Source organism: Polistes fuscatus, unplaced genomic scaffold (genome assembly GCF_010416935.1).
Source record: "Polistes fuscatus isolate 324 unplaced genomic scaffold, CU_Pfus_HIC Scaffold26, whole genome shotgun sequence".
Lineage (NCBI taxonomy): Eukaryota > Metazoa > Arthropoda > Insecta > Hymenoptera > Vespidae > Polistes > Polistes fuscatus.
Window position 1 is genome coordinate 252,696 of NW_025113103.1, and position 72,089 is coordinate 324,784.

Consider the following 72,089-nt stretch of genomic DNA (forward strand, 5'->3'; position numbering starts at 1 on the left):
TGCAGTTGTCTGGTGAGACCTTCGCTGAACGAGATTTCTGACCCAGGGTGATGATGTTATGTGATGAAAGATGTGAATGATGTTTCCAATCTCTCGCGTGTGTTTCGGTCGAGCAGCCCACTGGCAAGCGTCACCAAGAGTCACTTATCAGTGCTGGAATGCTTGAGAGCCTGAGTCGTCTCGTTGATGATGTTGAGCAACTTGGTGAGTTAGCTGGCCTGCCGCTTCTGCATGGGTTTTAGGTTGAGTAGTCTTTCGAGTTGAGCTTCGATTATAAGCCGCTTGTTCTCGAACCGGTTATTGAGCAGTAACCACGCTGCGGCGTGCGATGAGTGGTCTGGCATGAGATTTAGAATGAGCTCTGATGCGTCACCCTGCATTGCGGCCATAAGATACTGGAATTTCTCGAGGTCGCTAAGATCTGAGCGACTCCTGATGACCGAGACGAACATGGCCTTGAAATCTGGCCATTTGGGGATATCTCCGCTTAAAGTAGGCACAGTCAGTTCAGGTAAACGTGAGCGTGTTCGAGTGCCACCTGCTGCCGCAGCAGCTGGCTGAGTAGTCTGCATGAGTTGATCTTAGAGCCGTCCTAGTATGCGCTTGACCTTGATCACCAGCGTGTTTTCCTTGAGATGGACCTTTGTGCTAAAGTAGGAGTGATTCAAATGAGCTGGGGGCCAGTGAGACACCAACCACGAATGCTCCGTCCGAAAAGCCTGGTGCATTTCGTTGAGCTGATCTAACATCATGGTCACTTCGTCAACGCAATGTCAGCTGCTTGCTCGGTGGCTTGGCTCAGCATATCTTCTATCGCCTCAACGAGCTCATTCTGAGCCTGCACGCGTAAAAAGAGCTCACTACTGAGCTTTGACGGCGACTGACTTCGAGTCACCGCCCCTTGAACTGCTGATGCACTGAGCAGATCTGTTATTTGAGTCTTCGACCCTGAGAGGGACGATATCGACTCAATTGACCCCTTGGGGGTTGCATTCTTGTCGCGCGTGACAGGCATGATCAAGATGGGATGAGACTTTCTATGTGAGCGGACAAGCCGAATAATACACGCACTACACGCGTGGGAGGGAGTGAGACGACACTATACCTCCCGGCGAACGAACGTGAGCGAGGAAGAGACGGCACTATATCTCGCGGTGCACGAACGCGAGAGAGTGAGTGAGAGGGCGATAATCTCGCTGAACACTATACGAGCGAACAACAGAGATGACACTAGCTTCGCTATGCACGAACGCGAGCGAGCAAGAGAGATGGCACTGGATTCGCAACGCACGAACGCGAGCGAGCAAGAGAGATGGTGATAATCTCGTTGAGCACTACACGAGCGAGCAACAGAGATGGCGATAGTCGCGCTGAGCACTACACGAGCGAGCAACAGAGATAGCGATAATCTCGCTGAGCACTACACGAGCGAGCAGCAGAGATGGCGATAATCTCGCTGAGCACGATCGTAACGGAGCGAGTGAGACGGCAATATCTTCGCTATGCACGAAAGCGAGAAAGCCTCCCGCGAAGAACGCGCAGGAGATAGAGAGAGACGGCAATATACCTCGCGGCGCACGAACGCGAGAGAGCGAGAGAGACGGCACTACACGCACATCACACTACTTCGTATAATTAGCAATTGTAAATGCTCGCTCCTGCTCGAAGGACCAAATGTTTAGGAAATAAAATAAAAAATGAGAAATGAGATGAACGCCGAGAACTTTACAATTGCTGTGGTCTAATTTTAAATATTTCAGTTACAAAACAGGTGGTTGTCACGTGTTACCGTAAATGAGACGGGTGAGAAGTCGGTTTTAGTAGAGTGAGAAGGCTTAAGAGACGTTCTAGATTATATTAATCTCGCGAGCAAGACTTTGAGAGATTGTATTAATCAATTCAGTTGTCAAAGAACTAGTAAGAGATCTAAATTGAGCAAAACTGAGATGTCTTTCTGGTGAGCACGTCGTAACCGTTTGAGAATTTCAACTGTACTCGCTGCCGGAAAAGCTGGCGTTACGATGAGTCTTCAATCGTCGCTGGGGAAAGAGGCGTGTTTTCATCGCGCGACAACTGTCGCGTGGCGCCGTTCGATGGGAATGCTTATTCCCAAACATTATTACATTATTAGTACTATTATTATTAATTTTATTTTTACATAGAATATAGTTGATAAAGAAACTTTTTCGTCTTTCCTGCTTTATGATCGATAATATTTTCTAATGTAAGAAGATTATTTATCTTTTCTATTATATTTTTATTCTCATTTATTTATTGAAGTTAATTAATTTTATATAAATATATATGTAGGAGACGGTAAGCGTCGCCGTCTTATCTTTTATCTGTGTCTAATATCGGTTAGATTTTGGGTAACCTGATACGGCGGACGAAATAAAAGACGGTGTGAATGCGACAAATGAATGCACGGGCGACAAAGAGTACGGCCTGCTGTCGTTAAGCAGATTTCTATCTTATCCTATGCGACGATTGGCGCTGCCATCCTCACCGCTGATTCTTTGGCAAAGCTTCTTTAGCGCTAGCACGCTATCACGGCTTACGACGTTTCTATGGGAACGTTAATGTTTCCATAGTTACGGAGACTTTCTTCTTCCGTTATTATAAATAATGAAATGAATTAAGTAGTGAGTATTGAGCGTTGTAAGAGAGAGGATCTGCGTTTTGTAATAAAACTGTTTTTCCATTTAAAAATCCTACATATATATATATGAATTTATAGCGTGACCAGGTAAAAAGGAGGAGGATTGAAAATATGAGAAAATAAACTACTAATTATTCTTTTCTATTAAGTTAACAAAATAACTTGAAAAAAGAAAAGAAAAATATTATCAATCATTCGATATATTATATGTTGGATGTTTAAATTATATATGGATATGGTAAAAATAGTGAGGAGTGTGTGAACAAAAAAAATAGAGATAACAAAATTATAATATGAGTTAATAAATAGTAATGGATAGACTACGCCACGTGTACCGGATATCACGCTACGTGTGCCGGAAGTACGTAGTACGAGAAGTCGTTAGAAATGTAATAATAAATTTAATATAAGAACTGATAGAAATAATGAAACGAGTAATACAAGAATGAGAGGTAAGAAAGTATAAAGAGAGGATCAGAATTAGAGATAAAAGTTTAAGAGATTACCTGATATGTCGTTAATGAAATATAGTATAAAGAGATGATCAGTGAGAAAGACACAACACAAGGATGGTCTAGATGAGAAAAGAAAAAGAGTAAGATGAGATGGAACGGTGAGAGATGGAACGGTGAGAGATAAGAATAAAGCGAGATGAAGTCTATGAGATGATGCACAATTCTTTGAGATTTCTAAATGTACGTCCGCACAGATTAGCTTATTAAACGATTCTTTCTGGACCACGCCACTTTTCGGTTCGAGTTGAGGAACAGAGCGGAAGTGAAAAAAGGACGATACACCAATTAGCGCGTTCCACGCTAGGAAGAGAGAACAAAAAAACCAATAGGAGAATAACACGCAGAGGATGACGTCACAGGGGACCAATGATCTATTTACACGTTAAGTGGCGTGATCCCTTGATCAATAAAAACAATCGATATGTCTTCTTCTCGACGATAACAGACGGCGTCTTAATCATGCTATCCGAGAGGTGCTGTCATCTAGTTTGAGTGGCGCAATTTTCGAACAGTGTGATTGTAATTAGAAGTAACATTTTATTAAGTCGACAAAATATAACACTAACACTTGACTATACCGTAGCTGGACTTACACTGAACCCCGGTCCGAACTGAAACGCTTCTTTTATACTCTCTTATCGTTCTAGAAACTTCTCGGTCCCTCTCGAATATTCATCTATTTATTTACGAGAAACATCGAGTGGTTTCCATGCGACGAAACATGAAACGAAACATAGGGTGACGCATTCCTTACGTGGTATCGCCCAAACAAACAAATGCTGGATAATCTCGAAGAGAAAATTTCTTTTCTTTATTTCTCATCCTTCACTCGGCTATTCTGAAAATTTTGTTCGTCCTTGAACAATACATACATACAGGATTTTATTGATAACGAATGTTTCCTCTCCGAATAGAACATTACAGAACATATATGCATACTACATTGAACATTACAGAACATGCATACATACATGCATACATCTCACTCTCACTGTCAGACATGTCACCTTCTTCACTAATCCACGGTTTCATATAATCGGCTGCTGTGGATGTTTGCAACGGACCTTCATGCTCTCAACTCTTCGTACTATATAACGATTGTTACGCATTTTTTTTATTATCGTATACGGTCCTAAAAACTTATTCGCTAACTTCAGGCCTGGTCCTTGTTGCATACGCTTTATTGCAACCAAATCTCCGTCGCGATAAACCTCAGCTTCGACTCTTTTTTTATTAAACGTTTTGCGATTTTCCCTCTGTACTTTACTAATACTTTCTTTCGCACGCTCTCGTAGTTCATTACGCTCATCCTCAAACATACTAATTAATTCTGATTCTATCATTTCTTTTATCTGCAAATCTTCTTTAAAACGGGGTTTTGTTCCAAACAATAATTGGAATGGAGACATACCAATACTCCTATGTAAAGTTATATTCAAAAACTGTTGAGCTGTATCTAAATATTTACACCATTCTTCTTTCTATGTATCAGTTAATTTTTGTTAACAGTGGTATTAATGTTCGGTTAACACGTTCTACTTGTCCGTTTGCTCTCGGCATATCAGTCGTAATAAGAGAATGTACAATGCGTTCTTCGGTGCAATAGTTTTTAAATTCGGCAGAGGTAAACGCAGTTCCTCTGTCGGAAATAATACGTCGTGGGTTGCCAAAAACCGCAGCTTGTTTTCGCAGTCTCGTTACTACTTCAGACGAACTAGTACTTTTTGTTGAATAAAGCCAGGTAAACTTTGAGAAAGCATCTACAACTACAAAATATGTCGATAACTTTTCTTTGTAGAAGGCAGCGGTCCTAGATGGTCTATGTGATAGGTATCAAGGGTCACTTCCCCTTTATCTATGGGATTCAGATATCCTTCTTTTCTACCTTGTTTACTTTCGGCTAATATACACGCAACACAGTTTCGAATAACATTTTCTATTTTCATTTTAACATTTGGAATCCAATAATCTTTTCGAATTAATGTCTCTGTTTTACTTACAGAAAAATGACCAACCTCATGCGCTTGACGAATTATTTGTAAACACGTCTGTTTCGGAACTACTAATTTAAAAACATCATCAACTTCTTTGAAGAACAAATCTCCTCGCATTTCGTATCCTTTAATTTTTCCGTCTTTAGTTAAATCTATTATTTTTTGTACATCATTATCGCTCCGTTGAGCCTGTCTTAAGCAATTCATTAATAGATTTTTACTTTCTTCAATAATCATACAAGATGGTAACGAATGACGACTTAAAGCATCTACATGCAGCATATTTTTTCCTGAACGATGCTTGATAACATAATAAAAATCTTGTAAAAAGAAAACCCACCTAGCAATTCGCACGCATAAATCTTTTTTTCCAATCGTAAGAGCAAAAGCGCGACAATCCGTAATAATTTTAAAAGAAATTCCCAATAGGTAAACTCTAAATTTCTTAAGCGCTTTAATTATTGCAAGTACTTCCAACTCGTAACTTGTGTATTTCTTTTCTGCCGGTGTAGTCTTACCACTAGCATAAAAAATAGGGTGCAACGCGTTATCTTTCTCGCTCTTTTGTAACAATATCGCTCCATACCCATGCATACTCGCGTCAGTGTTTAACTGTGTCTCTGCACCAACCCTATACAAACTCAACACCAGTTTCTCGACTAATATTTCTTTCAATTGAATGAATGCGTTCTCTTGATCCTCACCAAATGTAAACTTAGTATCCAATTTAACAAATCTGTCAACGGTCTAGCTATTAACGAATAATGTTGTATAAATTTCCTAAAGTAGCCACTTAGACCTAAAAAACTTTGAACCTGTCGAGTGTTCGTTGGCGTGGGAAAATTTTTAACAGCCTCTGTCTTACGTTCAGATGGTCGTATCCTTCCATTCTCTATTATATGGCCTAGAAATTTAACCCTACTTTGTAAAAAGGAAAACTTTTTCCAGTTTATCTGCAAACCTGCTTGAGTAGCAGTATATAAAACGATTTTCAATCTTTCTAATCCGTCATCACTATTAATTGATGGTATAATCAAATCGTCTAAATATGTTAATACTATTTTCTGGCGAGTCAAATCACAAAAAACTACATTTATATATTTTTGAAATACGGATTGCGAATTACTGTTAAAATAATGAGGAAAAATATCTTTTTATATGAGTGGTAAAAGTTTAATATAAATTTATACTTTATATCTATTACATATTCTTCAGTGCCACGTGCTATATCTTCTTCTTTTAACTATCTAGTTCTTCTCACAGAGGGAGCACTATACAGCTAGTCGCTGTCCCTTATATACTAATCTTACATGTACTAAAGTGGGGAGACTTACATGTGTGCGTCCCTCCCACGAAGAGTAGTACATCAACACATGCTCTTGCGCTACAGCACATACATTTAATTTTACAATGGAAATGTACACATCTCAACACGCCTCCTTACATTTATATTGCCATAGATTTTATAATTCTCAATTACTTAGTCCTATTCTAATTGTAATTCTTTTCTAAATTTTTCAAATTTAATTCGTCCTAATGCTTTAGTGAAAATATCAGCAGGATTTTTATCTGTATCAATTTTAATTACATCAATTATACCTTCTAAATAATTTTCATTTACGAAATGATAGTGTGTTTCAATATATTTTGAATTTTTTGTTAGATTTCCATATTTACTAATAATAATCGCACCTGCATTATCCTCATAAATTTTAATTGGATTCTTAATATCTATTTCAAATATCTTTAGCAAATCTTTACTTAATTTTAATTCACTCACACATGCTGATAACGCAACATACTCAGCTTCGGTAGACGACTTTGTTACAATATTCTGCTTTTTTGATTTCCAATAAATAGTGTTTCCATACATTTTAATTACATATCCCGTTGTTGATTTTCTGTCAACTATGTCTCCTGCCCAATCGGCATCAACACAACATTCTAAAGTATTAGCATTTAGATTTTTCTTATAAACCAATTTTAATTCTTTCGTATAGTATAGATACTTTAATATTCTTAGTGCATATTTATTATGACTCTGGTCGTAACAATTTTGAAATCTACTTAAGTAATTTACTGAATAGCATATATCTGGTCTAGTACTTGAGCTTATATATAGCAGTGCACCAATTAAGTTTCTATATTTTATATCATTTGATGCTGTTAAAGCAGGTTCACATTTTAAGTTTTGTTCCATTGGAGTAGCATACAGTTTCGCATTTTCTAGGTTATATTTTCTCGCTAAAGACTCAATATAGTCCTTTTGATCTAAAGTCATGTAATTTTTACTACAATCATAATTAATATTCATACCTAAGTACGTTTTAACTCGTCCCATATCTTTCATTCGAAATTTTTCAGTTAATTTTCTTTTGATATATTCAATTAACTTTCTATCCTTACTTGCTAATAATAAATCATCAACAAAAATAATTAAATAAACCTTTTCACTTTTGACTTTCATAAAATATAAACAATAATCAATTTTATTTTTCTCGAAACCTAATTCGCTTAAATAATTATTTAAACATTCATACCATGCGCGTGGACTTTCGCGTAGTCCGTACAAAGCCTTGTCTAATTTACATACTCTTCCTGAATCATCATCATAACCTTGAGGTTGTTTCACATACGTCTGATTTTACTTTTCCATTAAGGAACGCTGATTCTACGTCCATTTGATCAATTTGAAAATTATTTTGTACACAATAATTTAGTAAAATTTTTAATGTTTGTGTCCTCGCAACTGGTGAATAAAATCATCAATTATCTCTTTTTGCTGAAATCCTTTTACTACAATTCTCGCCTTATATTTATTGTCTCCTTTCTTTGTATAGACCCACTTTAAATCAAGTGCTTTTTTGTCTTTCGGTTTTTCGACTAACTTCCATGTTGCATTTTTATTTAAACAATCAATTTCTTTGTCCATGGCTTCTTGCCATTTTCGCTTTCATTATTATTTATTGCTTCATGATAGTTCTCGGGACTATCAGCACTTACAAAGTTTACATAGATACAATTAGTTATCGGATCTCCATATCTTTTTATTGGACTTTTCTTTCTTTCAGACCTCCTTATTATGTTCAAATTTTCATTTTTAGTGCTCGGTTCTAAGATTTCATTTCCGTTTCTTTCATTTTCAAGTTCCTCTTCTAATTCAGTTTCATGTTCATTTTTTGGTTCAGTTTTACATTCCCTACTCACCTCGAGAGATGGAGTAGAAGAAAGTTTAGAGTCATCCATACCATTTAACCCTACTAATTTTACATTTTGATCAATTATTTCTACATGCTTAGCTACAAAAACTCTATTGTTTACTAAAACTCTATAACCTACGACATCATAACCAACTATTACTCCAATATCTGCTTTCCTATCCCATTTATTTTTCTTTTAATTTCTGGAACTCGAACAAAAACTCTACTACCGTATAATGTGAGGTTTTTAATATTTGGCTTTTCTCCCATCATAATTTCATACGGAGTCTTCTTTTCTATGGTATTAGCTAACGTTCTATTTTTCAGATAAGCTGCTGCTTGAACTACTTCTGGCCAAAATCTAGTATGAATTTTCGCGTCTGCTAATAAACATCTCGCCGTTTCCATTATTGACCTATTATATCTCTCGGCTGTTCCGTTCAGTTCATGAACATACGAAGGACATGGTTCAATATAGAATCCTTTTTCTTTTGCAAAGTTATACATATCTTTATTTAAAAATTCTCTACCGTTATCACACCTTAATTTTTTTATTCTTTTTCCGGTTAAATTTTCAACTAGATTTACGTAGCTTACAATACAGTCATAAACTTCATTTTTTCCTTTCATAACATAAATTTTTGCTACTTTACTATAATCATCGATTAAAACTAGGAAATATTTTTCACCCCTAAACCCTATAGTTTTATGTGGTCCATTTACATCCGCGTGAATTATTTCACCTATGTCTTTTGATCTGTGCCTTTCATTTTTGAATTTAGTATTTGTCATTTTGTTTTGTATACAGGTACCACATTTCAAAAATTCCTTTTCTAAGTTATTTGGCAAACCTACGACTAAGTTATTTTTACTTAAAGTATTCAAATAATTAAAATTTACATGTCCGAGCATTCTATGGTATTTCTCTTTCAATGTCATACCATTAGCTATACTTTCAGTTACGTAATTTTGGCTTCTTGTGAACCTAGTATTTATTTTATATAAATTATTTTCTTTGATTGCAACTCCTATTAACTCATTTTCTCTACTATAAATTTTTGAAGTATTTCCTGACGATATAATTTTCGCATTTTCGGCGACTTTTCCGAAACTCATTAAATTCCTATCCATTTCTTTGACAAAGAATACATTTGTTAATTTGATTTCAGTTTCATTAAAATTTGTTACAAATTTAGCTCTAACATCGCCTACAATAGTTGCTTTAAGTGTACGACCATCTCCTACTTTTACATTAATCGGGTTTTCTAAAGTTTTTGATTTTACGAAGTATTTATCACTATTTATTATATGGTCGGAACATCCACTATCTAAAATCCATTCTAGCTTATTTTCGCAAATGTTTACCTTAATGCTGTTATTATCGCTAACCTCTGCTAATGATGTAAAGACCTTGGGTTCAAAGCGATCTTGTCGTTTTGATTACCTCGTCCTCGGTTGCCTCTGCCTTGTTTTGAAAATTGTCGTTTCGTTGTTGTTCATGTATTTGCCATCGTACATTTCCCCGCGTTTGCTGTCCTCTTCGTGTACCTCTCCACGAATTTCTATCACTGTACTGATACGTACACTGATATTGGAAATGACCTTGCTTTCCGCATCTATAGCACGTTCTTTTTTCCTTTTTCAGCTTTGAATACGTTTGAATTTTCGTAACTGCTTCTAGGATTTTGATTCTCACTTTGTCTTTTCCTAAATTCTAATTCTAATTTCGATTTAACAAATTCCACTGTTTTTTCTCTTTCTGGTAACGCATCCACAATATCAACTATATGCGACCAGCTTTCCGGTAGTGTTAACAAAAAATAATTCAACTTATCTTCGTTTGTTATCTTTTCTCCAGCATTTTTAAGTTCGTTTACTAGTTTCTCAAAATTGTTATAAAAATTTGTTGGATTCTCATTTCATCCATTTTCAAATCAAGTAGTTTTCTCTTACATAATAATTTAATTGCACTACTTTTTATTAAGAAGTTTTCATCTAATTTATCAATCATCTCTTTAGCACTTCTTTCACAAATAATTAATTCTAGTTGAGTATTTGTTACACTGTTCACAATATAATTCTTTGCTTTTATTTCTTTTTTCTTCCATACGGCTTCTGTGATCGTTGGTGGCCTTTCATTAAGTTCGATAACTTCATTGCATTCTTTCAGTTCCAAGAATAATTTTAATTTATACTTCCATTTTTCGTAATGAGTCCCATCAAATACTTGTAATAGAAATCCTTGGTTTTCGGATTCTCTTTCGTCCGCCATGTTGATTCGATTCTCTTTGCGTTTATATTCTTAAACGCTTTCACAATATTAGTCAGAATAACTAACTTCTTGAATATACTTACCTTTACCACCGCATATAACCACGCTCTGCTACCATGTTAAAATAATGAGGAAAAATATCTTTTTATATGAGTGGTAAAAGTTTAATATAAATTTATACTTTATATCTATTACATATTCTTCAGTGCCACGTGCTATATCTTCTTCTTTTAACTATCTAGTTCTTCTCACAGAGGGAGCACTATACAGCTAGTCGCTGTCCCTTATATACTAATCTTACATGTACTAAAGTGGGGAGAATTACATGTGTGCGTCCCTCCCACGAAGAGTAGTACATTAACACATGCTCTTTCGCTACAGCATATACATTTAATCTTACAATGGAAATGTACACATCTCAACAATTACAAAGTCCAAAAGGAACTTTTAAAAATTCATAATGTCCATCAATAACTATAAACGCGGTGTATTTTCGATTTTCTTCTTCTATCGACACGTGAAAGAATCCATTCTTTAAATCAAGAGTACTAAAGTAATTAGCGCCCTGCAACTGATCTAACTGATCTTCTAGAAGAGGCAAAGAATAACGATCTTTAACTATCTTTTGATTTAATTTTCTATAATCAACACACAATCTAAATGAACCGTCTCGTTTTTCCACTAAAACTATCCGACGCATATTACAACACCTTCGTCCATCCACTCTTGTATCTGTTGATTTACAATATCTTTTTGGGATTAGGAAAGCCGTCTCGCTCTTTGATATACCGGTTCGTTATCCTTAACTACGATAGACATTTTAACACCGATATCTTTTGTTTTCCTAGGATTATAATCAGCAACTAAATTCTTAATTTCTTGTTGACATTTAACATCGTTTACATGGTCTACTTCTATTTACAGAGACTTTCAATAAGATCTATTTTAAATATTTCTGAGCGATCTAAATCGTTACCTGCTTTCGGTGTAATAATAGCGTTTCCGTCTTTAATTGCTACATCGACCGTACTGAGAAAATCGATTCCTAATATCAACTTTTGACTCATAACTGTATTCGGTATTACACGCATTAGAACTACATATAAATTATTGTCAATTGTTAATCGTGCATAGTATTCACCTATTGTTGTATTTGTGCCTCCACCTACACAACTAAATTTCAATTTTCTATCCATTAACCGTGGAGATCCTAACTCTATGTATTGATCAAAACGCATAAGACTATATCGCTACCTGTATCAATCAATGCCTTTGTTTCTAGCAATTATATACGTGACCAGAAATGGTCGAATCCCTCCCAATGAGTTCTATTAAACAGTTTAACGCTAGAATGAGTGAGATAGGACAGGATAGATAAATGAGCAAACAGAATGAGCTAGAAGCCCACGTGGGGAGCCTGGAGACAGGTTGTAGCTATCCGTACAACTGCCCGACTAGAAGCCCACGTGGAGAGCCTGTTGGGAACAAAAACCCAAAAAAACTCCACACACTCCTCACTCACTCACACACGCTCTATTCACGTTGCCTAGCACAAAAGGCCAAGATAATGAAAAGCTCCAGATGAGAACAAACACTGTTGGTAGCTCAAACCAGAGTGAACAACAGAATGAGACTCGTCCGTGCACACGGCCCCACGCATCCTATTCCCCCCGCACACCTCAAGACGCTCACCCCTGCTTCTTGCATGGTAAGGCGTGTCCGCACGCATCTCGACAGCCCTTGCGCGCCCTCGCAACTTAATTAACGCATACGCCGCCTATCCTATTCCGCGCGCAATATAAATTATTCTAACAACGTAAATATCGCCGAACATCCCGCCCGCCTTCGTCGTACTGACGAACCAAACCGAGCTACGGTTGACTGGTTGTCTCAACCGTCCCTATCGTCGAACCTGAGGGGGCACAGACGCGCAATGTGTCGCTGACGCAAAGAGGTGCTGGTCTTGACGGTGACCACTCGCACCAACCCGTCCGGGCCAGGGTGCAACTCGGTGACCCTGCCCAACGGCCATTTTGAGGGAGGGTACCGATCATCCCTTATCAGTACCAGCTGCCCGACTCGGAAGTTCTCAGATGGATTCCTCCATTTCTCTCGACCCTGTAAATGTGACAAGTACTCGTTTGACCACCGCTTCCAAAAATTATTGCGGACGCGCTGAAGAAGTTGAAACCTATTTAACCGGTTCTCCGGCAAAGTAGATAACTCGGCGTCTTGAATCAAAGCCGACACTCCCTCATTGAGGAAGTGAGAGGGAGTAAGCACTTGCAGGTTGTCTGGGTCCGAACTCAGCGGGCCCAATGGACGAGAATTAAGGCAGGCCTCGATTTCCACGTGAACGGTGGAAAGCTCCTCAAAGGTGAGCGTATGTTCACCCACAACCCTTTTCAAATGGTGCTTGACCGACTTGACACCAGCCTCCCACAGCCCACCATAATGCGGGGCATTGGGGGGAATGAAAGTCCAGCTCGTTCCGTCGTTAGCGAGGAGAGATGCAACCCTATGATAAAAGTCCGAAGCCCGGCGGAACATAGCCTTAAGCTCCTTATCGGCCCTTGAAAATTGGTAGCGTTGTCACTATAAAGGTTTCGGCAAATACCACGTCTTCCTACGAACCGACGGTATGCACAGAGGAAAGATTCCGAGGATAGGTCGCTAACCAGCTCGAGGTGGATAGCACGAGTAGCGAAGCAGACAAGCAAAGCGATGTATCCTTTACCCGATCGGTTTCCACGACCCTTTGACATCCTCACTTGTACAGGACCCGCATAATCAAGGCCAGAATTGGCGAAAGCCCTACTCCCTACCACTCGATCCACGGGTAACTCACCCATAAGTTGGTGAGCTAGCTGAGGCTTAGCCCTTTGGCAAGGCATACAGACTCGAATAACTGATTTGATCAACCGAATCCTGCCTAAGACCCATACCTGCGACATCAGGTAACCCAATGTTAAAGCCGGACCCCCATGGAGGCATTGGTGGTGTGCGTGCCGCACAAATAGTCGACTAAGATGCGAGTGTTAAGGCAAGACTGGCGAGTGTTTCCGATCAAAAGCTAGATGAGAACGTGTCAACCGGCCTCCCACCCGTAAGAGACCATCCTAATGGATCGAATAAGCGAGCGATATTCGACAAAACGGATCTTTTGGTGTGAGCGGCAGCCAAGTCTGCTACGCTAGCCGCGTCGAACCCAAATTCGTCTTGTTCCGGGACCCATCGAACTCCTAACGTTTTGACAGTCTGATTACCTTCTATGTGTTTCTCCACACCCGGTCGTGCAGAATCTGGAAGAACCTCTATAGAATTAGCCGCCCACTTATCTAACTGGATGCCAGCAGAATCTAACAACTTAACAGTTCATCCCTCTTTCTAACTGCTGTCGGTATGTCATCCGCACCAGCAAAAGTGTCGTCGACGTACGTCTCCGACTCCAAACACCGAGATCCCAATGGATACCGCGAACCTTCATCCCGTACTAACTGCGACAGAGTACGAATCGCCAGGTAGGGAGCGCAAGCTGTGCCGTAAGTGACAGTATTCAAACGAAATTCCACCGGTTCAGATGCTGCGTCAGGCGACCAGATAATCCGCTGGTAGTCCTGATGTTCCGGCTCCACTCGAATCTGACGAAACATCTTTACAATGTCAGCCGTGAACGCCACTCGGTACCTACGCCAATTGAGCAAGATTAAAGAAAGATCGCTCTGTAATGGAGGACCCTTAGCTTCCACCTGGATTCATCCTGCTGCACCACGGCATGGTGAGGTAAGTACCATGCCTCTCGGCGCAGGACCTCCGACCTCGGGACTCGTGACATGTGGCCTAGCTCCTCGTACACCCTCATGAAGTCACGGTACGCCTGAGCCAATCGTGAATCCCGTGCAAACCGACCTCTCCAATCCTTCCGATGCGTTTCCTCCTCCAGCTCTCAAGACCGCTGCAAAATGTGATTCAATTCCTCCTGAGCAGAACAGTGCAAAACCAGCGAAGAAGAGGTAGTCGCTGTAGCCTCCGCCCGCCGTGCAGCTCCTCCATCCACCGGTCCGGAGATGATCCACCCAAGCGCCGTATCCTGCGCGACGAGCTGCGACGTCGAGAATCTTCTTATCCCCGGCCGGAGCAATTGGCCGTAAATATCGGCACCTAAAATTACATCTATCCGCTTCGAGACGACAAACTCTGGATCTGCTAACGGAATGTCCTTGAACAGGTCTCCGCCAACCCTGGAAGTATAATTGATAGACGGAAGCAGCGAAGTTAGTTTTGGTAACACCAGAGCATCCACCTCGACCTGGAAGGTGGTATCGACCGCCGACCGGATAGTAACTCGTACCCCCGACCGGGCCGTACCCGCATCAACTGCCCCCAGTCCTGAAAGAGGCACATAAGTACGCCGCTTAGACAATCCGAGTAACTGCGTGATCGTTTCGGAAACAAAGGAAACTTCCGATCCCTGATCCAGAAGCGCTCGTGCCCATGTTCCCTTCCCCTTAGTACCTGCTACCCAAACTCGTGCAGTAGCAAGCAGAATACTCCTAACGCTACTCGAGGACGTAGCCGCATGCAAACTCACCGGCGGCGCACCAGTCCCATTAATTCCCGAACCTCCCGCAACCGCTCTGGAAACGGGTGTCTGCATTCCTACTCTACTGGGCGTATGGATAAGCGTATGGTGCATGCCCTTGCACGCGAAACAGCGCCCCCTAGCGGAACAAGGCTTCCCCGAATGCTGCCCGAGACAATTAGCACACAAGGCCAAACGCCCAACCTCTCGTATCCGCTCCGGTAACGCCATTGACCTGAACCGAACACACCCAAACACCCGGTGTGGACCCTCACAAAGTGGACACTGAACACCACTTCCAAACCCCTCAGTCGTGATCGCCGGACCCCTCGAATGATGAACCTTGCGGGGGAGACTTGATCTAGGGGGGGAAGCTACCCTTTTTTCCCCTCGGTTTTCCCCCTGCACTGCACAAACCCGAGCCCTCTTCTCGAGAAATCCGACCAATTCCGCGAACGTGGGCATAAAGCAGGGCCCAGGGGCGCCTCTCCTTCCTGACTCCGATCCTGAAGCTGTGATCAACCCCTCCATCGAGATGAGTTCCGCATTCCACGACTTACGCGTGTCCACGTCCAATCGCGTAACTAGCAAGAAATAAAGTATGCTATCCCAATTTTCTACCGGCCAACCCGCATTCTTCAGAGACCTAACTATACACTGCATCCTATCAAGGAGTGAACGCAACTCTGCGATGGACTCCCTCTTAAGACGCGGAAGATCCAACAATGCCTGAAGTTTTTTAAACAGAAGGAGCATCGGATTATAATACCGTGCCTTTAACGCCTCCCAAGTGCTAGCATAATTCGCAGTGCTAGTCGACACATCCTTAATCCATCCTGCAGCCTCACCGACTAAGCACGATTTCAGATATCGCAACTTGGCGGTATCGTCCAGTCGCGGGGCCTCGTGCACCATGGACCTGAAACTGTCAAAAAAGTTCTCCCAATCCTCCTCATCGCCCGAAAACTTCGGCAGTGACATCTTTGGAAGCTCCGAAAAACTCGGATCTAATCCGGAACCCTGGGGGTGGGAAGATTCCCTTGTGGGGGTGGCGCCTCTGATTGGACAAGCTGTCGACGCAACGCTACGAACGCGCGAAAGGCTTCATCATATGCTTCACGGATTTCCTCAATTTCATCCTCTATCATATACGGGTCGTTCAGAGCGTCCGGCCTGACTGCGATCTCTTCGTGGGTCTGCCGCACCGCCGCAAACACCGTAGCCAACGCATCTATTCCCGGCTGAATCAGATCGACCTCCAGGGACGCAAGCGGTCTAGCCATTAACCGACGATGGATACTCTTAAGCTCGGCTAAACGCGTCCTCTGCAGGGCGACCAACTTATTCAAAGCAGCAGGAGGCATGATGAGCGAATCGAAAAACGAACAATGGAGTTAGTAAATGTAACGACAACTAGAACACGGAGGAAAGCTGTCTTGTCCCCACTCTTGCTCTCCGAAACGGTAGACGAAGAAGAGGGGAAAGAGAAGAACGCGCGTGCTAGAAGACGCGGATATTTAATCCGTAACCAAGGAAACGCGGCGCTATGCCGCCCCACCGTGGTCCCACTCTCAGATCTCCCACTACTCGCTGTTCGCGTCCCCACCAACGGGCCTAACGCTCAGCATAAGTCTCAAACCGGAAGAAGGAATCCGTGCGGCCGGAAGTAAAGCGCTAGCTAAGTAGGGGTAAGCCGTGCGGCCGGAAGTGAAGCGCTAGCTAAGTGGGGGTAAGCCGTGCGGCCGGAAGTGAAGACCCAACACGTGGCACGTCTCGAATCCACACGCACCACGCGATCCCCGCGGACAAAGAACGATGACGCAACACTCAGACAAAGCCACAAGAAGTCCACACAAAGAACCGAGGAACAAAGACGCAAGCGTTTTCCGATTTTACGAATTTATCAATCCAACCTATCACTCATTCCTCACCCGGGGCACCAATGTTTCTAGCAATTATATACGTGACCAGAAAATGGTCGAATCCCTCCCAATGAGTTCTATTAAACAGTTTAACGCTGGAATGAGTGAGATAGGACAGGATAGATAAATGAGCAAACACTTTTACACGGCACAAAGCTACTTGCCTCGGCATAAAAACTCTCACGGAATTGAGAGAAAAGCCGGGGCAAGAGAACACTTTATTCAATAAACTGATGAAGCATACAATTACAAACAAAACGCTGAAAGAAAATATATTAATAGAATAAACGACGCGAGGTACCTTTTGGTCGCACGCTAGAGAGCTCTCTTACCGTTCGCTTCCGACGCAAGACGACAATCGAACGCACGCGGTTTCTTACCGCACCTAACGATGGCCTGTCTGGCCAGAACCTTATCTCGCGTTGGTAGCCTGGTGACCGGTCGCAGATAATTCGCCACAAGCCCACGTGGGGAGCCTGGAGACAAGTTGCGGATAAACGGTACAACGCTCCGACTAGAAGCCCACGTGAGGAGCCGGACGGCAGGTTGCAGGCAATTCGCTACACCTGGCCAGCTAGAAGCCCACGTGGGGAGCCTGGAGACAGGTTGTAGCTATCCGTACAACTGCCCGACTAGAAGCCCACGTGGAGAGCCTGTTGGGAACAAAAACCCAAAAAAACTCCACACACTCCTCACTCACTCACACACGCTCTATTCACGTTGCCTAGCACAAAAGGCCAAGATAATGAAAAGCTCCAGATGAGAACAAACACTGTTGGTAGCTCAAACCAGAGTGAACAACAGAATGAGACTCGTGCGTGCACACGGCCCCACGCATCCTATTCCCCCCGCACACCTCAAGACGCTCACCCCTGCCTCTTGCATGGTAAGGCGTGTCCGCACGCATCTCGATAGCCCTTGCGCGCCCTCGCAACTTAATTAACGCATACGCCGCCTATTCCGCGCGCAATATAAATTATTCTAACAACGTAAATATCGCCGAACAGCCTTGATGCAACAATTATTCACTCGAATGTCAATAACGCACTTCTTTTCTTGAATTCTAAATGTGTTCAAACTTTCTTTTACTACGGGATATTTCTTCGAACAATTCGATGCAATGTATCCTCGCTCTTTACAATTGTAGCACGTTGGTCCTTCCTTCTTCTTTGGATAACTATCAGCCATATGGTCAAATGATCCACAAATAAAACAACTTCTTGTCTGCTTCGTAGATTTCCACCTTCATGTATTCCAATTCTTCATGTTGTAAGGTCTTATAACGAATCTCGTATCACCCGGAATTCGATTTTTTCCTGCAAGGTCACTCCTTCGAAAGCTTCTAGGATATCTGCCTTCGTTCGTAATCTATTTATCTTAGCTTGGTTTTTAAGATTTGCATCTGGAATACCTTCGATGATATAATCTAAAATTTCATTTTTATGAAACGGAACTTTGTTTCCGAGTATCACCTTGTTGTGAACGTACTCATGAAATGATTCATCTTTTCTCCAAACACGCTCTTCAAAAATTTTTCTTGCCGATGACAAAATGTGCTTCTTAAATCGGCTAGCAATTTCTCAATGGGTATTGTGACATAATATGATTTTGAATAGAACCATTCAAGTGCCTTCTCTTTTAATCTCATGCTGATTAACATACGCACTTGATTATCGTTGAGACTATATGTTGCTCGTAACATTCTCAGCTGTCTTTCCCAATTTTCGTATTCACCCATTTCTCCCTTAAAAACATTCAAAAGGTCAGCAACAAGCCTTATATCAACCCTTTCTCTAAAATTTGGATTACTGTAACTTTGTTCTTGCGTTTCAACCAATTGTCGTCGCTCTGTACTAATACTTGCACCGCGAAGACTTCTAACCAATTCTAACTCACGTCGTACGAGTTTCAATTCTTCCTCCAGTAAATGCTTATCATTTCTTCTAACTTCTTCTTCGCAATTATCATTCAAAAATCTCCCTACATCTTCAGCATCAGGGAATCTTACTTCTTTACACACAACGCGTGGAGCTGTATTTGTTACGTTCTTCTAAACCCACGCTTCCGACGGATCAACTTCTCTCAACCGTTGTATTAATTCGGTTTTCGTTCCTGAAGTGCTACATCCTAATTCTTTGCACTTCTCCTTGAGTTCAGCAATCGTAGTGTTATTCTGTGACTTCGACATCTTATAAATCTTTTCAACGAACCGACAAACCAAAAACTGTGTCCAACCTCGATCTTTAATACAGACTTAACCAACGCTGTATAACTTACAAGAGGATGCTACACACTACTTCGCGCAACACGAAATACAATACCAGCAATTACAAAAATTACACTCATTCACGGCTTACTTTTTACTCAATCCCGGCTGAGCCCCCAAATTTGTAGGATGTTTAAATTATATATGGATATGGTAAAAAATAGTGAGGAGTGTGATTGTAATCAGAAGTAACAATTTATTAAGTCGACAAAAATATAACACTAACACTTGACTATACCGTAGCTGGACTTACACTGAACCACGGTCCGAACTGAAACGCTTCTCTTTTATACTCTCTTATCGTTCTAGAAACTTCTCGGTCCCTCTCGAATATTCATCTATTTATTTACGAGAAACATCGAGTGGTTTCCATGCGACGAAACATGAAACGAAACATAAGGTGACTTATTCCTCACGTGGTATCGCCTAAACAAACAAATGCTGGATAATCTCGAAGAGAAAGTTTCTTTTCTTTATTTCTCATCCCTCATATATATATATAAGAAAGAATAAAAAAAGAATAAAAAAAAACTGGTGTGTGTACTTATGTACGCACGTAAGAAGTTATACTTTTTTGCCTTACGAAATGAATATAACCTCAATATCCTCAAAAATAACTTCAAAAAATAACTTAAAAAAAAAACTGGTGTGTGTAATTACGTACGCACGTAAGAAGTTATACTTCTTTGCCGTAACAAAACGAATATAATCTCAGTAACCTCAAAAATAACTTTAAAAAAAACTTCTAAGAAAAAAAATAACTTCAAAAAAAAATAATTTATTATATATATTATATAAGAAAAAATAAAAAAAAGAAAAAGAAATATCAAATATTGTAGATTTTATGTATAGTGATATATATTTAATGATAATAATAAGGTAGTATTTATTAATAAATACTTAACAAGGTAATGTTTTTAAGAGATAGAATGGTAAGTATCTATAATCTAAACTAATGCTACGATATACTAAGTGTAACTCTCTACGTCCGCAAACAACCACAAGGAACACCCGAATCCGACTCGTCGTCGCCTATCGTAATCCTTCGCCGTTCCCCGTTGTCTTCCGTACCTCACGTTACACTTTTCCCTCGTCGTCTCAATCAAAAAACTACCACAGAACGCACCACCAGTCCTTTCCGTCGCCTACTTATACCCTACATCCCCTCCATCGTCTCTCGTTGCTTCTTCTAGAAATTTCCCGATCATTCACCATCATGAATAACGGCCTTTCTTCACCTTAAATCGAGAACGCTCAAGAGGCCTTGATGTAGCTATACGAAGGCGACAAAGTCCAGATGATGTGACCCTGAACCTAAACAAATATCCTAAGCAAATATCCTAACGCAACGGTCCCTATCTTTATTCTCGCCCGATGCGTCTTTCATTCCTTTCTCACACTCATACCATTACATATTTATATCTATACTTTTAGATAATTCAAAACCCCACAATATGATATCAGTCCACACTAAATATAAGAGAGATATATCGAATTACTTCACGCGTCAACAGTCATGGCGTGGTTACAGCATTAGTTCTCGCTCAATCATTTAACTAAAGCAGCGCTGAGTACGATTAGTATTTGGATGGGTGACCTGCTTGAGAAAAAAAGGGGAAGAAGAAAAGAAGACAACTTCATGCTGTATACTTGAAATCGCTTTGCCGCGCGTCGTAAATACCGACAAACTTCATGGTGTCGTTTTTTCAGACGCTCAGAACAAAATCACTCCCCATTACATTTTCCCCAACGCGCCAAAAGAAGTATAACTTCAAAAATAATTTCCTTACAAAGAATTGAACGTTAATAACCTTGCCTACAAAGTTCGCTTTCAATAAGATCCATCGGTGTCTTACCGCGAGAAATTAAATCAGCCGAATTATAATTCGATGATACGTGTCGCCATTGTTCGGGAGCAACAACTTCTGTGATTTCTGTTACGCGATGAGCTATGAACGTTTTCAATGTGTGCGGTAGAGTATTAATCCAATTTAGAATGATTGTTGAGTCGGACCAGAATACCGAGCGCTGAAATTCGATTGTAAGTAGCGCGTTTTTCGTGGCCTTGTATAATTGCGATATTACAGCAACGCAAAGCTCTAAACGCGGTAGCGACTGCGTTTTGAGTGGAGTTTTGCGCATATCAAGTTTACCGTCGGTTTTCGGCCCTTTATCTTTATATAAATACATGCACCATAAGCTTTCTCGCTCGCGTCACAAAACCCATGCAGTTCCAACTCTATATTGGTATTTGCTATTTTACGCGAAATCTTATTTTCTTCAAAGTATGCAAGTTTCGCCGGAACTATTGCAATGTTTCACCTATATTTTCAGGCACGCTTTCGTTCCAGGATAATTTCAATTGCTCTAATTGTTGCATTATTATTTCAGCGTTGATTATAACTAGCCCTAACAAGCCATTTATAATCGATTTCTGATAGTATATTTCGTTTGCTTATTTTATGAACTACTTGATTGTTTTACCGTATAGCTAATGGTATCCTCCACGGCGTTCCAATTTACTCCCAGCGTTTTAATAGAGTTCGAGACATCTAAACTTAGGAGCTTGTTATTGGTTGTGTTATTAAGACCTCTAAAAATTTCCGCATTATTAGAGGCCCACTGTCTCAATTGCATTCCTACTTTATTTGTTAAGTTCATAAACTCGTCCCGAAATGGCTTCGCTTCGGATACCGTATGAGCTCCCGTCAAAAGGTCGTCTATCTAAAAATCTTCCTTTAGATGACGGAAACCCTTAGATATTGTTCGAACTCGTCGCTAGAAAGCTGATGCAGGGACTAGAAAAGATGCAGATGCCGTTTCGTATGTTGCCTTGTTTAGTCTGTACGTTTTTATCTGCTCATTTTCGTGTTGACGCTAAAGAATATTTGGTACTTGCAATCACGCAGATCCATTATTATTTGTCTGTACATCTTTGCTATGTCCGCCGTGAGCGCGAACGCGTGTGATTGAAATCTTACCAAAATTGTGAAGAGATCTTCTTGAATGGTTGGACCGACCATTAATATATCGTTTAAAGATAGATCGTTATCCGATTTTGTGCTGACGCGTCGAATACTACCCGAAGTTTCGTGGTTATTAGTTCGTGGTGAGGTAAATAATAGCCGTCATTACAGAGGGAGCGAGTCGATTCTTTCCGTGTAACCTAAATTTTCGTATTCAGATAAGAATTCCGCATATTCCTTTCGAATATCCGGTTTGCGTGCTAATGATCGCTCTAATGTACGAGTTTGTAGAATATAAGACTGGAAGCAATTTGAGATTAATGTCGTGAGTTCGGTTAATTCAACGTACGAATGAGTGAGATAGGAAAGGATAAATAAATCAATCAACACGATTTTACGCGGTATAGAACAATTGCCTAGGCATAAAAACTCTCACGAAGTTGAGAGAAAAGCCAGGGCAAGCGGAGACTTTATTCAAACAAATGATACAAGAGGTAGTACCCGGTGGAAAAGCTACACAAAGAACGCATGCACCTTTTATGGTCGCGAGGAACTTCTTTCCTTCTTACGCTAGTCAGCTCTCTTATCTACGTTTCCGCACAACTATTCAAGGTACCGCAACCTACTTAGTCACGTTATCAGTCCTACAAATGGGCGTTATTCTCGTCGCCAACAACCTCAACCTGGGGGTAGTCTGAGCCGCTGCAATTCTCTATTACGTTGGTAGATCGCCAAGCCCTGTAAGAAACACCGCTACTCTCTGTAAAAGGAATGGTCGTGTCTCGGCACGACCCTAAGATGGTTGTGTCTCTGCAACAACTCTTGAACGGTTGTGTCTCTGCAACAACCTTTGAATGGTTGTGTTTCTGCAACAACCCTTAAAACTCACACGTTAGTAGCTTGGAAGCGCACCACAAAGCACACCACAGCTCTCACTTAGACAAAGCCAATATAGCGTCACTCTCTATTCTCAGAAATAACACTCTTTTTCTCGCTATCCAGAACTGGACTGGACTACTGCGTGCGCTCTCGAGATCAAGACCCCACGCACGCATCTTCCTCCCACCTATCTTAAGACGCACTCGTATGTCCCTGGTGTGTTAAGGCGGTCCTAAATGTATTTCTAATGTCCTCGCGCGCTTTCACAACTCAATTAAAGCCATCGTGACCGATCCTATTTAGGGTGTGAATCTACTCAATCAATGTCTCCACGCCGTCGCTATCTAACCTATTCCGCGCACAATACAAAACGGTCAAGTACCCCAATTTCACCAAACAGGCTGGTCTCTTAAAAAAAAAGGTAGCCACGTTCTGGATTTTTCCCGAATATTTATCAAGGATCATATTTTTCACTCGCGATGTGATCTTTTCATGCGAGAAGGGTTCAAGGTTATAGGTGGGAACGGAATTAGGATCAACATAAGCCTGACACTCATCCAAATAAATACCGTCCTAACATACGTTATCCTCTTCATCCAGATATTGACTTTTTAGATCATCTACGAGAGAAATCCACAGAAGTTACACGTGCTCGATCAACAACGCATTTTTGTTATCCGTTCTTGTTTTGTAATAGTTTATGTAATAGTTTATGAATAAAAAATGTTACATAAAAATAGTAGTGGCGATCGGTGTTTGAACCAATAGAATTCAAGTTCCTGGTTCCTACCGCTACACAATTGGTGACCCCGACGTGATGCGAACGGGTACGAAAATCGCGTAGGGAGCGACGACCGACGAAGATCTGCAAGCCGGCAACCGACTTTGCTGACGAGCAAGAAGCACCTTGATGTCGCCTGTAAGGCGTTCGCCGCAGAGATCCATCCGTGTGCCGGACGAGAACCCGAGAGACGAGGCCGCGGACGACAATATGGACCAGGCCGATCAACAGCAACATCAACGAGTTCCCAATGACGATGACGAAGTAACGGTCAATGCGGCACGCGCCGTGAATCTTCCACCTTTTTGGAAGGAGAACCCGGTCCTCTGTTCGCTCAAGCAGAGGCAGCATTCCACATCGCCCGCGTCACCAGTGACACCACGAAGTTTCGGCATCTTGTGGTCCATCTAGATCAAGATATCTTACCATTCATATCAGATATCCTCGTAGCACCGCCTGAGGAGGGTAAGTTCAAGGCCCTCAAGGATCGTATCATCAGCACCTTCGACGAGTCGAGTGAGACCAAGCTGTGGAAATTGCTTCGAAGCAGCCAGCCTACCGATGCAAAACCTAGTAACATTCTACGCAACATAGCCAATGGCCAGTGCACAGATAATATCCTTTGGACTTTATTCATGGAGCAGCTCCCCGACTACATAAGGAGCATATTAGCAATAAGCGAGGTGACAGACTTACAAAGCTAGCTTTGCAGGAGGATAAAATTCTGGAAGTGTCCAAGGCCGACGTCGCCGCTGTTACGTCGACACCTGCCAGGGAGACGCACCATACTGTTGCGGACACCGAACTGGCGGAGCTACGTGACATGGTGAAAAATCTGTCGCTGGAGTTGAGCAAATTACGTCCCCGGCGCGACCGAAGCCGCAGCCGTAGCCGCAACCGCGGTAGCAGCGTCAAGGTGAACAACGGGCTATGCTATTACCATTCGCGATTCCAAGCGCAGGCCAGGATATGCCGGCAGCCGTACACCTGGGTTCAAAATTGAGATTCCGTAGACGTCCGTCGCCCCAACAGCAGTTTCAACGTCGACCGCAGCGACGGCAACGCGGGAAACTTAACCGCGCCGTTCCGGATACTGGCGGAAGCGGACGGCGGAAAAGTACCGCCTTATAATTAAAGATAAGACATTGCGCACACGGCAAGCGTATTCAGCCTGCGAGTTACAAGCTGTACGCGGCAAATGGCTCGACGATCAACACTTACGGGACAACCCTCATCAACGCCAACCTGGGACTTCGCAGATCGTTCCCATTGATCTTTGTCGTTGCCGACGTATCGCAACCGATCATCGGAGCAGATTTCCTGTTCCAGCATAATCTCTCCGTAGACCTTCCTGGACGACGCCTCATTGATAATTTAACGCAGATGTCATCTCAGGGGAAGCTCGTGATTCCCGCGCAAACAACCGTCTCGTCCATTTATCCTGACGGACCGCACGTCAAGCTCCTGAAGGAATTCGTCGACCTAACCTCGCCGTCGATCAAGAAAGCAGCTGCTCACACGGTACGTCATCATATCGTCACGAAAGGTCCACCCGTCTACGAGCCAGCACGTAGATTACCTCTCGACAAGTTAAAAGCCGCCAAGGCGGAGTTTCAACATATGCTAGACCAAGGTATTTGTCAACCGTCCAAGAGCCCATGGGCCAGCCCTCTTCATCTCGTCACCAAGAAGAACGGAGACTGGAGACCATGTGGCGACTACAGGAGACTGAACGCGATAACTGAACCAGACCGTTATCCAATTCCACATTTGCATGATTTCGCGCATAGTCTAAATGGTTGCACGATATTTACAGTTATCGACCTGGAACGCGCATATCATCAGATTCCAGTAGCTCCGGAGGATCGCCCAAAGACAGCCGTCATCACACCGTTTAGCCTTTTCGAATTCAACGTCATGCCCTTCGGACTTCGGAACGCAGCACAGACTTTCCAGCGTTTTATGGACAGCGCGTTGCGAGGATTGGATTTTTGCTACTGATATATCGACGACATCTTGGTAGCGTCGTCAACGCCGGAGGAGCACACAAGGCACCTTCGCACGTTATTCGAGCGGTTATGCGAATTCGGCCTCACTATCAACGTATCCAAATGCACCTTCGGTGCCCGCGAAGTCGAGTACCTCGGCTACAAGATTAACGCGCCAGGTACACGTCCAGTGGAGGAGCGCGTTGATGCCATCTAACAGTATCCAAAACCCAAGGACATCAGCGACTTACGAAGATTCTTGGGAATTATTAACTTTTATCGTCGTTTTATTCCGCACGCCGCATCGGTGCGAGCACCACTGCACACCTATCTGGTAGGCGTCAGGAAGAAGGACAGGCGACTTATCAAATGGACTCCGGACGCCGAGCGCGCGTTCGATGCGTGCAAACGACAACTCGCTGAAGCATCACTACTTGCACATCCTATTGCAGATGCACCGCTGATCCTGCAGACGGACGCCTCCGACAACGCTATAGGGGCAGTCTTGCAGCAACGGAGTGGGGATCAATTTCAACCTTTAGGTTTCTTCTCGAAAAAGCTATCGCAAACCCAGACAAGATATTCGACTTACGACAGAGAGTTACAAGCAATTTATAGCAGCCTCAAATTCTTCCGATTCTTGGTCGAAGGACGACACCTAATAATTAAGACTGATCATAAACCATTAACTTTCGCATTTCGACAGAAGGCGAGCAAGGCGTCACCAACAACTACGACAATTGGACTATATTGGGCAGTTCACCACCAATATCATCCATGTCGCAGGCGACGAGAACACAATCGCGGACGCGCTCTCCAGGGTAGAGAAAATTAGCATGCCTGTCGTTGTCAGCACACAGGACTTGGCAGAACATCAAGCGAGAGACGAGGAACTCACTGCACTGATCGATCCTGGAGCAACAACGTCGCCCGTACTACGAAAGTTACGCGTCGATAACACCGAGACAGTCATTTACTGCGACGTCTCTGGAACCGATGTCCGACCATACATTCCGCAGACGCTGCGAAAACGCATCTTCGATACTTCGCACAATCTGGCACATCCCAGGGCATGTTCTACTAAGAGGTTAATAGGGCAACGGTTCGTCTGGCCCGGCATGAACGGCGATATTACCCGTTGGGTACGCACCTGTCTGCCGTGCTAACGCAGCAAGATTCAACGACACACTAAGAACGCTCCAGAACGAATTCCAATACCAGACACACGTTTCCATCATGTCCATATTGATATCGTTGGACCACTGCCGTTATCGAGAGGTTACCGCTACTGCCTTACGATGATCGATCGTTTCACCAAGTGGCCGGAAGCCATCCCCATCGCCGATATGTCAGCCGATAGCGTCACGAAAGCATTCTTCAGCGGTTGGGTCGCTCGCTTCGGAGCACCCGCCATCGTGACCACAGACTGAGGTTCGCAGTTCGAATCTACTTTTTTTTAAGCTTTGACGAAACTTTTAGGTTGCTAACGTACTCGGACAGCCGCGTATCATCCTGCCTCCAATGGGATGATAGAGCGATGGCATCGTTCGCTTAAAGCTGCAATCATGTGCCACGGTACACAAGACTGGGTCGACGTTCTTCCCGTCATCGAAATTCATCATCGCACCCGAACAATGGCGACATGTATCAACGAATCATAATCTGGCTGATTTGATATCTCGCGGCGTGACACCAATTGATCTTATCGGAAGCGAATTTTGGAGGTCAGGACCGTCTTAGTTAATTCAGCCTGAATGATATTGGCCACCTAACATATTAGAAAGAATAGAAATACCGGTGACAAAGAAAGTCGTAGCACTCGCGACCTCTGATTCTTCGCCTGATTTATTTTTTCGCTACTCGTCAATTAACATACTAAAACGCATAGTAGCGTACTGCATCAGATTTTCTCTCAATTCAAAGAGGTCGAATAGCGATAGGGTTACTGGGGAATTATCGGTGGATGAGTTAAAAAACACGGAAATGACCATATTAAAGGTCATACAAGGCAAATCTTTCTATGAAACCATAAAGCAAATCAAAACTGGAAGAGATATTCGCATGTCAGTCATAGCTCTTAATCCATTCATAGATGATCGGGGTATTTTAAGGGTTGGCGGAAGACTAGCGAGAAGTAATCTACCCTATGATCAAAAACATCCGGCATTATTGCCAAAAGGACACTTTATTACACATGCAATAATACGCGAAAGTCACGAAAAAATATATCACGGTGGGAAACAAGCAACGCTTAACGCCATCCGCGAAAGTTTCTGGCCAATAAACGGGCGAGCCAGTGTAAAACGTGTAATAAACAAATGCATAATTTGTAAGAGATTAAAAGCGAATCATGCCTAACTACCAAATGAGCGATTTACCAGCAAATCGGATACAGCAAATGCGACCATTTCTACATACCGGTGTATGTATTTTTGTGGTCCTATATTTATAAAGGAAAAAAAAACATCGAAATCGCAGACGTATCAAAGTATATGTAGCCGTATTCGTCTGCTTCAGTACAAAAGCAGTACATGTATGATCGGAATCGATTATAACCAAAAATCCATAGTAACTAAAATCGATAGTTACTATGCGCCCACTAAATCGATAAAGAGTTACTAGTAACTAGCATCCATAACCCCCACCACTCGACCTTCGAGTGAGTGCACCCTGCAGGGCCCATTACCAAAGACATTCAGTCTATTTTACCGCTGGACGCCTACGAGGACACTTGGAAACAAAATAATCGGAGACAAAGAGCGAGAGGATCATAGAAAGACAAAGAGTTTATCTGTTAAGACGAATACGTCTTACAGATATAACACCAGTGGTAGATCGCAGGAGCGATATTAACACCACAATAATCGAAGTAAAGGCGATAATTAACCCATTTGCATCCAAGCGCGGAATAATCCACGAGTCGCGACAGTCAGCTATCACCAAGCGCGGAATAATCCGCGGGGCGCGATTGTCAGCTATCACCAAGAGCGGAATAATCCGCGAGCCTACGTTGATTTTTCTTACCAGTTGCAACATATTCTTCAATTGCATCAGACCACGTTTAACCATTTGTGAGAGCGTTCCAGTTCTTTGAGTTTAATATACATCAGTGTATTCTAAAAAAGTTTTACTTTTTCTGTGAAAATCTTCCAAATTGCCACTATTAGTAAGTGTTGCCAATCTATATTTGAATTCGAAAATCCAAGTTTGGAAAGCAATCTTATTTTGTAATATAATCTAAAATTTAGTATGCCCCAATGGATATTGAGTATCCTGATTCGGAATCAAGTAATGAGGTACGACTTTCTAGAAGACGTTGCCGGAGGATTTCGTCAAGTTCTGATAGCGAAAATGAACAGAGCGATAGTTTGATAAATGAAGAGTACGTGCGGAAAGCCGAAAAAATCATACTCCGATTATACATCGTTTTACAAATGTGGGTGGTGTAACTGTAAATACACGGGGTCTGTCGAGAGGGGAGGTTTTTGAATTATTTTTTAACAATGAATTAATTACAAAAGTAATTATGGAAACCAATAAGTATGTTGCAAGCGACGCAGACTTTATATCTTTAAAGGGGACGAATTAAAAGCATTTATTGCAGTAAATATTTTAATGAGTCTAATTTCCAAGCCCACGATTTAAAGCTATTGGTCAACAGATAAAAGTATAGAAACTCCGTATTTTAAGAATGTCATGAGCCGTAGCCGATTTATTTCTATCTCACAAAATTTACACTTTTCCAGTACAAATAATCCTAATAACCCATTGTCTAAAATTCGAGAAGTTATTGAAATTGTAAAGAAAACTTTCATTCGTATGTATGTCCCAAATAAAAACATTTCCATTGATGAATCACTAATAGCATGTAGAAGTCGTTTACATTACATACAATTTATTCGAACAAAACGTGCGAGATTCGGTGTCAAATTTTATAAAGTCTGTGATTCACAATCACTATACATACATAATTTCAATATATATATAGGAGGAGATAAAACTGCTACAGGATCTGCTGGCAGGAATGTTGTATTGAATTTGTTGAAAGAGAGTCAATTATTGCACAAGGGGTATTGCTTATTCATTGATAACTGGTACAGTTCACCAACATTATACCGAGAATTATATAATATGAAAACAAATGTATGCGGAACAGCGAGAATAAATAGGAAAGAAATGCCTCCAGAATTAAAATCATGCGTATTACAAAAAGGGGAATCTGTTATATTTAGTACAAAAGAGATGGCGGCGATAAAGTGGAAGGACAAGAAAGATGTCGTTATGCTAACTACTATGCACGATTTAAGTTTTGTTGAAGGAAAACGAAACCGATGTACTGGAGAAAATAGTTTAAAACCAACCGCAGTAGTAGATTACAATCAATATATGGGTGGAGTTGATGTTGGCGACCAGATGTTAAGCAAATTTCATACTATTCGACGATGTAAAAAAGCCTATAAAAAAATATTTTTTTATTTTATTGACATGATGATGCTAAACACTTATGTAATTTTTAAAAATCATAAGAAAGATCGATCGTTTCATGTGTTTAAACAGTTATTAGCTGAAGAAATTATTGATAAATATTTACCCAATATGAATGTAAATAAGGCACCTGTCAATGATTCCATTACGAGATTTACTGGCAGACATTTTCCTGTACGGATACCTGCAACTCCAGCAAAGGGAAATAGAATTTCAAAACGATGCGTTCTATGCCTAAGTATGTCAATTCGAAGGGAGACAGTATTTAAATGCCATGTTTGTGATAAAGCATTATGTATTGACCACTTTAAAGAATTTCACGAACGTTAATTTATTTATATGTTCATTTTAACTAAAATAAGTTTATTTTATTTATAAAAAAATATTTGTTTATCCTTTTGTGTAAAAAAATGTAAAATGCGATATAATACTTTGTATAAATCGTTTAAAAAGAACATTTTTAATGAGCTCGATGAATTTTTATCATGAATCATCATCGATAATTTCGATGCCCGTTACTGCACATACGATCGACCGCGCGTGGTGATACGCGTCATTCGTTTGTTGAACGTCGCTGATGTTTTGATGTGGAAGCTTAAGTAGAGCGATGATGAAAATGGGTTAATTCTTGGACTTACGATCGTTTTGTTGAAGCTAGGGAAAATTGTCAACAGGTAACAACCAGAAATTTACAACAATGGGTCTTAGCAGCAGCAGGACAATTTCCGGATCTTGAATTCAAGGCTATGGAAAGCTAGGTGACGAAGTTTAAAAAAAACTATGGCATTCGTCAAAGAAAAATAAAAAAATTTGTTTCAAAAATGAAAGCAGCAACAATAGAAGATACCTTGGCATCTGCAGCAATATTTCAGAAACAAACACTGAAATTAATAACAAATTTCAATGAAGACTGTATGTAGAATAATGGCGTCAGCCTGTGAGAGGAATATTGGAGAGCAGATCTTGCCCCTATTTAAGCAACAATCCATGACTCTTTCAGGAGCACAGCTACGACAGAAGATGGATATCTTGTCAACATTGCCAGAAACTACAGATCAAGTGTGATTCGTTTCCATATGGACTTAGAGCAATGGAATTACACTTTTAGATCTTACCAACAAGTCCACATTTTGGATGTCCTATGCAATCTATTCAATGTTCACATTTTCGTATATGCCTAACATATTTACAGATGGGTTGTTAATATCTGCTAACAAATTCTCACCGCCAGGGTTCCCTGGTTCCTTCAACCAGTGGACAATGCATGCAGGTGGCAATCAGGGTATATTACAGAAATTATGGACCCTGATCACCATCTTTGTAATAAGACGTGTTATGTTTAATATGGACTTTGATCACGATTGACTGGATCTGGGGATAACCAAGTTTTGTTTGTTCGACTTTTCAAAAATGATAAGACACCCGAAGTAATCAAACTGATTAAAGCGAATCTTCGATTAGCCTTTGATAAAGTTGAGTTAGCTCTTAAATTAGAAGAGACTTGGCACTCTAGCCACATCACTTGTTATCAACGAGCTTACCATATAGAGGGTGTAAAAGTTCCAGGGGAATCAAGACATTTAATAGAGCTTTTGCTGGTTCAGGTGATATTAACTCTGGTGTAAATGCTATTGTTACCACAGCAGTCAATGAGAACAAGTTTGGCAGAGCAAGAGAGTGACCCTCTCCTGGGACCAGGCTTTGCTCTATTGGAAATACTATTAACCTTTTAGGGGATGTGTTCTTCAGGGCCATAGTTCCCTTGAATAAAGAGCGACTAGTGCTTCTCACATTACTATCTTCTGATTTTGGTTATCTCCCAATGCAGTTGTTGACGAATTTCTTATATGCGGGTCACCAGGATACATTGAGTGAATCTTTAAGTTTACTGAGATTTGTGTGGGATCACTATGATAGATATAAGCAATTTATTGCAGGAGCAGTACGTTTCCACAGAGGGTCATTAGACAAGCAGAGTCTACTTCAATTGGTGTTAGAGCCATCTTCCCTAAGTATAAGCAGACCAAAGCTACCTGAAGCATTGATCAGATCAAGAGTGGAAGACTTCTTGTTAAAATCTGAGAATATTAGAAATCAACAATTGCGTAAAATGTTTACCAGCTGCCAATCAGAGGATCGATTGCAGTTAGCCGAGGAATTATTGCAGATTAGACCTATAAACAAGCCCTTATCCATTCTCTGTTTGAATACTCACATATAGGATCCTTATTAGGTTTTTCAAGGTTTAACAAGATTTCATCAATTGTCAAGCTATGGGATGAATAAAGTAGGGACTGAGGAGGTTTTTTTCTCGAAGCAGGTGCGCGATTTGGATATCAAAAACCTAAAATACTTTTAGTAGGATTGATACTGCACCAGTATCTAACAATCATTTTATAAAAGAACTGACTAGGTTATGTCCTCATGAGTACCAAGAATTCTGTATAAAACATCAAATGAGCTGGAACTGCATATTCACTCTAAGACTATTTTTGATTTCCTATACTTACAAGTTGCCTAATGAGCTAATCACGGGCCCTTATACCACCCCCTGGAGAGAAACTAATCTTTGAAGATGATCCGTCCTAACTAAGTTGTAATACCGACCAATCTAAGGTGACGACGCCGTCGCTACCTAACCGATTTCGCGCGCAATACAAACAGTCAAGTACCCTAATTTCACCGAACAAAGACTATGTAATTAATTCTGATCAAACAGGTATGTAAATGCAAAAAATCCTAAAATTATCGTCGATTTTAATTTTACATTTACCAGTTCTGAATAACTTATGTTCATTCCTTTTTTCAGGATGCCAGTATCAATCTGCCTATAACAGAACTCTTGCTAAAAAAGGAAGCAAGCTTGTTTCCGTTATAAGAATGATGTAAATAAAGTGACGCATTCTTATACAGCCCAATATGCAATTACTTTATCTGGGAAAATTATACCCAAAGTATTTGTGTGTCTGCAAGAAGCTACTGGACATTTTGGACCTAGAATCCAAAAAGCAGTAGATTATTACTCTTCAAAATATACAAATGTCGTTGTAACTTCGTCAAAGTCAAGAAAACACAACAATATTATATACTGATTTCCTTAAGATTGCTTAAAATCTTATGTAGGAAATGAAAAGTTTCTCCTTATCATAGATTCTTGGGGAGGGCAAACAAAGCCCGAGTTGTATGATGAAATATTTCAGGATGACGATCAGTCACCAACCTGTACTATCAAGGTTATTCCGCCAAAGTGTACTCCTCTTGCTCAACCCTGCGATGTTTATTTTTATAGGCAGGTTAAAAATTTGATAAAGCGTATGCAGAATTGTGCATGCTTAATTGAACAAAATCGAGAAATAAACTCTCGTGAAGATTGTATCACGATACAATCAATAGTTCATCATCAATTGTTATCCAAATTTTTTCATAAAATCATTCGATATGCATGGTACGCTTCGAAATTATTAAAACCAAATAAAAGAGAAATATTTTTAAACGGTAATCAGGTTTGTTTTTTAACAGATCTTTTAAAAAATCGTTGTTTATGTAACAAGTCATCTTTCATTAATTGCGCGAGATGTAACAAAATTTATTGTTTCGAATGCTTTTACGCTACTACCGACGCTATCGGGTCACTTGATACACGGTCGAAATTAAAAAAATATAAACATATATACAACAAAAGTCAAAACTTTAAAACCTTTTTTTAAAAAACGACTGCGCATTTTGAAAAAACCCTTTACCACGATAACACCCTAAAAGTATACTATTATACTAATATACCAAAGCTCGTTAAGATCTGTGGGGGTCACAGTGTAAGGTCCCAATGTAAGTGAATTAATGATAATCTGGTTAGTGTATGCGATGCGTCTATGCCGAGGGTTAGGAACGCCCGGGACAGGAGACATGCGGTGCCATGGTGGACACGGGAAATCGCGACCCTGCAACCTACGGCAACTGCGGCTAAAAGGCGCTACCTAAAGGCCAGACAGGGCGGTGACCCAGATAGGATCAGAACGTGTTTGGAGGCTAGAAGAGAGGCAAAGTGGAACTTGGTCTGGGCTATTAGAAAGGTTAAGGCTATAGCCTGGAAAAAATTTTTAGCTAGTATTGACGAGGATCCATGGGGGAAACCCTATAAGTTGGTAATGGGCAAGCTTAGAGCTCGCGTTATTCCAACTATGGAGGTGTTGGATCCTCCTCTATTTAGCCCAGATCATAATGACACTCGTTCCTGAGGGAAGACGATCCGTGACTCCGATTGCTCCCATTGAGGTTCAGGACAGGATTTTGGTGACGGCTGAGGAGGTCGGAAGAGCTGCCAAAAAGATCTGCTGCGGAAGAGCTCCGGGGCCAGACAGTGTCCCAGGCTGGGTCGTGAAGGAGAAAGCGGTACGCTGCAGCTAGGGGCTGGCCGAGTAATTCACGGCTTGCCTGGAAAGGGATATCTTTCTACAAGCCTGGAAGAGGACCAAGCTTGTGCTGGTCAAAAAAAGGATAGACGTGAAGATCGACCTGCCAAGCTCGTATAGACCAATATGTCTTTTGGATGTGGTGGAAAAGTTGTTTGAGAGGGTCATCGTCTCCAGGTTGAGCGAATTTACAGATACTGGAGACGTGCTGTCATCAGTGCAGCATGGTTTCTGTGCTGGTCACTCCACTGTTGGGACGTGCGTAACTATATACAAAAGTGCGCGGAAAATCAGCGTGTGGGCATACTAGTATCCCTTAAAATCAGTAATGCGTTCAATTCACTCCCCTGGGAGACAATTATAGGTGCAATGGAGGCTAAATATTTCCCCGCCTACCTTTTAAATACAGTAAAAGACTACTTGCGTGACCTGCTTCTTCTCTTCACCGGAAGGAAGAGTGTATAAAAGACAGGTGACGATTGAAGAGGTGGAAGGCAACAACTGATGCAGAAATAAAAAAAATTATAGGACTGATGATTAGGATGGGTCTCGTAAAAACACCGCTCGTGAGATGTTGGTCGAAGGACCGATCTACAACTTCGCTTTTCCACGCAGTCAGATGCCCTGTAATCGTTTTGAGTTATTGTTAGCAAACTTGCATTTTGCAAATAACGAAACGATAGAAGAGGGTAGCAGACTCGGAAAAGTTTGCAACTCCTAAACCTATTGGTAGATAATTACCAGAAAGTCTTTTCACCAGGTAAGATATTGTAATAGACGAAACAATGCTTCCTTGGAGGGGACGACTCATATTCAGGCAGTATATCTCAATGAAATCCCACAAATATGGTATAAAACTGTTCAAATTGTGCTCTACCGAAGGATATAATGGTCGGCGAAAGTATATTCTGGACGAGATACCAGCGGAAGATGGCAAGTTCGCCTAGCGGAAAATGTCTGCATTGAACTAGCTGATAAATTGATAAATGAGGGACGAACTTTGTTTGTCGATAATTTTTATAACAGTTATGAGTTAGCACTAAAATGTTTACAATTTAAGACGCATGTCGTTGGGACTGTGCGATATAACAAAAAATTTATGCCGAGATTTTAATGTCATACCCACTGAAGAGAGGTGATATAGTATCAAGAAAAGATGACAACGGTATTCTAGTGCTAAAGTGGAGGGACGTTCGCGATGTTAGGATCTTATCAACAAAACATCCACCTATCATGACATCCACCGCAGATTCTACTCATCGTGGAACGACCCCCTAAACAGAAAATTTTGGCGGTACTTGCCTATAATAATGGAAAAAATGGCATTGACAGGAGCGACCAGATGGTGTCATATGCCACAACGATACGGAAAAGTATCAAGTGGTATCGAAAATTAGCACTACATTTACTTTTTGGTACCAGTGTAGTTAATGCTTACATCGTATACCAGAGAGTCAAAAATAAAAAAATGGAAAAAGAAAATTTCGAAAGCTGCTTGTTGCCGAATGGTTGTCCCCGGAAAATTCTACTAGAACAAGGAACGTGTCCTATAAGCTGGAGATTCGTATGAATCAGAAGGGCAAGCCTGTAAGAAGGACGTGCGCCTTATGTTACCAGAAAAGGAGGCAAACTGCTGAACGACCAAAAGCAAACAAAAATGTAAAAAAAACTACGACCTATCGTTCCAAGTGTCCAAATTCACCACAAATGTGTTTACAAAGTTTCAACGCACACCATACCAGAGAGTATAATGCAATATGTTATCTTATATAAATTAGTAAAAACGCCTAAAACGTGTATTAAAATCTCCAAATGTAGGAAACGATTTGCGTAAGCGTATGGCTGGATAGACAAATTTCTGAGGTTCAAAAATACCATGTACAGAACAAAATTAACAGTTTTCCGAAATTTGAGTTGCATTGTAGCAGATCTCAGTATTTCAATAGAAAACACCTACATACCACGCGCGAGTTATATGATCCGGTCTCTAGGCATCTGGTTACCGAGCGGCCAACGTCCTTATCATCATAGTTGTCAGTTTTCGTCACCAGAAGCGTGACGGTAAGAGTGCCGGTGGCGCCAAGCTTTAGCGTGACGGCCACATATTGTAGCGGCCTGCTGTCAATAAGCAGATTTCAACCTTATCCCATGCGACGACTGGCGCTGACACTCTTTGTCGGGCATTCAATCTGTAACGACGTATTAATCAGTAAAAGTATTTTAACCAACTTCTTTTAGTTTGATTATTTACTCACTTACCTGAACAAAAATAAATCATTCGTTATTACTTACGTGTGTGAATTCATACCTCGTACACTGTAACATAACTGGCGCAGCCGGTAGGATACTGTGAGGCTGACAAATCCGGATTCTCCGCCAGACCTTTGACGGAAATCATCAAAGAGGAGGCAGTAGGTGTTTTAACCCCATTGTCACAGTCCACCACGTCGAGCTCTAAAGCCCACCTGCAAGCAGAGTGTCATCTGGAATCACCAAAGAAAGTAGTAAGTCTTTGGAATTCCTTTCACTCCATTTCATTATAACCCTACCTCAAATACGATTGTTACGTAAAAGCAATTACTATAAAAGTGATATATACGTACATATAGAGAAAGCGAAAATCAAAAGAATTAAATAAGCATTACGAATATACAGCGTGTCTTTTATTATTTAATACTTACGTTATATAATTAAAATATAAAATGGCTCAAAATCAAAATGCACAAATTAGTTAGAACAATTTAAACTAAGACTAGAAATATGGCGGGACGCGATTCCCATTTATGAGGGAGGAACAAGGTTTTATCGCACTTTTTACAAACATGCGATAAGTTTGTCGAGAATTTGATAATGAACGACGACGCTATAAATACATCATTATTTGCGCTTATCAAATCAAAAATACGGGGGGAAGCATTGGATTTAATAGTCTCAAATAACCCGGCAAATTGGGCCGCGTGTAAAACGCTTCTAATAAATAGATATAGCGACGCTAGTTCAGAGGAATTATTATTTAGCAAACTTAACACATGTTACCAATTACCGAATCAAAGCTACGAAAGTTATGCTGATGAGATCAAACGGCGATTGAACAAACTGAAGGAACATATTCAATTAAATATTCAAGACGCACAATTAATCATCATGAAATTTACGTTTTATGAAAATGTTGCAAAAAATGTATTCATTAGTGGTATTAGAGAACCCTATCATACACATCTTACGCACTTCGAATTAGGAGATATCGAAGCCTGTCTAGCGAAATGTAGGAGACTGGAAAGCTATGAGCAACAAGCGGCATTCCTCAATTTTATAAAACAACGAGAGATCAAATCAAAACCTAACGGTTTCGGTACAAGCAGTCAATCAATGAATTCTAATCTCTTCAACGTACCCGGAACATCAGAAAATGGAAATTTATTCCGACCATTTCAGCCACAGCCAGTAACTGCACGGGCACCACCCGGAGCCATGACAAATTTTGAAAATAATTTTAGAAAAGGTGCTAATGATCAACCTGGGCAACAGAACTATGGATTTACACCCATGTCGATGGGCGCTGGAAATACCAGTGGGCTGGGGGGAATCTGGTTGGTAGATCGAATAACTTACCGACATCAAATAACAACGTAGCTAAACCAAATAACTTCGTACCAAGAGGAAGTAATTTCTTTAGGAATACGGGACCTTCTCATTTTATTTCGGAGGAGCTATAATCAGGAAGAACAGGAAGAAACACCAGAATGTCAGGAGGAACTGCCTTTTATTAATGATAATGTAAACGATCAGGGGAATGGGGAATTAACTGACGCTGAAAAACTTTCAGGGGGACCGCAATTTCGCCGGAGGCACATAATCAATTTAAACAATATTGGAAATTCGCCCGAGTTACCACACCTCGTAACTACCAACTCATCATTAAAAATTCTCATAGATACTGGAGCATCGTCATCTATCATAAACCCAAAAATAGCATACAAATTGTTTTCAGAATGTATTTTCCCATATGGATTTGAAATAAAGTCTGTGCACAAGGTAACACAGGGTACGCATGCTCTCACGTTTCCAATTTTACAGGAATTTGGAGACGATACTCCTATTACATTTTTGATAACACCTTGGAATTCGACATATGACTGTTTAATTGGAAATAAAGATTTACAGAATTTACAAGCAAGTATAAATTTTAAAACCAAACATTCAGCACAGGAAAATTTGAGATAGATTATTTGGATAGTTTACCGGAGTTATGCAAGCCCGTCTTTGTGAATCACCATCAAGAGGTGGGAATGTTGATAAGAACGGATCATATGAATTGCGAGGAGAAAGAAAAGATCGTAAAACTATGCCGGAAATATCAGGATTGTTTTTATAACGATAACGAGAAGCTATCGGCGACCACAGCAGTGACACATAATATTAGAACGAAAGATGAATATCCGATCTATGTCAAAGGTTTTAGATATCCGTAATACTTAAAAGAGATTATACAAGAACAAATCAGAAAATTGTTTAACGACAAAATAATTCAGCCAAGTAACTCACTTTATTCGTCACCAGTTTGGGTAGTTCCGAAAAAAAAAAAATCGGACACCAGCGAAAAAAAAAAAAAAAAAAAAAAAAAAAAAGAATGGCTTGGTAGACGGATTGGGCACAGTGGTTAAATATTTTTTCGGAAACCCAGACGCGGAAGAACTAAGAAAAATCAATAATAATCTGGATTTACTTAATCATCAACAACAAGAGGATATTATAACATTAAATATATCAATAAGTATAATATACAAAATTGGCAAAGATATAAACGCTAACATAGAAATTATCAACGGAAGTCTGTCAAACATATCAAAGGCTTTGATTGATCAGAACATCAAATTTAATATTTTGAAGGAATAACCACTCTTATACACAGGGGCAGCACTTTCTCGATATTAGGCAAGATAAAAAGATCCTTTGTTTTTTCAGAACAATTATTCGATCTGGAAATACTCACATATGAACAAGTGTCAAATATTCGAGCACACCTTTTAGAAATTTATTCTTATAAAGAACTTATGTTACATTATCATAGCTTGTTAGATTTTCGCTTTACTAAAGGAACAATCGTATTTACCCAAGACCATATCATATAAACCCTTAAAATTCCTATCCTAAACCCTATCGAATTCACTCTGATCCAAAGACTTGCTACTATCAACAATAATAATCAAACGGAAATTATTACTACGCCTTGGACTTTAATGGGACCTACAATCAGGCTATCTGCAAGGGACTGTCCATTCATTGGTTAGACATGGTGGCAACGAAACTATGATCAAAGGAACACACTTGATACGAGAAAGTAACCTACAAATTCAAGGATACAAATCCGACGAGGATCTGGGGGAAATAGAGCAAGAGGAGACAACATACCCCAGATGTCAAAGACGAGGACGTCCTTGAACTTCGGCAGGGAGGAGTTATATGATCCGGTCTCTAGGCATCTGGTTACCGAGCGGCCAACGCGTCCTATCATCATAGTTGTCAGTTTTCGTCACCAGAAGCGTGACGGTAAGAGTGCCGGTGGCGCCAAGCTTTAGCGTGACGGCCACATATTGTAGCGGCCTGCTGTCGATAAGCAGATTTTAACCTTATCCCATGCGACGACTGGCGCTGACACTCTCTGTCGGGCATTCAATCTGTAACGACGTATTAATCAGTAAAAGTATTTAACCAACTTCTTTTAGTTTGATTATTTACTCACTTACCTGAACAAAAATAAATCATTCGTTATTACTTACGTGTGTGAATTCATACCTCGTACACTGTAACATAACTGGCGCGCGCGCGCTCGCTTGATCCGACTCTTAGCGAGATGTTTAATTTATACGAGCTTCATTGCGAAGACAATAAAATAAAAGCTGTTATGAGTGGACTTAGAGAAAAATATTTAAAAAGATTTTGATTTATATTTCCACCAACCGCACAAAGATACATGTCAAAAATGCGACTTATTAAACATTAAAATTAAAGCATCGAATGATGATGAAGATAAGAAAAATCTTTTATAGGAACACGATGTGCATTTAAGTCTAGCAGAATTAGCAAGGAATCCAATAAAACAAGATCAAGAGGTATAGCACAATTCAAGTTATTATTTTTCTTTCTCGTTTGATTTGCAAAAAGCATTGCCCTATCCAAAATTAACTACTTCAGGAGCATATTATAAACGTAATATGTATGTTTTAAATTTAGGTATCCACAATTTTCATGATGATAATTGTTGAACGACCGACGCCTTGTATCGGTACTCCGGTGGTTTTCTTGTCGTTGAAAATGCACTTATAAATGGATGTTAGGAATCGTTTATTTATGAGGAATGAGGGTAAGTGAAAATAAATTAAAATATATTTTTTGAGCCCAGTCTGTACTAATAAGTACGATTTATTTGGCTCGTTGTAGGGAAAAGCCTTTCGGCATAAAACCCTGGTTGAAATACAGTTGATGATGATGTGTCGCTAGCTTCCCTATCGGCAGCTATCGAGGTTGCTGTAATCCAAAGCAGACTATAATTCTGATCACGTGGCCTTCTTCCTTTTGTCCCTTTGTTCCACTGATGTAATAGTAGCGCAGGAGTGTAGTTCTCTTCGACGTGATCTCTCGAAGGTCTCGTGGTAGAATAACATTAAAGCGTGAAAGCACGCGGCTTTTATAGAAAAAGACGATGCAACGCGCGGACCAATTACCGAAAAGTTGGATAACGTAGCTGTCGATGCATGTGATTGGACTAATAGAAATGGTGGGAGAACGCGTGCTAGAAGAACGAAAGCGCCCTGCAGGAGTTCGCTGCGCTCCTTTGTTACACCGTAACTAAGATGTTTCTTTGTCGCTATATCTCGGCACGTGTCGATACGTCTCGAAACGTCCAGATGATTCTCACTCACTCGCTTGCGTAGGATTACGCAACAATAATTGTTCACACGTATATTTGAGATGAAACTATTATATCAAAGGTGCTCAAGAAATAGCTTCATGCATCAAAAAAGATTTCTAAAATTTAACAAGTAAAAGACACATTATGGCGTACAGTGACATGTGTACTGGGCAAAATAGAAACATTAAACTAGTTTTAATGTGGTTAAAAATTATCCAAACTATTGAAAATAATGTGGGAATCATAGACCACAAAATTTTATTATCAGGACATTCGATTTTACCAAATGATAGAAATTTTGGTGTGGTAGAAATGACATTAAAAAAAAATAATTTACTGTTTATCCCACGAGATTATTACAATATTATCAAAAAGTGTCGAAAAAGTAATAACATTATTGTACATGAAATGAGACAAGAAGATTTTGTATTAACAAAATTATCAGAAGACGAAATTTTTGAATGGGTAAATAATTCTAACCGAGACCTAATTAACTGGTTAAAAATATATTTGATGCGTTTGTTTGTTTGCGTTTGTTGCAATTGTTCTTTTCGTTACAAAAGCCTCGCGCTGATAAAATGTATTTTTGACTATAACCTGTTGTGATATTCGTGATTATAATTACTGTTACGTTTTGGGTTATTGCGTATGAACATATAAATTCTATGCGTTAATTTCTATATTTACTTGGAGTCGAGTTTATTTATTACAAAAGTTCCCAAGATCGTCCGTCTATTGGATAGAGCACACTGGTGGCCACGTAGTGATATTCATCGCCAATGCCACATCTGCATCAGCGACAGAACTGCTGACGTAGTTGATGTAGTGATCCTAGGGCTGAGTCGTAAGGAGTGCAAGCTTCGCAATTGGTCTGATGAGTGTTGAGTTGGCAATCTTCTGGGTGACTACCCTGATGACCTCGTCCTTTCCAGGATGTAGAGTAGTGACCCTTGCCAAGAGCCGCTTGCTTGGTGGGAAGCTTTCATCAGTAATAAGCACTTATAAGCCCACTTTGATATTGTAAGACAGATAATGCCATTTTGAAATTGATTGCATGCGCTGCAGATAGTGAGTAGTCCAGTGATTCCAAAAATGTTAGAACTTCTGTTGAATGAGTTGCCATCTAGAATGGTGGTCAACGTTGAAATCCACAATGATGTTTCTGGCAAAGATGAGAGTGCGCTTCTGATCAGGAATACCCAGCTTTGAGTGCAGACACATCGTAAAGATCACCACTAGCAAGGGTACCTTACACTGAGACCACCACAGATCTTAACGAGCTTTAGTATATTAGTAGTATACATTTAGGTTTGTTATCGTGGTAAAGGGTTTTTTCGAAATGCCTAGCCATTTTTGAGAAAACTGGTTTAAAATTTTGATTTTTGTTGTATATGTTTATATTATTTTAATTCCGACTGTGCATCAAGTGATTCGCTAGCGTCAGTAGTAGCGTTATCGCTTTTTGCGCTGTTAGTCAGTGTTCGATCCTTCGTGGAGCTAGTGTATTTTAATAATTTTTTTCTATCTGTTTTCTAATTTCTTTTCATATTTATTAATTTTTAAATATATAGGTAAAAGAAAATTATTTATTACAAAAAAATTAGAAATAATAAATTTTGAACATCTTGCTCAAATAAAAAGGAAATTGATTATTTGAATCACAGTTAAAATTTTATTTTTTAGCAGGTAAATAAAAAATATATATCTTCAATATACTAACAAATAACATTCGTATATATCCTAATCATTAACAATTCAGTGTATAATTTTTTTATATTTATGAGTTTTAACATTTATTTTACATCTATATTATTATTAGACGCAGGTTCCAGAGTGATAGTTATCGTAAAAGCATTCAAAACAATAAATTTTGTTACATCTCGCGCAATTAATGAAAGATGACTTGTTACATAAACAACGATTTTTTAAAAGATCTGTTTGAAAACAAACCTGATGAACGTTTAAAAATATTTCTCTTTTATTTGGTTTTAATAAGGCATGAATCTAATATTATATCTACATGAAATTGTTAATGATTAGAATATACGATTGTTATTTGTTAGTATATTGAAGATTTTTCTATTTTTATATACCTGTTAAAAAAAAAATATTACCTGTAATTCAAGGATAAACTTTTCCTTTATTATTTTCGCAAAATGTGAACAAATTTATTATTTCTAATTTTTTTATAAGAAATAATTTTTCTTTCCTGTATATATTTAAAAATTAAAAAATATGAAAAAATAATTTGAAAACAGACAGAAAAAAATTATTAAAAAAAACTACCCCATGAAGGATCGAACACTGCCTAACGGCGCGAGAAGCGAGAATGATACTACTGACGCTAGCCCGCCACTAAATGCACTATCGAATCAAGATAATATAAACATTTACACAACAAAAACCAAAACTTCAAAAGCTTTTTTCTCAAAAATGTTTGAGCGTTAGGACAAAATACTTTACCACGATAACAACCTCAAAGTATACTACTAATATACCAAAGCTCGTTAAAATCCTTGTCGGACTAAGTGTAAGGTCCCCTTGTTAGTCTGCTTTGAATTAATGGTAGTTTACTTTCCTGGATTTCCAGCTTTCTATCTTTGAGAACACAATTATTCAATTCAAGGATTCTCTCTCTAGAAAGATTAGAGTTACTTTTGGGGTTCTTTGTACCTCCAAGAATGTAAATAGTGAACAGGAGCCACTAACCTCTCTGTCCTGTATATTGCAGGACAATGCGGTTGCGGGTAGTAGTCTGTAGAAAGACAATGGCTTCGGTCATCCTACAGATTAACCCTTTGCTTTCGAGAGGTGACTCTCACTCACTATGGGGTGTGCTACCGCAACTCGAGAGGTGACTATCGCTCACCACTTGGTTTGCTGCAGTAACTCGATACGCGGGACTAATTGTTTTCGTTTACTTTCTTCGACGCGGGTTCTTACGCTCTTTCTATATAATCTTATAAAGTATAAAGGGAAATGGAGATAAGATTTTCTTATCTGGGATTAGTCCGCAACCACGAACCGGACTGCATTTTCGGCATTAGTTCGAACCTGACAGTCGTGACAGAGAGACTACAGAATTTAAAGTTTTTGATCCCTAAAAACATGAAACGTGATCCTGAATTAAGTCAAAGTGAAGATGAGTTCGATTTCACGATGCTTAACGAGGAAATTTCGGCTGTACACAAAGAGCTTCAAGATACAGAGAATAACAGCAGTAGTGACGATAGTGACGAAGTGAGAGGTGTCAGAAGGCGAAAGATCCGAGTAATAGACAGTGAATATGACAGTGATACATATACTACAGAAGACTCACAGTCGTACAGTTCTGAATGGATTACTTGCACTGAATCTGAAGAAACACCGTCAAGAATACCATTCATAGCCGGCGACACTACTGCAGGACCACACGCACCATTAGATAAGGAAGAACCATTCGATTTTTTTAAACTCTTTGTTACTGATGAAATGGTGAATGAAATTGTTATCGAAACTAATAATTATGCCGCAAAAAAATTATATGGAAAGACATTATCTCCCTACTCGATATGGCGAAATTGGCGGAATGTAACCATCGAAGAAATGTGGGCGTTTATTGGTGTGATAATAAATATGGGGACAATGCCGTTGGCAAATTTGCAAGAATATTGGTCACGAAATGATGTCAGCTACATTCCTTTTTATTCGAACAAGTTTACAAGAGACAGATTTAATCAGATTTTTTGGATGCTTCATCTACAGACAATCCAAAGACAAGATGCAGGACCACGAACACGCTTACAGCTAGTTAGCTGTTTCCTGGATTACATAAATTCAAAATTTGTTTACTATTTTACACCAGGAAGAGAAATTTGTGTGGATGAATCTACGATCAAGTTTCAATGTCGGGTCTCCTTCATTACTTACAACCCGAAGAAACCGACCAAACGGGGGATTCGAGTTTATGCGATGGCAAACTCAACTACCGGTTACATCTGTGGCATTCTTCCTTATTATGGAAGTTTGACAACAGACAGCTTGATAAGGCGCGACCTTCCGGTGACAACGAGAATACCATTGCATCTGTATTCAATGCTGCTGGAAAAACTACCTGGTGCTCAAGGACATCATATGTTAACCGATCGTTATTACACGAGCTATATCTTGGCCGAAGAATTATTTAAATTAAAATGCCACCTTACAGGAACTATCTAACAAACAGAAAGCATCTACCAGAACAAATAAAAAAATAAAATTCGGAAAAAAATCAACAGTAGCATACCGGAAAGGAAATACATTATGTTTAGCGTGGAAGGACAAGAGGGTTGTCACATGCTTGACCAACTGAAACAATGCAGGAATGACGCCTGTAAAACAAATTTTACGAGGTGGAGTAGAAGTGACCGTCAAGAAACCTAACGTAATAATAGATTACATCAAACATATGGGCGGTGTCGATCGTGCCGATCAGTATGCTTTAACGTATTGTTTCCTAAGAAAATCTCTGAAATGGTGGCGTAAACTCTTTTTGGGGGGTTTTAAAATTTGTTTAATCAATTCATATATTTTTTATAAAACCACTAAACAACAGAGAAGCGAACGGCCGCTTAATCACCTACGATATTTGAAGAAATTAGTCAAGCAATTGACTGGAGATTTCCACCAGCCGCGCGACCGAGCCTCGACTTCAACCGCCGAATCCGAAAACATCCGCCTAAATGGAAAGCTGCATAGCATTTTAACAGGAGTTAGAAAAGATTGCAAAGTCTGCTCCCGAAGAAATAAGCCCGGCATAAGACACCAAACAACGTATTATTGTGACACTTGTCCCGACAAGCCGGGCATGCATCTCGGCGGTTGTTATCTCAAATACAATACAATGCAAAATTACAAAGAGTAACGTTTCAGAAATTATCATCTTAAAAATGTAAAGATACATTTATTATTAAAATATAAAAGTATTATGTGTTACTTTATGTGTGTAATCATTTTAAGTTAGAGGTAAGAAATTCACCAAATACGCTACGAAACGCTTCGAGTTGCTGGTGCCCCGCGCGAAAAAGGTCCCGAGTGTAAAGGGTTAATTTTAATCACGCACGTCGCGCCCAGGACTTGCTAGCGCAATAAATGTTAGAGACAGGTGCAAGCGTCGCGATCATTGCGGAACCATGGTGAGTCCCTCACAGGAACGAGAGATGGTTTTCGTCCCTTGAGGGGACCTCCTCTTTCTGCAGTGCTAGTGGATAGAAGTGAAAGACCCTGTAGCCTAGTGCATCGGGGTTTTTTCTTTGTAGCAGTCAAGTGAGGGAAGGACTTGCTGGTAGTTTTTGTCTACTTTCAACTCAGCAAGAACATTGATATGTTTTGTAGACTCCTTGATGAGCTCGAAGAGCTATACCGAAGGTTTCCTGCCCTTCCATCGCTGGTAGCTGGCGACTTTAATGCCCGGTCCACTAGGTGGTATCCGGAAGGCAGAAGCAACCTTAGGGGTGAGTTGCTCTGCGTATGGGCCAATAGGTTAAACATTAGCATGTTTAACCAAGCTGGCCGCCTCACGTGCGTTCAGCCGCAAGGGTCGTGGGGTTCGCAAACTGCTGGTGTCCACTTATCGGATTGGAGGGTGGATGAGGCTGAGTCCCTTTCGGACCATTTGTATATTTAATTTAAGTATTGTCATGATGCTACAGGTTTCCGAAACTTGCGCTCGAGAAATAGTGGCTTCCCTAAATAGGATGCGAGGGCTGTGGACGATTACATTCTCGCTGCAGCTCTCATATCTTGTGAGTGGTCGCGCTCGGTAAACAGTGACAGTGTCGAGCGTGAACTGACTAACAAGGGAACCTTACACTGGGACCCCCACAGATCTTAACGAGCTTTGGTATATTAGCAGTATACTTTTAAGGTGTTATCATGGAAAATGGTTTTTTCAAAATACGCAGTCGTTTATGAGAAAAAAGGTTTTAAAGCTTTGACTTTTGTTGTATATATGTTGTTGATTAGCGAAGAAATTTTTAATAAAACATTGCAAATTCTTTCTGAAAATATTACTGCAAATGATGAAGAACTTATACATAAAAATGAAATCTGTGTAGAAAATATTTCTGAAGATGTTGAAAGTGATGTCTCATCTGATGACTATAGACCAGAAGAAAAACGTCAAAAAAATTAAACTTATGTAATTTTTAAAAATCATAAGAAAGATCGATCGTTTCATGTGTTTAAACAGTTATTAGCTGAAGAAATTATTGATAAATATTTACCCAATATGAATGTAAATAAGGCACCTGTCAATGATTCCATTACGAGATTTACTGGCAGACATTTTCCTGTACGGATACCTGCAACTCCAGCAAAGGGAAATAAAATTTCAAAACGATGCGTTCTATGCCTAAGTATGTCAATTCGAAGGGAGACAGTATTTAAATGCCATGTTTGTTATAAAGCATTATGTATTGACCACTTTAAAGAATTTCACGAACGTTAATTTATTTATATGTTCATTTTAACTAAAATAAGTTTATTTTATTTATAAAAAAATATTTGTTTATCCTTTTGTGTAAAAAAATGTAAAATGCGATATAATACTTTGTATAAATCGTTTAAAAAGTACATTTTTAATGAGCTCGATGAATTTTTATCATGAATCATCATCGATAATTTCGTTGCCCGTTACTGCACATACGATCGACCGCGCGTGGTGATACGCGTCATTCGTTTGTTGAACGTCGCTGATGTTTCGATGTGGAAGCTTAAGTAGAGCGATGATGCAAATGGGTGAAGGTGATATTTATATATCACCATAATCGGAAGTAGAGGCGATAATTAACGCTTAATCCAATCGCCGGAGGACTCCATGTTGGAGGAATTTTGGCAAATACAGTACATTTAGAATTAGTAAGCGATTTGACGACCGAGACATTTTTGGCGGCGCTATGGAGATTTATGGCTCGCCGAGGAAAATGTTCTGATATATATTCTGATAATGCAGCAAATTTCGTAGGCGCCGCGAACGAAATACAAGATCTCATTTCGCGTAAGCTATCGGATGAGGGGATCAGGTGGCACTTCATCCCCCCTCGATCACCACACTTCGGAGGGATCTGGGAGGCGGCGGTGAAGTCTTTTAATATTGGTTGACTGATGAGAAGCCTCAAAACGAAATGTGGTGCCCAGGTGGAGAAGGTTCATGGTGTAATTGGCAGCAAACGCTAGCAACAGACACATTATCTTCTTACACCCATGATTATCCAACTTTACCAGCTGATGTTGCTGAAGCTATATATCCAATTTATGAAGACCTTAGCAACGTAAAATAATTCGAAATGTGTGCTGGTGGATTTACATAAAACTATAATGAGAGTTATAATCAGTTAATATGGAAAATAACTCCAAAAATTGTTCCATGTGGCTCTTAAGTTGTTGAAATAGCAGCTTACATTGCAGAATCAAGCGAGAACCCAACCAAACACAACATTCGCGGTTAACATCGCGAGCGATACCAGCATAACTATCAATACCACCAATACAACCGAATGACCAGTTAAATTACGATGTATTGGAGTACCGAAATTCGACGGAGACCAGGAAAACGGCTCTCATCCAAAGATAGCTTCTCAACCTTCCTTTATAGACGCGCGAACCGATATGTACGATTTAGAGAAACACACGTATCTCCGAGAATCTCTGAGTAGCCGCGCGTTCGAAACGATCGAAATATATCCAGCAAACGAACTACTTGTAGATCGTAGAACGATCAGTTCACATTGACAGACATACAACGCTTAATAAATACAAGTACATCTGATCACTCATCCTGCTGCTTATGCTTGTAGATTCCAAAGACTCTGTTTGTCAAGGTAGATTTAAAGGGGAATTCGTTGTGATGTGCAGTTGGGTTTGCAAGTAGATAACTACTTGGTGTATTATTTTACCACCTATTGACCAGGAGGAATAACCCTAAAGTCTACAACCAGATTCGACGGGATCTTCATCTCTTGAGAACTAACCCAAGTGTGTCAGAGTAACAATAACTATATAATGGGTTGTCCGGAAAGTTCGTGCCGATTTTCGGTAGGTAGCGCGAGAGACCTGACTGAATATATCACAATTATTAAAATCAAATGACATGTGTACATATTCTAAAAGAGATAGCTTCAGTTATATTTGGAAAAAAGTTTGGTTAAGATTCGTTAATTTTTATCAGTTTTGTACGCCTTAGAATATGGTGGCAAATAAAGTGCATTATAGGCATTTAATGCTTTTCTTTTTCCGAAAGAACAAAACTGCCACACAAGCGGCAAATAAGATATGCGCTGTTTATGGCGAGGATGCTGTAGCCGAAAGAACTGTGCAAAAGTGGTTTGCTCGGTTTAAAGCTGGAAATTTCGACCTGGAAGATCAAGAACTCCCAGGTAGGCCGTCCACCACAAACTAAGATATGATTAGAACAGAAATCGAGAACAACCCACGCTCGACATTACGTCAATTAGCAGGAATGCTATGTCCATCAAAATCAACCATACACGATCATACCGTGAAGCTTGGTTATGTAAGCCGCCTTGATATATGGGTTCCGCACGATCTAACAGAGAAAAATCTGTTGGACCGCATCTCCATTTGCGACTTGCTTTACAAGCGCAACGAGAAGAAGAAGAAAAGGTCCTGGAGAAAGTGTGATGAACCACCTTTAGTCACCCCAAAAGCCGGTCTTCATCCGAAAAAGGTAATGCTTTGTATATGGTGGGATTGGAAAGAAGTCTTATATTATGAGCTTTTACCAAACGATAGATTCGGAAAAGTATTGTTCTCAACTTGATAAATTGAAGACAGCAATTGAACAAAAACGTTCAGAAATTGCGAATTGGAAGGGCGTCGTGTTTCATCACGACAATGCGCGACCGCATGTGTCTTTGAGGACTCAACAAAAATTGTTAGAGTTTGTTGGGATGTTTACCCCATCCACCGTATTTGCCAGACCTTGCGCCGTCGGATTTCCACCTTTTCCGGTCGTTACAAAATTCCTTTAATGGAAAAAATGTCGACTCTTCGGATGAGATCAAAACCCATTTGGATAAATTTTTTGCCGAGAAATCTGAGAGGTTCTGAAAGGACGGAATTCTCAAGCTACAGGAAAGATGGAGAAAGATTGTGAAGCAGAATAGTACCTATACAATTTAATTAATGTATATCAATATTTAAATGAGCTGCGTTTTATTTGTCCTAAAATATCATCACGAATTTTCTGGACAACCTAATATATTTCGAGAAGAATATTGTTTTTTCAGTATGGACCGCAAGGGTAAAAAGGACATTCCTCAAGCTGGGCCCTCCAAGGATTTAGCTGTGGCAGGAACCTCGAGAGATTATCCCAAACCAAAGAAGTCCACCTTTGATGCCCTTATCAAGGCTGGAATGATTAGAAAAGGCGACATCCCTCAGGATGTTTTTAGTAATATAGTTGGAGAACTAGGCGGAGAAGAAGATATTAAAACATAATTTCCTGTGCCACGACGATGAGGAAAGGAATCAAGTGGTATAGAAAGCTTGGTGTTAACATTCTGCTGGGGACGTCAATTGTAAACGCCTTGGTCGTTTACAAAATTGCGAAAAAAAAACTGTAAATATTAGACGATTCAGAGAACTGATTGCTGCAAGGTTACTAGGACTGAGTAAAGATTTAGCCGTCTCTTTGGTTCGACGAAATACGCATTTCATCGCAGTTCGCAGAAATAATTTCGGGAAAGGCCTTAAACGCGCATGCAAACGGTGTTAGGCACATAAAAGGCAAGAACAAGAACAATCAAAGACACGAGCAAATCTCAGAAAACTTACTACTTTTTGTCCAAACTGCCCTGGTCAACCGAAACTTTGCAGTAAATGCTTCAATATTTTGCACTGTAAATAATTTTGTTAATAATCGATTTTTAAAAAAATTCAACGGTATTATTATCTCCTGTCAAATATTTACCTAAATATGTTCGGAAATCCTTTGGAAGGAGTCACGGAAGTAGGGGGGAAACGGCTCGATGAGAACTCTTGCTGTCACCCGAATACGGGTGACGTGGCCTGATAAGAACTTTAGCTGTCTCCCGAATACGAGTGACACGGCAGTCAACGTGTTAATGTTTTACAGTTTGGAGAAGGACCAGAGTCTACGCAGGGTAGACCCTGAGCCCCTCCAAACACTACGTCCTCTTTTTATTGAAGAAACAACCAGGCACTCCCACGAACCTGCTTTATGACCCGTTTGCGGTCGACCTGCCTCGACGCAGATTGGGCACCTGGGCTTACAGGGCATTCCTTTGCCACGTGGCCTGGTTCCCCGCACACAAAGCAGACTCCTACCCTAGCAGCTTGAGCAGGACACGAAACCGCAACATGTCCCCTAGCTAGGCATCTGTGGAATCTAAGGGTCTTGGCCTCAGTGCCAGGACACGAATGGAGGTAAAGTTGAAGATTATCCTCCTTCTTTAAAGAGCCGCCAGACATATTGCCGTTGGGTCAGTAACGGTGACCTCCTTAGGCCGTCCTCTTCCAATTTTAATGTCTCCAACCTTGATGTTGTTTGAGACCCACAAGCCTGATAAGACTGGTCCGCTGTGGTCTTGAAATTCTTGCCTCCGGCACTGCACGCCTCAGCGCCTCAGCAACCCTTTCTGCTTTCGCCTCTGCTTCTCTGACCCGGACCTGCCAGATAAAGGATCCATTAAGTCCGCGTCTACATTGCAGTCCACCTAACCCGATTTCTCTGAGGTTTATGGAATCTTTGGCCTTTGTTAAGATCGAAAGATAGCCACCCTCCTCTTTGCAGGTAAGAGAGACAGCCGCAGCCTCCCGTGCCCTCCTGCGCTTATTCTTCCTCTTCTTGTTCTTCCTAGATGGGCCCACAGGAGCAGCACCGGCCGAGCAGATCCGTCGTTGCACTCCTGCGTCGCCAGCCAGAGTTATACTCACTGGCGGGGTCTTATCAGCCCTTCCCGAGCTAGACGCAGGAGGGGGTAGCGCTTCTTTCCTTTTCTCTATTTGGAGACGGGCCACCTCATCTCTTAGCTGCCTATTCTGCTCGGCCATCAGCTTGTTCTCTGCTCAAAGCTGAGCGACGGCCTCCATGCATCGGTGTTCCGTCAGTCCCCCTGATCCAAAGAGGTCGTCCAACGTCTTCACAATCTTCAATACTTGGAGGAGGCAACGTTTCATCCTGCCCGACACCTCTCCTTTGAGGTTCGCTGACCTCATCCTGTCCGCCTCTGCCATTGTCATGGCTTTCCTCATCTTCTCCAGTAGCCTGCCAGACTCCAGACTCTCCACCGAAGGAGTTCCAGCTGATAGACTCTCCTCCATTCCCGTAAGGTTCACAACCTCATCCTCAGACGAGGATGTATAGGTCAGGGGCCTCGGCCGCTTACACGTCCTGAATGAGGTGAAGGATTGCGTACCCGAAGGCAGTCCTTCCTCCGTCCCTCGCCGCGTCTCGCCACAACGGCCCTCCTTCCTTCCTGAGGCATTAGTCGGTTCACAGGTCAGGTCGCCTACCAGCGAACAACTTCCCGACGCATTAACCAGAGTCTTGGCCGGGTTGCCTAGCCTAGACTCCTGAAAGTTGCATGATGTCAATGGATAGTGGCCTCTCCTACCACAACCAAACACCGCCGTTGTGTGGGTATCCCTCCCACACTGATTAGATACTGAGGTTGTGCCTTCCATATTTTCAAAAAATTTGATATTGGGCACATGTCCCCAGCAGAAAGAAAAGGAATAGATAAAAGTAGGAGAAAAGAAAAAAGTAGAGTAAGAGGGGACAGAAAGTATTAAAGAGAGATATAGCCAAACGGGAAACATTCACACACCATTCATACCATCCCTTTTAGTCGCCTTTTACGAAAAGCAAGGATTACTGTGGAAGTATTCTACTACCCCCTCCCTACCCACGGGGGGAACCCTTTTTTTTTCTTTTTTTTTTTTTCGTCAGGGGGAAAAACATTCAAAAGGCCCCCTGGACCCGGTACCCAAAGAAGTGTCGAATTTTTACCGACTAAAAGACCCACCTGATACTAAAGCTAACATGAAAAGAGATAGGAAATGCGGATTCGTGATACGGACATATTTCACGCAAACTCTCCTATCCCTGGTTAGACTGGCCGGTTTTACCATGCTCTCACCCATTCATACATAACATTCACACTCATACCCTAAAAACTACTGCGCACTCAACGGTCTCCCCGAAGTGCTTCTTAACTTACTTATAACTATATATACAAACCCAGCCATCCGTCAAATGACCCACTGGCTAGGCGCACATACCCCATGCATCAGCATGTACAGACACACTTCAAGGGGAAGCGGCGCGCAAAACCAGGCCAGGCGCCGACAGAGCTGCCCGGTGACTCGCTCGAAGGGGGCCGCTTAGGAGCAGGCCTCTTATCCGGCCTCAATCGCATTCTTCTTGCACTCTTATACCATTCTCTCTCTCTCTCTCTCTCACTGTCCTCTTTGGATTTCATCACTAGTCCTGAAAAGGACTGGAATGCAGCCCACGCCCCCGAGGTATTCAGAGAAACCCTGACTATCTCGTAAAGGGTGAGCTGCACCACCCACCCCTAAATCCCTCACCAGAGTGTCTCTCGCATCCATCCACACCGGGCACTCGATCAGGGTCATCAACACCTGCCCCGCAGTGTTTTCACTGCGGGGAGTAAAACTTCCATATTCTATGAAAGTACGCGGGAAAGCAGCCATGTCCAGTCATTAGCTGAGTGGCATGAAAGGTCGTTCCAATGGAGAACGGCCTTCAAACCCACTCCTCCAACCTATCGGCAATAGCAGCCCTCACGCACACCCCAGTAGCCCCCGTTGCACCTAAGAGTCCTAACTCTTCCACTTTCCATGCAGCAATTGCCCTCTTCTTGGCAATAGCAAACAGCACGGCCTTCGTGTAAGGGGACACAGGTTCCTCTGCGTCCCTGACCGCTGCGTGAATATCTGCCAGCTGCGGTGCTAGATGATCGAGGGGAATTATCCCCGCGACCATCATTGCCGCATGGAAGGATACCGTCTTATAGGCGCAGCACACCCTGATCGCTACCTTTTTCTGCAGCGACCGAACAGCCTGCTTGACCCTCTGGTCTTCAACAACAGCGCGCCACAACACCAGAGCCCTATAAAGAAGCACTGAGTGGATCACGCTGCTGTAGAGGCGTCGCTTCTTTTCCCTCGGTCCATGAAGGTTCGGAAGGAGCCTCCCAATCGACCGAAGGATACCCTCCGCTTTCAGAATCAAAGCCTCGAAGTGGGGCCTAAATGTCATTCCAGAATCTAATACTATGCCCAGGTATTTGACACTGGGCTTCACCGCGATACAAGCCCCCCTGAGTCTAATCACAGGTGGGGAGCAATCCTGCGTCTGCGGATAGCAGAGGCAGGGAAGGCCATTGCCTCCGTTTTGTGTGGTGCTACTTTAAGGCCCAACCCCTCAATCACACCAACAAGGACCTCTAGGTCCTGTTCCGCGGCTATTATTGCCTGTGATAGGTCCCGCCCCGCTGAAAGGAGGGCCGTGTCATCTGCATAGCAGACAACCCGGGACCCTCCTGGCAGCGGGACTCGGAGGATACCATCATAAACAATATTTTATAGTGAGGGCATAGGACCGAGCTCTGTGAAATCCCACACGTCACCAGTCTCATGTACACTCGGCCCTGCCTTCCGGTGAAGAGCAGCAGCCGGTCACGCAAATAGTCCTTGGTAATGTTTATCAGATAGGCGGGGAACTCACAAGCAACCATTGCGTCTACGATGATCTCCCAGGGAAGCGAGTTGAAGGCATTGCTATGTCGAGGGACACCATAACGCCCACACGTCTCCTGTCCATGCACTCCTGAATATCATTTTGTACTTATAATAGCCCAAATCGTCGAGCGTCCCAGCCGGAATCCATGCTGCGCTGGAGAAATTAAGTTTCTGGCATCAAGGAACTCGCTCACCCTGGAAACGATGACCCTCTCAAAAAGCTTCCACACCTCATCCAACAGACAGATTGGCCTATAGAAACTAAAAAGGCCAATTTACCCGTCCGGCTTCTTCTTTACGAGGACAAGGCTAGCCCTCTTCCATATCCTCGGGAAGATTCCCCTCTGCAGGCAAGTCGTAAAGCATTCAGCCAGTCCCAGGCTGCAGTGTGCAGCCGCTTTCTTGACCACAAGGCCCAGCATTCTATCTGGACCTGGGGCTCTTCCACCAGCGATCTTAGCTGCTGCCTTGGACACCTCCTCAGCCCTAATAATGGGATCATCCCGCACAAGGGGGAAACTCGGGGTCACCGACCGCACACCCTCGGGAAAGAGAGAACCCACTATCCGGTTTAAAAGAGCAGGGTCCAAGGCCTCCGTGACTAGTACGTCGCGAGCCCTGAGCTTTCCCATGACCAGCTTGTACGGCCTTCCCCACGGATCCTCCTCTATTGTAGCCACAAAGTCCCTCCAGGCAATGCCCTTAGCTCTTTAATTGCCTGGACTAGCACTACCAACTAACTACTTTTTGTCTCTTGTCTGGCCACTAAACACTCCCCGATCATAATTGGATCTCCGCCACGCCTGGCCCTGAGGTAGCGCCTCTTAGCCGCGGTCGCTGTTGCCCGCAACGTCGCGATATCATGCGACTACCATGGAACCGACTTTCTTCTGTCCACCGTGTTCCTAACTTTTGGCATGGACATCTGGCATGCCCTTACCAGAGTGTCCCGCACTTAGTGGACTAGTCTACGCACACTACCGCGGACACCATCGGCCGAACGTTACCACTCTCCAGATAAGAGAGCTGCAGCGAGAATGTCATCGTCCACAGCCCTCGCATCCTATTTAGGGAAGCAACTGTTGCTCGAGCGCAAGCTTCGGAAGCCCGTAGCCTCATGACAATACTTATAAGAGACATACAAATGGTCCAAAAGGGACTCAGCCTCATACAACCTCCAATCCGATAAGCGGACACCGGCAGCTGGCGAGCCCCACGTAAGGTCGATAACGCTCGACCCTTGCGGCCGAACGCACGTGGGGAGGCTAGCTTGGTTACCCAGGCTTAGGTTTAACCTATTGGCCCACATACAGAGCAACTCGCCCCTTAGGTTGCTTCTGCCTTCCGGATCCAATTTAGGGAACCGGGCATTGAAGTCCCCAGCCACAAGTGATGGAAGGGCAGGGAATCTTCCTAAGAGCTCTTCGAGCTCATCAAGGAGTCTACAAAACATATCAATGTTCTCACTAGGAGGAAAGTAGAAAGAAACTACCAGCGAGTCCCCCTACTTAACGGCTACAAAGAAAGAAACCCGACGCACCAGGCTACAGGGTCTTTCACTTCTATTCACTAACACCGCAGAGAGGGATGTCCCCCTGAGGGACGAGAACAATCTCTCGTCCCTGGGAGGAACCCACCACGGTTCTGAGATGATAGCAACGCTAGCACATGTCTCTACCATAAGTTGCGCTTGCAAGTCCTGGGCGCGTCGCGCATGATTTAAGTCAATTATTTTAATTTTAATTTTTAATTAATAAAGTCTAATTCTCTATCACCCCACTTTCTAAACCTATCCTTTTCTTTTCTCTTTTTAAATACCAGAATTTTTGTTTTTGCTTCGTTTAATATCATTTTCTTCCTTTTCAGATAATTTTTAAACCTTCTTAGCATACCTTTCAATTCTTCTTCTCTATCTGCTATCAATATAATATCGTCAGCATATGATACACTCCATACCTTCTCGTTCCCAACTCTACATCGTCCTTCTTGCCCTTTTCTTATCTCCTCTTCTAAGACCGCCATATATATATTAAGCAGAGTTGGACTTAACGGGCATTCTTGCCTTACCCCCTTTTCCGTCAAAAATTCCTCCACTTCTTCTTCTCCTACTTTGATTACATTTATTGTTTCTCTATATGTCCATAATCCTCCTACTAAACTTAATCCCACCCACATCTCCCTCAACCTCTCTTTTATTACTTCTCTGTCCACCCTGTCAAACGCCTCTTTAAGGACAACAAAACATGCAAAAACTTTTCCTTTCGGTTTACTTAGCTTATCATCTACTATATGTTTAATTGTATATATTGCTTCTATTACTCCTCTTTTCTCTCTAAAACAAAACTGGCTCTCCGCTAACTTACCCTCTATCTTCTTTTTCAACATTTCATTCAACATACTAGCATATATTTTATATGGTGTGCACGTTAATGTTACTCCTCTGTAATTTTCTATAATATCTTTATCCCGTTTTTTATAAATCATGCACATTGTCCCTCTTCTCCGTTGCTCGGTATTTCCCCCTCTTTCCATATTTTCCTCAACACTCATTGTCTTCCACCGTCAATGTTTCGGGATCAACAACCCCCACAGCTCTTGATAGTACTTTGTCCGCAATGATGCTACAGTTCGTAGAAGGACCAGGACCTACGCTGGGCAGGTCCTGAGCCTCCCCGAACACTTTGTGAGGCCTTCTTAATGGAGGCAGAGTCGGGCACTTCCACGACCCCGTTCTATACCCTGTTTATTTCCGACCGGCCTCAATAGAGATCGGGCACCTTGGCTTATCAGGACATGTCTTCGCCACATGGCCTCGCTTCCTGCACAAAAATCAAACCCCAACCCTGGCAGCTGAAGCAGGACACGAAACAGCCACGTGTCCCCTTGCCAGGCATCTGTGGCATCTTAGGGGTTTTGGTTGAGTGCCAGAACCCGAGCTGAGGTAAAGTTGACTGTAATCCTCTTTCTGTCGAGGGCAGCAAGGCACATCGCCGTGGGGCAGTAACCGTGACCTCTCTAAGTCGTCTTCTGCCGAGCTGCATGTTCCCAACCCTTATATGGTTTGGGTCACTCCCTGCTTAATCTGAAGCAGAGCGCATCTGATAGAGGTACTAGTGGCCCCTCCTTCCAGACCCACGAGTCTGATGGAGCTTGTCCGCTGGGGTCGCGAGATCTTAGCCTCCGGTACAGCACGCTTCAGCGCCTTAACGAACTTCTCAGCTTGGAGTCCTCCACCTCTTTTCGGACCTGCTAAATAAAAGAGCCATTTAGCCCTCTCCTACAAGGCAATCCCTGCATCCCTAATTTTTCAAGGTCTATTGTATTGTTAGCCTTGTTTAAGGCCGCGAGGTAACCCCCTCTTCTTCACAGGTAAGGGAGAAAGCCGCCGCTTCTCGAGCCCTACTTCGCCTTTTTCTCCTGTTTCTACTCTTCTTTGAAGGTCTTGCAGGAGTATCGCCAGCAACTGAACGAGCTCCAATGGCATTACCTGTCTGCCCGAGGTTGCCCGTCTTCTATCCCGGCGGACGACCTCTACAAATTCTCCTTGACTAGCCTGTGAAGAAGCAAGGGGTGCAGAAGGAGCTCATGTTTGTGGCCCAGAGGCCACCTCCGAATAGGACATTGTCCTGAGCTGTTGCTGCATATCACAAACAGCTCTGACGAGGTATCTTAAAAGTTCTCCGTCCCCTTCACTACCTTCACTAGCCTGCGAATACTGCTGGTCAGCCCCTACTCATCTAGACAGTTCCTTTCTTGCTGGCAGGGTCCTACCTACTTGCGCCGTACTAAGCGGCGTTGGAAGGAATTGCGCTACATTATTCTTCTCCTTCCTCATGAGCGCCATTTCCTCCAATAGCTGCCTATTCTGCTCTACAATTATCTTGTTCTCTGCCCTTAACTGAGCAACAGCCTCTGCGCAGTTGTGCTCTACCTGACCCCTCGCATCGAAGCGATCATTAAGGGTTTTAATGATATCAAAAACCTTAAGGTGGCAGCGCTTCATGCGGCCAGATACCTTGCCCTTAAGGTTGGCCGATCTAATCGTGTCAGCCTCTGCCGTGACCAAAGCCTCCTTACCTAGAACAAGGAGCCTACCGATCTTCAGACTCTCGATAGAAGGATCCTAGACCAGAACACCCCTATGCCGGCTAGTCAGATCTATCACTTCTCCCTCGGATAAGGGGTATAAGTAAGCGGCCTCGCCCGGTTATACGTTCTTACTAAAGCGACGGCATCCGTCCCTAGAACCTTGACATGTTTCTTGCTGGTCTGAATAGGCCCCTCTTTGTACACTAACAAGGGGACCTTAAACTAGGACCTCCACAGATCTTAACGAGCTTTGGTATATTAGTAGTATACTTTTAGGGTGTTATCGTGGTAAAGGATTTTTTCAAAATGCGCAGTCGTTTTTGAGAAAAAAGGTTTTAAAGTTTTGACTTTTGTTGTATATACAGTGACTCTCAGAAATATTCGGACACCAGTGTATGGCAAGCTTTACGACTTAATATCTCAGTTATGTGAAAAGGAATCGTGTCCGTTACTTTTTCTAATAATAAGCGTTTTATTCATGTTACTAAAGACATATGATTAGTTTATAAAATTTACATACATTACATATATAATAGACATAAATAAAGGAAATAATGCCACATTTTCGGGTCACAAAAATATTCGGACACTATCAAAAATACATCTTTGACACAAAATTTAACATTATCCACCCCACTTTAATATTTTGTTGCATAACCATTTTGTTTTATGACGTGTCTTAATCGACTCGGCATATTAGAAATTATTTTTTTTACGTATTCTATGGATATGGATGACCATTCGTCTTGAAGCCTTATTTTTAACTCTTCTTTTGAGCGAATGGGCGTCCTGCGAATCCGTCGGTTCAATTCATCCCATAAGTTTTCTATGGGATTAAGGTCCGGCGACTGTGGAGGAGGATGAAGAACATTGCGGCAATTGTATAATAAAAATCCTGTACAATACGTGCTTTATGCTTAGGATCATTATCCTGGTAAAATTTAAAGTCTTCTGAAATCCCCATTTTTTCCTCACTTTGTTTTAAATTGTTCTTCAAGAGGCTTAAGTAAGCATTCTTATCCATGATGCCATCGATAAAAACTAAATTTCCAACGCCGGAAGTCGACATGCAGCCCCAAACCATTACGCTGCCACCTCCGTGTTTCACCGTACCTCTCATATTGGCAGGCCGAAACTCTGTATTCTTCTTATTGTTTCTTATGCATTGTTCTATATTGTTTCTTAGGCATGTGTCACATGTTCGACAAATAAGTTTTATATGTTTATGCATATTTTTAAAATAGTATTTTTGAGTTAATGTCAATTAACTGCTTGACTCCAATATGACTTTTATTGTGAAGATTTTTTATCATTTAAATGCCCAAATTTTCCGAAACCCATATCTTTTCTTTGTTATTTAGAATTTTATAACAAATGTTATTTTTTCTTACTAATTTATCCTCTTTTTTATATTTAATTGTTTTTGATCTTTCAACAATTCCTCCATTGACAAGAAGTTTGCTATTTCTATAGCTGTTTCACTGCTCATGCTTTCATCTAACACTGGGTTTCTAGAAAAGCTATCTGCTTCTGCATTATTTTTTCCCGGGTTGTACTTTATTTCGAAATCAAAATTTGAGATGTAGTGTAATAACTCTAAAAGTTCAGGATCTTTACTCTTTTTTACATTAAAATTTTCCAGTGGTTTGTGGTCTGTAAAAATCGTGAATTTGTTTCCTATAAGCTTGTATTGCCAATATAAGATACACTCTTTATTGCCAGAATTTCCAAGAAAATAGCGCGTTTATATTCTTGTGATTTTGTTAATTTTTTGAAAAGTAGAAGACTGGTTTTATAGAGTTGTCTTTTTGAGGTTGTTTTAAAATTGCTGCTACTCCTTTTTTAGATGCATCTGTAAAAATTAAATAGGAAGTTTCGGGTCGAAAATTTTTAATATTGGTTCCGAGCAGAGGTAGTTTTTTATCTTCCTTAGACTGTCTTCACATTTGTGTCCATTCAAATTTTACATTTTTTCTGAGTAATTTATGCAGTGGTTCTAACTCTATTGAAGCTTGTGGTATATATTTTAAATAAAAATTTATCTTCCCCAGAAGTTGTCTAACATTTTTCTGATTTCGCGGTGTAGGAAAGTCTTTGATTGCTATTAAATTGTCATTTACGGGTTGTATCATATTTTCTTTGATTTCGTGTCCTAAATAGGTAATTGATTTTTTTGCGAAAGCGCATTTTTTCTTGTTTAACTTTAAACCCGCTTTTCCCATGGCAATAAGAACTTCGTTAATATGACGTACATGATCTGAATAATTTTCTGAGAAAATCAGAATATCATCAATATAATTCATCGCGAAAGATTCGAGATTATTTTTCGCTAAAACGTCGCTCAAAATTCTCTGAAAAATCGCTGGAGCAGACTTTAAGCCAAAAGGCAAGCATTTCCATTGCCAATGCCCGTTTTGGGTAATAAACGCGGTTTTATATCTATCTTTTTCCCTAATCGGGATTGACCAGAAGGCCGAGTTTATATCCAGTTTTGAAAACAATTTGCAGTCTCGTACTCGCATTAACATATCATCAATCATTGGGAATGGATGGCATTCTGGTATGATAATTTTATTTAGTTCACTATAGTCTACGCACAATCGTGACTTTCTTCCTTCTTCCTTCTTTAAAACAAGAGTTACCGGAGCTGCGAAAGGACTAGTAGAGCGTTCAATTAAGCCTACTCTCAATAACGATTTTATTTGTAATTTTATTTCTTCGTTATCTGCTAGAGCATTTGTACGGCGTGCGCGCATATATTTATTTACCGACAGCTTTAGTGATGCCTCATAACCGTTATTTTTCCTACTTCAAACTTATCTTCCGTGAACAACTCTTTGTGTTTATTTATTATCTCTTCCACGAGCTTTCCTTGCTTATAATTATGTTTGTTGATATTGACTCTGTTTTCATATTCCCATTTAACCGATCTTTCTTTGTATTTTTTTGAAAAATTTTCAAATTTTGTCCTGACAAAGTTTAAAATCTTTAATTGAATCTAGACCAGTAAAATGTCATCCTGAAAAGAGTCACTTTTTACAATATAAAAACATATTGTCTTAGAAATACTCATGACTTTAGTTTCTAGCTTTATTGAGCCTAACGTATTCGTAGTGCCTGCGAATGTGTTAAGTTTATTTACCCCACTTATTTTTTTGCTTAATTTTAAATTTACAACTGTATGTAATTTATAATTGATACATTTGCTCCCGAGTCATATACCGCAGTGACTGGATTATTTCGATGCATATTTTTAATCTAATAAGTGGGATCGCACTCCGTTTTTTGACTCGTCCGAAAACGCTACGCTCTCTTCCATACTAGTGTTATTTATTATTTTTATTTTGTCATTTCTCGTTTTTTCTTTATCTGATCGTTTTAGCCAACACATCTCTTCTGGATGATATCTGTTTGGAAAACCCTTTTTTATGCAGTAAGAGCAAGGTTTCCTATCTGATTTAATTTCCTCTGGAATTTTTGTTTTCTTTTTTTTTCTATCTCTATAAGACCTTCTAAGTGATTTATGCGTGACATAAGGTTATCAATTGTATTCAATTCCTTCCTGGATATGTGCGGTAGTATTTTTTCTGGTAAGCCCAAAACGATTAGGTTTATTTGAGTATTTTCTAATATTTTCGGGTCTGTGCCTAAAAGTAGGTTTCTTTTTTTTAGCGCGTATTCTAATAGTGATCCGTTTAAATATCGAAAATCGTATGCATATTTTATTTCTGGCCACCCTATCACGGCAAAAGTATCTAGAAAGGAATTCTTCCAATGCTCCCATGGTCGTGTAATCTTATTAGTCTTCAGAAAACTTTGGAACCAGTCAAGGGCCGGTCCCTCCAAAAAAAACGCAACGTCTCAGCGTAATTCTCTTCTCTACAATTTATGCGAGTGCACTCACTCACAAATTGATCTATAAATGTATCCGCGTTCTGATTTTTTCCAGAATATTTATCAAGAACCATGTTCTTTATTCGCGACGTGATATTTTCATACGGGAAGGTTTCAAGGTTATGGGGAGAAACGGAACTAGGATCAGCATATGCCCGACACTCATCCAAATAAATACCGTCGTAACATACGTTACCCTCTTCATCCAAGTAACGACTTTTGAGATCATCTATAAGAGAAATCCACACCTTCCGGAACTTTCCCCGTGTTTTTAAACTCTTGCCTATGTTTTTCACGATTCCGGTTTCGAAAAGGTCTCGATGTTTCTCTTTCGTTGAAAAATTTTCCGGGAATTCATAGGTAGTGTCCTCTCCTTCTAATTGAATCGTACGAACTCTCAAAATGGTAGTCTTAATGTCTAATGCCTCTGAGACAAAGCAGAATCTTGCTCGAACAACAGCCATTTTTTGTTGTTGATTTATAAGTAAATTTCTTTGTCTTGGTAGTGGTGGTAACTACGGTTTGAATAATTAGTACAACGGTTGATGCCAAGTTGAAACTGAATCAACAAAAATGTACAGCTTTCCTTTATTATGATTATAACTTAAATAATAAATAATAAACGATATATATATAATAAACTTAAAATATTAAACTTAAAAATAAATGAATATAACAAAAATATCTCTACGAGTTTACTTCTCGTCTCACGTAGTTACGACTCTCAAGTGCCGCGGCCAGGCGACTTGAACTTGGTCTGAGTGTCAAGCAGCTCCATCTAGCGAGTCGCATTACAGTTTGGATTTATCCCCAAACTTACACACTGATGTCCGAATATTTCTGAGAGTCACTGTATGTTTATATTATTTTAATTTCGACTGAGAATTAAGTGACGCGATAGCGTCAGTAGTAGCATTCTCGCTTCTCGCACGGATAGTCAGTGTTCGATCCTTCGTGGGGAAAGTTTTTTTATTAATTTTTTTTCTTTCTGTTTTCTAATTTTTTTTTCATATTTATTAATTTTTATATATATACAGGAAAGAAAAAATTATTTATTACAAAAAAAATTTGAAATAATAATATTTTAAAATCTGCAGCGAGTCTATCCTCATCCACAGCCCTCGCATCACACTTAGGGAAGATCCTGTCCCTTGAGCGCAAGCTTCGGAAGCCTGTAGTCTCGTGTCTATACTTAAGCGTTACATACAAATTGTCCGAAAGGGATTCAGCCTCATCCACCCTCCAATTCGATAGGCGGACACTAGCTGCCGGAGATCCCCACGTAAGGTCTACAACGCTCGACCCTTGCGGCCTACATTTGACGGCTACAAAGAACAAACCCCGACGCACCAGGCTACAGGTTCCTCCGCCTTTGCCCGCAATAATCGCAGAGAGGGGCGACCCACCAGGGATGAGAACCATTTCTCATCCCTGGGAGGGACCCACCACGGCTCTGAAACTATAGCAATACTTGCTCTCCTGTCTCTGCCATCCGCTGACTTAATAAGTCCTGGGCGCGGGGCGCATGATTTAAATTAACTTGTAGACAGGTGTCTACCCTAGCCCTTTTTCTAGTTTTTTAGTTTAACCAGACCTGTCCCCATTGCCCTGGGTATACAGGACAAAGAGACCGAAGGTCCTGGTTCACTTATCTGAGCGATGTGGTCCATCATGGAGGAGCAGGACTCCATCTGCTCAACCTTCATGCCGTCGTTGGCACCCGGAATCACTCCCCGCACAACACTATTGGTTTGTATAACTAAGTCATTGTTTTTGTCTATTGTTTTCGTAACAGCACTTTCCGGAACGTTATTCCCCAGGGCACTAACCATGCCTCGTCGACCCGCGGCCCCCCCCACCCAAGATGGTGTCCTTCCCCCTAAGAGGAGGAACCAGCGGACACTCCCAGGACCCAGCCCTGTGTGAGGTTTGGGAACGTCCTGCCTCCACACATATCGGGCATCTCGGTCTGCCCCCAGAGTCTCTCACTACGTGCCCTGGTTCCTCACACGTGAAGCACACCCCCGTCCTAGCACCCGGCGCAAGACAAGAAGCAGCCACGTGACCCCTCACCAAGCACCTATAGCACCTTAGGGGCCTAGGTCTAACAGCAAGCACCCGAACTCTACCCCTCCCCACAAGGATTCTGACTCTTTCGACGGCAGCATGGCATAGTGCCGTTGGGGCCACGACTCTGGCCTCATAAAGTCCGCCCCTGCCCAAACGGATATTCCCCATCGTTATTAGATTGGGGTCGAACCCTGACCTGACCTCCTGTAGGCCACATTTGACTGCCGTTAGAGTGGTAGTTGGATAGATGCCGACAAGCCTAATGGGGCTAGTCCTTTGAGGCCTTGCTATCTTAGCCTCCGAAAGAACCCCCCTCATTGCTTGCGCAACTTTATCTGCCTTCAGGTTGGCATTCTTTCCTCGGACCTGCCATATAAAGGAGCCCGTCAGACCACGTCTGTACGGTAGCCCCTTTACCCCGAATTCGTCCAGTTTGACGCAATTTTCAACTTTTCGTAAAGCTTCTAAGTAAGAAACCCCTTCCGCGAAAGTCAGAGAGACAGCCGCATCTTCCCTTGGTCTTCTTCTTTTTCTTCTTCTTGTTCTTCTTCTTCTCCTTGTTCCCCATAGCGGGGTTTCGTCCCTCCGCACGAGCATAAACAAGGGGACCAACACTCCCGGCATCCGTACAGGTAAGACCCCCCAGCGGGCGCGGCAACTTTACCCCTTCACCTGTTCCTGACCTCTATGAACCCATCGTCTTGGTTGCCCCTGTCCGGAACAGATGCCAGAAGCGGCGGGGGAGCAACCTGAGACCGGGCTGCGACTTAGGCATAAAAACCCTGCCCCCCATTGATTTTATTCAACTCCTGTTGAATTTTGCTCATCGATCAATACAACTCCGTGAAGATCCTAGCCATCGCTTTGTTGTCTATCTCCTCCACCTCTCTGGCCGCAGCTAATCTCTCCTCCCCTAGAGATCGGGCCTGGCTTACCGTATCTGCCCATGTTGGGGCACTCGCAGCATTGACGACCTTTTTATTTGTATAATTTGCGAGGAGCGCGTCCTTCCGTTTAAGCTCCCGCTTAAGGCGTGAGCACTCCTCTTCAACGCTCTTCAGCCGGTTTTGGGTGGTTTGGTTTCCGCTCTCAACTGCTCGAGTGCCTCAAAGACATCAGAGCTGCAATTTGTCCTGTGGGACGCCTGCAGCTCTTTGGCCATCTCCAGAATCCCCATGTGGCAGCTCTTCATCTGTCCGGAGATCTCCCCCTTAATATTTCCGCAAATTTTCCTCCTTGACTCGGCTTCGATTGTGCAGTCTTGAATCAGTTCTATCAGCCTTCCAGTCTCTAGATTGAAAACCAAGGGCTTCTTCGGGATGACCCTGTCCGAGCTGGTCAGATCGATGACCTCGCCTTCCGAAGACGAAGTATATGTCAAAGGCCTCGCCCTCTTATACACGTCTTGACCGGAATAACCGAATCCAGTCAAGACAAATAAACCTCCTCAACACACATGACTGTGCAACTCGGCTACTATTCCAGTGAATGATTTCTTTTACCTGTAGCAGTATTTGCATCGCGAGCCAGGTTGCCTACCCGCGATACAGTGCCTGTAGCAGAAACCAGAGACGGGGCCAAGTCACCTACCCCAGTCTCTTGGCAGTAGTTGGATGTCGACGGCGGGTGGCCTGCCCTGCCACCACCACACACCGCCGTGGCGTGGGTATCCGCCCCACGCCGACTAAGACCTGATTAAATGCCGTCCATATTGATAATAAGGTATATGGAGGAAAGCCCCCATGTAGTGGAAGGAAAGGAAATGAAAGAAGTAAGAGAAATAGAAGAAATAGAAACAAAGGGATAGAAAGTAATAAAGGAAGGAATAGCAACACGAGAACATTCACGCACCAATCACACCTTCCCTTTTAGTCGCCTCTTACGACAAGCAGGGAATACTGTGGGAGAATTCTTCTACCCACGGGGACACCCTGACGCAACCCTTTTTTTTTTTCTTTTTTTTCGACAGGGGGAAAAACCTTCATAAGGCCCCTTGGGCCCGGTACCCAAGGGAGTGTCGGATTTCAACCGACTAAAAAACCCACCTGGTGCAATTAATCACTCGCTGGATGGGAGAAGCGGATCAGTAATATATATCACAATAACACACACACATACTCTCCCATCCCGATGAGCCTGGCCGGTTCACCATGCCCTCATCTTCATTCACACATCACTCATACCTTAATAAACTAAATAACAACTGAGCCTCAACAGTCTACCGGAGACGCATCTTATCCTACTTACTTATATATATGTAAGTTTGGGGATAAATCCAAACTGTAATGCGACTCGCTAGATGGAGCTGCTTGACACTCAGATCTAGCTCAAGTCGCCTGGCCGCGGCACTTGAGAGTCGTAACTACGTGAGACGAGGAGTAAACTCGTAGAGATATTTTTGTTATATTCATTTATTATTTAAGTTTAATATTTTAAGTTTATTATATATTATATATCGTTTATTATTTATTATTTAAGTTATAATCATAATAAAAGAAAGCTGTACATTTTTGTTGATTCAGTTTCAACTTAACATCAACCGTTGTACTAAATATTCAAACCGTAGTTATTATCACTACCAAGACAAAGAAATTGTCTTATATATATATGTACATACCCGACCATCCATCCCAAGATGCACCATCCGAGTTCACACACCCCATGCATCTGCATGCTCATTCGTCTTCTGAGGGGGTAGTGACGCACTAGACCAGGCCAGGCGCCGCCACAGCTGCCCGGAGACTCGCCCGGGGGGGCCGCCTAGGAGCTAATCTCCTTAGCGGCTTTGCACGCACTCTTCTCCTAATAAGAATTCTCCATTCTCTCTCCCTTTCAGCATTTTCTTTGGAACTCATCACGAGTCCCGAAAAGGACTGGAATGCAGCCCACGCCCCCGGGGTATCCAGGGACTATCCCAGGGAGGATGAGCTGCAACCCCCCCAAATCCCTGGCATCCATCCACGCCTGGCACTCGATCAAGGTGTGTTTCGCGTCATCTCTATCAACGTTACAGTAAAAGCACTGCGGGGAGTCTAACCTCCTAATACCATGTAGGTACGCGGGAAAGCAGTCATGGCCAGTCATCAGCTGAGTGGTGTGGAAGGTCGCTTTCAGAGAAAACGGCCTTCCAACCCACTCCTCCAACCTGGAAGCGATGGCTGCCCTCACGCGCACCGCCGTCACCCCGGTCGCACCCACAAGACCCAATTCCTCCTCCTTCCATGATGCAATTTCCCTCCTCTTGGCAATGGCACACAGCACGGCCCTTGTCCTAGGGGAAACGGGATCCTCCGCTTCCCGGACCGCTGCGTAGACATCCGCCAGCTGCGGCGCCAATGGTCGAGGGGAATAATCCCCGCGACCATCATTGCCGCATGGAAGGACACCGTTTCATACGCGCAACACACCCTGATTGCTACCCTTATTTGCAGGGCCCGAACAGCCCGCCTGACCCTCTGATCTTCCACAACAGCGCGCCAACACACCGAAGCACCATAAAGGAGCACGGAGTGGATCACGCTGCTATAGAGGCGTCGCTTCTTTTCCCTCGGTCCGTGAAGGTTCGGAAGGATCCTCCCAATGGACCGAAGGATCCCCTGCACTCTTGGAATTAAGGCTTTGAAGTGGGGCCTAAATGTCATGTCTGCATCTAATACTATGCCCAGGTATTTCACGCTGGGCTTCACCGCAATACAAACCCCCCTGAGTCTGATCACAGGGGGGGAGCAATCCTGCGTCTGCGGAAGGCAGAGGCAGGGAAGGCCATCGCCTCCGTTTTGTGCGGCGCCACTTTAAGGCCCAAACTCTCTATCTCATTCACAAGGACCTCAAGGTCCCTTTCACACGCTAACATCGCGCTAGCCGGGTCCCGCCCCGCTGACAGGAGGGCCGTGTCATCCGCATAGCAGACGACACGAGACCCCCCCGGCAGCGGGACACGGAGGACCCGGTCGTAGGCGATGTTCCACAGTGTGGGGCCCAGGACAGAGCCCTGTGGGACCCCACACGTCACCCTTATATTGTGTACGGTGCCCTGTCCTCCTATAAAGGACAGGAGCCTATTCCTAAAGTAGTCCTTTATAATGTTAACTAGATGGGTGGGGAAGCCACACCTCGTCATAGACTCGATTACGGTCATCCAGGGGAGCGAGTTAAACGCGTTGGCGATGTCCGGTGACACCAGGACACCAACCCGTCCCGCAACCACGCACTCCTGTATATAGCGTTGGACCTCCCCAACGGCCCCAAGGGTGGAATGGCCCACCCTGAAGCCATGTTGGCTCGGCGACAATATTCCTCTTAGTTCTAAAAACTCGCTCACCCTGGAGACGATCACCCTTTCGAATAGCTTCCCCACCTCGTCCAATAGACATATTGGTCTAAATGAACCCGGAGAGTCGTCATGATTTCTGTTTTTCTTTCTCACTAGGACCAGCCTGGCCCTCTTCCACGCGCACGGAAACACACCATTCCTTAATAGCACGGAGAAACAGTCCGTCAGTCCCTTGTTGCAGAAGGTTGCAGCCCTCTTTAGCACCAGTCCTGGAACCCCGTCAGGACCCGGCGCCCTTCCGAGGCCAATCCTCGCAGCAGCCCTGCATACCTCCTCTTCGGAGACCCTGATCACCCTGACGCAACCCTGACGCAACCCTGACGCAACCCTGACGCAACCCTGACGCAACCCTTTTTTTTTTTTTTTTCGTCAGGGTTGCGTCAGGGTTGCGTCAGGGTTGCGCAAAATCACCCCCCCGTGGGTAGGGGGTAGTAGAATACTCCCACAGTATTCCCTGCTTGTCGTAAGAGGCGACTAAAAGGGAGGGTATGAATGGTGTGTGTATGTTCTCTGTGTGGCTATTTCTATCTTTAATTCTTTTCTATCCCCTCTTTTCTTCTCTTTTCTTCTCTCTTACTTCCTTCTTTTCCTTTCCTTTCCGCTGGCTTGTGCCATTTATTAAACAAATATGAAATGAGTACAAGTACAGCGAAAACCCAGTTTGGGAGGGATACCCACACAACGGCGGTGATTGGTGGTGAGAGAGCAGGCTACCCACCGTCGTCAGCCTGCAACTGCTATGGATCGAGGGTAGGCGACCCGGCCCCGATCCTGGATAATGCTTCGGGAAGTTGTTCGCGGGTAGGCGACCTGGCCCGCGAATCGACCAAAGTGCCAGGAAGTCAAAGTGACATGGAGTCCGACATAATACCGGTCGGATCCATGCGGAAAAGGGCGAGGCCGATGGCCTACTCCACGTCGTCCGAGGAGGAGGTGATCGACCTTACCAACGCAGAGGGAACTACAATGGATGTACCATCAGTCTCCAGTATGGAGATGGGGAGACTATTGGAGCTCATATTGGAGCATGCAGCTGAGGCCGAGGTTAAGAGGAAAACCTGCGGCAACATAAAGGGTGACATCTCGGGGAAGATGAAGAGATGTAACCTGGGTATAGCCGATATTGCCAGGGAGCTGCTAGCTCGAGACAGAGTTAGTTGCGGCTCTGACATAAGGGAAAAATTGGACCAATTGCGTGCAGAGACCAGGGCCACGAACAACCGGCTGAAACAGGTCGAGGAAGAATGCATGCGATTGAGAAAGGAGTTAAAGCGTAAGGATGCTCTCCTTGAAAGAGCATCAAATAAGATCAGCAACGGAAATCCTCCAGCTGCATCAACAACAGCTACAGCCACGCGGACTCAGTCTTTCGCGGAGGGGAGGCTCGTGGCGGCTAGGAAGGAGGAGAGCTTGGAAGGAGGGGCGACGATCAGAATTTTGGCGGAATTGTCAAAATCGATTGTCGCCATACAACAGGAGTTGAGAGAAATGAAGGGGGAGCGGGGCTCTTATGCCCAGGTTGCGGCCCCACCGCGGGTTGCCCCCTCGCCGGTGACACCGACGCCACTAGCTCCCATCCCAGACGGGGATGGGTTTGTGGAGGTCAGAAGGAGGGGCAGGGCTCCTGCGCCTGCTGGTGGACTCCTTCCTGTGCGGGCGGGAGTTGGGGGGATAGCTCCTTCTGCTCGACCTCGCGTGGAGGAGGGGGTGTCTGCCACGGGAGAGCAGAAGAAGAAGAGAAGGAAGAACAAAAAGAATAAGACTAGAAGAATCAGGGAGACGGCGGCAGTCTCCCTGACCTGCGAGGGAGGGGCCTCATATCTAAAGGCCCTCCAGAAGATAGAAGAGAAAGTGAGGCTTGAGGACATTGGCGTCAGCGGACTATCATATAGAAGGGGCCTGACGGGCTCTTTCATCTGGGAGGTCCGAGGGAAGGACGCCAATACCAAAGCGGACAAAATAGCAGAGGCGATGAGGGGGGTCCTCCCTGAGGCAAAAATTGCAAGGCCTCAGAGGACTGCCCCAATTAGACTAGTGGGGGTTTACCCAACTGTCACCCTGACAGCGGTTAGGTGCGGGTTGTTGGGGGGTAGATCGGGGGTGGA

The 72,089-nt window shown here is 42.2% G+C and overlaps 4 protein-coding genes across 4 annotated transcripts; 3 read left to right on the forward strand and 1 right to left on the reverse strand.

The window, feature by feature from the left end:
• Nucleotides 1-12,036: 12,036 nt before the first annotated feature.
• LOC122518667 lies at nucleotides 12,037-13,594 on the reverse strand. Its single transcript, XM_043637699.1, has 3 exons — nucleotides 13,275-13,594; nucleotides 12,841-13,212; nucleotides 12,037-12,115 (listed from the first exon to the last, which is right to left on the reverse strand). The coding sequence occupies exons 1-3, from the start codon at nucleotides 13,592-13,594 to the stop codon at nucleotides 12,037-12,039; spliced, it is 771 nt and encodes a 256-aa protein (XP_043493634.1).
• Nucleotides 13,595-26,230: 12,636 nt separating this feature from the next.
• On the forward strand, nucleotides 26,231-27,454 carry LOC122518668. Its single transcript, XM_043637700.1, has 3 exons — nucleotides 26,231-26,358; nucleotides 26,734-27,111; nucleotides 27,196-27,454. The coding sequence occupies exons 1-3, from the start codon at nucleotides 26,231-26,233 to the stop codon at nucleotides 27,452-27,454; spliced, it is 765 nt and encodes a 254-aa protein (XP_043493635.1).
• Nucleotides 27,455-44,939: 17,485 nt separating this feature from the next.
• Nucleotides 44,940-46,028, forward strand: LOC122518669 (piggyBac transposable element-derived protein 1-like). Its single transcript, XM_043637701.1, has one exon. The coding sequence runs from the start codon at nucleotides 44,940-44,942 to the stop codon at nucleotides 46,026-46,028; it is 1,089 nt and encodes a 362-aa protein (XP_043493636.1).
• Nucleotides 46,029-50,034: 4,006 nt separating this feature from the next.
• On the forward strand, nucleotides 50,035-50,839 carry LOC122518670 (histone-lysine N-methyltransferase SETMAR-like). The gene is made up of 3 exons (XM_043637702.1): nucleotides 50,035-50,224; nucleotides 50,303-50,535; nucleotides 50,639-50,839. Exons 1-3 carry the CDS (start codon nucleotides 50,035-50,037, stop codon nucleotides 50,837-50,839), a joined length of 624 nt encoding a protein of 207 aa, XP_043493637.1.
• Nucleotides 50,840-72,089: the final 21,250 nt, after the last annotated feature.

Coding starts and splice junctions, on each gene's coding strand:
- LOC122518670 (XM_043637702.1), top strand. CDS start 50,035: ATGGTGGCAAATAAAGTGCATTATAGGCATTTAATGCTTTTCTTTTTC. Junction 50,225..50,302: donor GGAAGATCAAGAACTCCCAG/GTAGGCCGTCCA, acceptor TACGTCAATTAG/CAGGAATGCTATGTCCATCA. Junction 50,536..50,638: donor CCGGTCTTCATCCGAAAAAG/GTAATGCTTTGT, acceptor GATAAATTGAAG/ACAGCAATTGAACAAAAACG.
- LOC122518669 (XM_043637701.1), top strand. CDS start 44,940: ATGAAACGTGATCCTGAATTAAGTCAAAGTGAAGATGAGTTCGATTTC.
- LOC122518667 (XM_043637699.1), bottom strand. CDS start 13,594: ATGTCGCAGGTATGGGTCTTAGGCAGGATTCGGTTGATCAAATCAGTT. Junction 13,213..13,274: donor TTCCTCTGTGCATACCGTCG/GTTCGTAGGAAG, acceptor CCAATTTTCAAG/GGCCGATAAGGAGCTTAAGG. Junction 12,116..12,840: donor TCTACTTTGCCGGAGAACCG/GTTAAATAGGTT, acceptor TGTTCCCAACAG/GCTCTCCACGTGGGCTTCTA.
- LOC122518668 (XM_043637700.1), top strand. CDS start 26,231: ATGCCATCTAACAGTATCCAAAACCCAAGGACATCAGCGACTTACGAA. Junction 26,359..26,733: donor CACCACTGCACACCTATCTG/GTAGGCGTCAGG, acceptor TTTCGACAGAAG/GCGAGCAAGGCGTCACCAAC. Junction 27,112..27,195: donor AGGGCATGTTCTACTAAGAG/GTTAATAGGGCA, acceptor GTGCTAACGCAG/CAAGATTCAACGACACACTA.